The sequence below is a fragment of the Pseudophryne corroboree genome, unplaced genomic scaffold, assembly GCF_028390025.1.
Source record: "Pseudophryne corroboree isolate aPseCor3 unplaced genomic scaffold, aPseCor3.hap2 scaffold_2081, whole genome shotgun sequence".
In the NCBI taxonomy this organism is placed as follows: domain Eukaryota; kingdom Metazoa; phylum Chordata; class Amphibia; order Anura; family Myobatrachidae; genus Pseudophryne; species Pseudophryne corroboree.
In genome coordinates this window covers 1457-73545 of record NW_026968724.1, presented here as the reverse complement: position 1 = coordinate 73545, position 72089 = coordinate 1457, and the positions used below count along the sequence as shown (strand labels likewise).

Here is a 72089-nt window from a genome sequence, read left to right as displayed (position 1 = left end):
ACAAACCCTACCCACCCCAGTCCAAGTGACATAAGCTACCTGCCCCCCTCACCTGCTCTGCCCTCTAAGCCTCTGAGAGATACTATCATGTGCCTCTCGGGGCACTGCAGCACCTCGCTATACGTCTGGCTGGGAATACCAGGGAGTACTGCAGTTTTTGGTGGGGAGGGAGGGGGGTCTGCCTGTTTTGTCAGTCTTGGTGCCCCACAATTTCTGATGGCAGCCTCAGAAATTTACACTGGTGCCAAGTGTAACATCATGTCATCATACCTCCCAACATGACCCTCTCCAGGAGGGACAGATTGCTCTGCTCCTGGACTTCCCTCTCAATGTACGATTGCCATCACCTGTGGTGAAACACCTTTCTTCTGCATTAACCTTTTCAGCACAGGTGCCAGCAATCATAAATTAAGAGGAAAGTGCAGAAGCAGAGCATTGTGTCCTCCTGGAGAGGGTCATGTTGGGAACTATGTGTCATGAGAACTACAGCGTAGCAAAAGACTTGCTAAAATTACCAAGGCACACTATCAGTCTCCCATGGGAAAACACACACATTGCCCCACAATAATCCAAACACATTGGCCCCCACAGTAAGACACATTGGGCCCCACAGTAATCCAAACACATTGGGCCCCACAGTAAACCAAACACAATGGTCACGGTATATTTAATAGAAATATGCAGGTGTCTAGGCTGGCAGAATTACAAGGGTGGTGAGATGTCTATTAAGATTTCACATGTAATTTGGAATGGTCTGGAATTCTCCAGTGATGTCATGACACATGACTAATTTTCTTTATGGGTCTGTCGGAATACCCATGCTATGTATACAATGTAATTACATACGCCAAACAAAACAACATTTTATTATTACTGTTTTTTTTATACTCACTGGAGTGTGTCAAAACAACAAGATTGTTTAAGTTACATTTGACGGAAAGATTTTTTTTTTTTATGCACAAGGTGCTAATCCTATCCTATCCTTAAACTCTCCGTTCCACAGTTTGGGGTGAGAAGAGAGACATTTTCACCTTATCACATGTTGGCATGCTGTCACAATAAAGGAATACTGTAAAAATGGATCTGTACGTGCTGTCCTTCATTTAGTGAATGGCAGTAGAGTTGTTGTGGCCCACAGTTGTCTCAATGACACCATGCTACTGAGTGTATGCTTCTGCCTGCATGGCTTTGAAACCTGAATTTCTGCATCATCGTCCTTAAATCATCACAGTTTCTCTGCTGTTTCAAGAATTAGTGTTAGGTCCGGTGCAATGTTTTTGGTACTCTAGACCAGAGATTTTCAACCTTTTACAACTCGCAGCACACTGAACAAGATTTAAATATTGCCAAGGCACATTCAAACTATAATGGTGATGCATGGTGCAGTTGCGTGTCCTAGGATTTCATGTCGCAGCTTCTTCACTAGGTAACGCCTGAGCCACATCTGAGAAAGCCAGAAGAGCCCAACACTGCCCGGGGCCCAAAATTAGAACTGGCTCTACAGCCACTAAACCCACCAGTATTGATCGTTCCAGGGCCTCAGTAGCGGCAAAAACACTGACGGGCCTGGCTGTGCTTCTATGGCGGCACACCTGGAGACTGCTCAGGGCACACTAGTGTGCCACGCCACAGTGGTTGCAAAACACTGCTCTAGACAAAATCTTCAGCTTGCCACCTCTTCTCTTCCCAATGCTTTCTTCCAGGTCCTTTTGTAAAATACAAATCATAACCAATACCTCATCCTGGCTGACAAGGCTGCAGTACAGATGCACTGATGCAGAGGCGGAACTTCCGCCAGTGCAACCAGTGCGTTGCACTGGGGCCCGCCTCTGTCCAGGGGCCCAAAGCATGTAATGAGTCAAACTGACTCATTACATGCCGCTGTGTGCTGCGGGCAACCGCTGCCCGCAGCACACAGCCGCCCGGAGAGGAGAGGAGCGCACTGCAGCGGCATGGGAGTAAGGAGGAGGAGGGAGGTGGAGGTGGGAGCCGCAGCAGCGCTTTGTTACTGGTGGAGGCGCTGCTGCTGCTGCCCCTCTGCTTCACTATAGGCTGTCTTCCGAGAACAGAGGGGCAGGAGCAGCAGAGAAGCAGAGGGGCAGGAGCAGCAGCGCCTCCACCAATAACACGGGCGCTGCTGCGGCTCCCTCCTCCACCTCCCTCCTCCTTCTCTCCTGCCCGGGAATCGTCAGAAGCTGCACCGAGGAGCCTGAGCCAGCGGAGAGGGTAAGTATAATTCTTCTTTTTCTTTCTTTCTTTCTTTCTTTCTTTCTTTCTTTCTTTCTTTCTTTCTTTCTTTCTTTCTTTCTTCTTTCTTTCTTTCTTTCTTTCTTTCTTTCTTTCTTTCTTGGGACTGCCTGCCGCTATGTGTAAAAATGGGGAATCTGCCTGCCGCTATGTGTAAAAATGGGGAATCTGCCTGCCGCAATGTGTAAAAATGAGGAATCTGCCTGCCGCAATGTGTAAAAAGGGGGAATCTGCCTGCCGCAATGTGTAAAAATGGGGAATCTGCCTGCCGCAATGTGCAAAAATGGGGAATCTGCCTGCCGCAATGTGTAAAAATGGGGAATCTGCCTGCCGCAATGTGTAAAAAGGGGGAATCTGCCTGCCGTAATGTGTAAAAAGGGGGACGCTGTCTGCCGTAATGTGTAAAAAGTGTACGCTGTCTGCCATAATGTGTAAAAAGGGGACGCTGTCTGCCGTAATGTGTAAAAAGGGGGACGCTGTCTGCCGTTATGTGTAAAAATGGACGCTGTCTGCCGTTATGTGTAAAAAGTGCACGCTGTCTGCCGTAATGTGTAAAAAGGGGGACGCTGTCTGCCGTAAGGTGTAAAAGGGTCTCTACCTGGTGTAGTGGTGCTACTGTGCGGCGTAATTTGAATAATGGAGACTACTGTGCACCGTTTTATTGGTATTATTTTGTGGCCACACCCCTTCCCCACGAAGCCACGCCACTATGTATTTTTGTGCGCGACTACGGGGCTCCGATGCCGTTTCTTGCACACAGTGCTAAAATGTCTAGTTACGGCACTGTTGCTAGGTATCCATTTCTCTGGCCCTGAGCAGGTCCCCCTCACCAGATCCTCTCCAGGGGTGAGGGGGTGGACTTGGATGGGATGGGGGGGGGGGGGCAAAGCATTTTGCCGCACCTGGGCCCACCGCTCGCTAGTTCCGCCACTGCACTGATGTCCAGATTCAGAACATTGTCCAGACTCCACTACTGCGCACAGGCAAATGCATGATTTCTATAAGGGGATTTCCAATGTTAGATTTAGCAAAATCAAAATGCTATACACAATCAAGAAAAAAAATTCTTTGTGATTATTTGTGTCCTTGTCTGTGTAATATGCACTTTACATTTAGAGTGAAAGGCCTATATACCTGCACAAGACATAAATGTGTCTATTTTAAATCAGAGAAAAAAAAAGTGAAATAAAAAATTATATAATTAAAGCAGACACAGGTAGTACAGGATGGCAGGCAGACCAAAATAGCTACTCACTTCCTCTGAGAGTGGAGCTTGTTGGGATGGGAGGGGAGGGGAGGTGCCCTGCTATACTATATAATACACCATACTACACCAAACAACACTCTTACCATAGAGATGAGCGGGTTCGGTTTCTCTGAATCCGAACCCGCCCGAACTTCATGTTTTTTTACACGGGTCCGAGCGACTCGGATCTTCCCGCCTTGCTCGGTTAACCCGAGCGCGCCCGAACGTCATCATCACGCTGTTGGATTCTCGCGAGGCTCGGATTCTATATAAGGAGCCGCGCGTCGCACCCATTTTCACACGTGCATTGAGATTGATAGGGAGAGGACGTGGCTGGCGTCCTCTCCGTTTAGAAATTAAAATAGATAGGAGAGTGAGAGTGAGACACTTCATTTACTTACTGGAGCTTAGGAGGAGTTATACTAGTGACTGATGACCAGTGACCTGACCACCAGTGCAGTTTTATAATTTATTATTATTTAATAATCCGTTCTGTTCTTGTTCTCTGCCTGAAAAAAACGATACACAGTGACTCAGTCACACTCACATACCATATCTGTGCTCAGCCCAGTGTGCTGCATCATCTATGTATAATATCTGACTGTGCTCACACAGCTTAATTGTGGGGGAGACTGGGGAGCAGTTATAGGTTATAGCAGGAGCCAGGAGTACATATTAAACAGTGCACACTTTTGCTGCCAGAGTGCCACTGCCAGTGTGACTGACCACTGACCACTGTGACCAGTGACCTGACCACACTGACCACCAGTATAGTATATTGTGATTGAATGTCTGCCTGAAAAAGTACACTCGTCGTGTGACTTGTGTGGTGTTTTTTTTATTCTATAAAAATTAAAAAACTCATTCTGCTGACAGACAGTGTCCAGCAGGTCCGTCATTATATAATATATACCTGTCCGGCTGCAGTAGTGATATATATATATTTTTTATATCATTATTTATCATCCAGTCTATACTAGCAGCAGACACAGTACGGTAGTTCACGGCTGTAGCTACCTCTGTGTCGGCACTCGGCAGTCCATCCATAATTGTATACCACCTACCCGTGGTTTTTTTTTTCTTTCTTCTTTATACATACTACATCTCATTATCATCCAGTCTATATTAGCAGCAGACACAGTACAGTACGGTAGTCCACGGCTGTAGCTACCTCTGTGTCGGCACTCGGCAGTCCATCCATAATTGTATACCACCTACCCGTGGTTTTTTTTTCTTTCTTCTTTATACATACTACATCTCATTATCAACCAGTCTATATTAGCAGCAGACACAGTACGGTAGTTCACGGCTGTAGCTACCTCTGTGTCGGCACTCGGCAGTCCATCCATAATTGTATACCACCTACCCGTGGTTTTTTTTTTCTTTCTTCTTTATACATACATACTACATCTCATTATCATCCAGTCTATATTAGCAGCAGACACAGTACAGTACGGTAGTCCACGGCTGTAGCTACCTCTGTGTCGGCACTCGGCAGTCCATCCATAATTGTATACCACCTACCCGTGGTTTTTTCTTTCTTTCTTCTTTATACATACTACATCTCATTATCATCCAGTCTATATTAGCAGCAGACACAGTACAGTACGGTAGTCCACGGCTGTAGCTACCTCTGTGTCGGCACTCGGCAGTCCATCCATAATTGTATACCACCTACCCGTGGTTTTTTTTTCTTTCTTCTTTATACATACTACATCTCATTATCAACCAGTCTATATTAGCAGCAGACACAGTACAGTACGGTAGTCCACGGCTGTAGCTACCTCTGTGTCGGCACTCGGCAGTCCATCCATAATTGTATACCACCTACCCGTGGTTTTTTTTTTCTTTCTTCTTTATACATACTACATCTCATTATCATCCAGTCTATATTAGCAGCAGACACAGTACAGTAGTCCACGGCTGTAGCTACCTCTGTGTCGGCACTCGGCAGTCTATCCATAATTGTATACCACCTACCCGTGGTTTTTTTTTCTTTCTTCTTTATACATACTACATCTCATTATCAACCAGTCTATATTAGCAGCAGACACAGTACAGTACGGTAGTCCACGGCTGTAGCTACCTCTGTGTCGGCACTCGACAGTCCATCCATAATTGTATACCACCTACCCGTGGTTTTTTTTTTCTTTCTTCTTTATACATACTACATCTCATTATCATCCAGTCTATATTAGCAGCAGACACAGTACAGTACGGTAGTCCACGGCTGTAGCTACCTCTGTGTCGGCACTCGGCAGTCCATCCATAATTGTATACCACCTACCCGTGGTTTTTTTTTCTTTCTTCTTTATACATACTACATCTCATTATCATCCAGTCTATATTAGCAGCAGACACAGTACAGTACGGTAGTCCACGGCTGTAGCTACCTCTGTGTCGGCACTCGGCAGTCCATCCATAATTGTATACCACCTACCCGTGGTTTTTTTTTTCTTTCTTCTTTATACATACTACATCTCATTATCAACCAGTCTATATTAGCAGCAGACACAGTACAGTACGGTAGTCCACGGCTGTAGCTACCTCTGTGTCGGCACTCGGCAGTCCATCCATAATTGTATACCACCTACCCGTGGTTTTTTCTTTCTTTCTTCTTTATACATACTACATCTCATTATCAACCAGTCTATATTAGCAGCAGACACAGTACAGTACGGTAGTCCACGGCTGTAGCTACCTCTGTGTCGGCACTCGGCAGTCCATCCATAATTGTATACCACCTACCCGTGGTTTTTTTTTTCTTTCTTCTTTATACATACTACATCTCATTATCATCCAGTCTATATTAGCAGCAGACACAGTACAGTATGGTAGTCCACGGCTGTAGCTACCTCTGTGTCGGCACTCGGCAGTCCATCCATAATTGTATACCACCTACCCGTGGTTTTTTTTTTCTTTCTTCTTTATACATACTACATCTCATTATCATCCAGTCTATATTAGCAGCAGACACAGTACAGTACGGTAGTCCACGGCTGTAGCTATCTCTGTGTCGGCACTCGGCAGTCCATCCATAATTGTATACCACCTACCCGTGGTTTTTTTTTCTTTCTTCTTTATACATACTACATCTCATTATCAACCAGTCTATATTAGCAGCAGACACAGTACAGTACGGTAGTCCACGGCTGTAGCTACCTCTGTGTCGGCACTCGGCAGTCCATCCATAATTGTATACTAGTATCCATCCATCTCCATTGTTTACCTGAGGTGCCTTTTAGTTGTGCCTATTAAAATATGGAGAACAAAAATGTTGAGGTTCCAAAATTAGGGAAAGATCAAGATCCACTTCCACCTCGTGCTGAAGCTGCTGCCACTAGTCATGGCCGAGACGATGAAATGCCAGCAACGTTGTCTGCCAAGGCCGATGCCCAATGTCATAGTACAGAGCATGTCAAATCCAAAACACCAAATATCAGTAAAAAAAGGACTCCAAAACCTAAAATAAAATTGTCGGAGGAGAAGCGTAAACTTGCCAATATGCCATTTACCACACGGAGTGGCAAGGAACGGCTGAGGCCCTGGCCTATGTTCATGGCTAGTGGTTTAGCTTCACATGAGGATGGAAGCACTCAGCCTCTCGCTAGAAAACTGAAAAGACTCAAGCTGGCAAAAGCACCGCAAAGAACTGTGCGTTCTTCGAAATCCCAAATCCACAAGGAGAGTCCAATTGTGTCGGTTGCGATGCCTGACCTTCCCAACACTGGACGTGAAGAGCATGCGCCTTCCACCATTTGCACGCCCCCTGCAAGTGCTGGAAGGAGCACCCGCAGTCCAGTTCCTGATAGTCAGATTGAAGATGTCAGTGTTGAAGTACACCAGGATGAGGAGGATATGGGTGTTGCTGGCGCTGGGGAGGAAATTGACCAGGAGGATTCTGATGGTGAGGTGGTTTGTTTAAGTCAGGCACCCGGGGAGACACCTGTTGTCCGTGGGAGGAATATGGCCGTTGACATGCCTGGTGAAAATACCAAAAAAATCAGCTCTTCAGTGTGGAGGTATTTCAACAGAAAAGCGGACAACAGGTGTCAAGCCGTGTGTTGCCTTTGTCAAGCTGTAATAAGTAGGGGTAAGGACGTTAACCACCTCGGAACATCCTCCCTTATACGTCACCTGCAGCGCATTCATAATAAGTCAGTGACAAGTTCAAAAACTTTGGGCGACAGCGGAAGCAGTCCACTGACCAGTAAATCCCTTCCTCTTGTAACCAAGCTCACGCAAACCACCCCACCAACTCCCTCAGTGTCAATTTCCTCCTTCCCCAGGAATGCCAATAGTCCTGCAGGCCATGTCACTGGCAATTCTGACGAGTCCTCTCCTGCCTGGGATTCCTCCGATGCATCCTTGCGTGTAACGCCTACTGCTGCTGGCGCTGCTGTTGTTGCTGCTGGGAGTCGATGGTCATCCCAGAGGGGAAGTCGTAAGCCCACTTGTACTACTTCCAGTAAGCAATTGACTGTTCAACAGTCCTTTGCGAGGAAGATGAAATATCACAGCAGTCATCCTGCTGCAAAGCGGATAACTGAGGCCTTGACAACTATGTTGGTGTTAGACGTGCGTCCGGTATCCGCCGTTAGTTCACAGGGAACTAGACAATTTATTGAGGCAGTGTGCCCCCGTTACCAAATACCATCTAGGTTCCACTTCTCTAGGCAGGCGATACCGAGAATGTACACGGACGTCAGAAAAAGACTCACCAGTGTCCTAAAAAATGCAGTTGTACCCAATGTCCACTTAACCACGGACATGTGGACAAGTGGAGCAGGGCAGGGTCAGGACTATATGACTGTGACAGCCCACTGGGTAGATGTATGGACTCCCGCCGCAAGAACAGCAGCGGCGGCACCAGTAGCAGCATCTCGCAAACGCCAACTCTTTCCTAGGCAGGCTACGCTTTGTATCACCGGTTTCCAGAATACGCACACAGCTGAAAACCTCTTACGGCAACTGAGGAAGATCATCACGGAATGGCTTACCCCAATTGGACTCTCCTGTGGATTTGTGGCATCGGACAACGCCAGCAATATTGTGTGTGCATTAAATATGGGCAAATTCCAGCACGTCCCATGTTTTGCACATACCTTGAATTTGGTGGTGCAGAATTTTTTTAAAAACGACAGGGGCGTGCAAGAGATGCTGTCGGTGGCCAGAAGAATTGCGGGACACTTTCGGCGTACAGGCACCACGTACAGAAGACTGGAGCACCACCAAAAACTACTGAACCTGCCCTGCCATCATCTGAAGCAAGAAGTGGTAACGAGGTGGAATTCAACCCTCTATATGCTTCAGAGGTTGGAGGAGCAGCAAAAGGCCATTCAAGCCTATACAATTGAGCACGATATAGGAGGTGGAATGCACCTGTCTCAAGCGCAGTGGAGAATGATTTCAACGTTGTGCAAGGTTCTGATGCCCTTTGAACTTGCCACACGTGAAGTCAGTTCAGACACTGCCAGCCTGAGTCAGGTCATTCCCCTCATCAGGCTTTTGCAGAAGAAGCTGGAGACATTGAAGGAGGAGCTAACACGGAGCGATTCCGCTAGGCATGTGGGACTTGTGGATGGAGCCCTTAATTCACTCAACAAGGATTCACGGGTGGTCAATCTGTTGAAATCAGAGCACTACATTTTGGCCACCGTGCTCGATCCTAGATTTAAAGCCTACCTTGGATCTCTCTTTCCGGCAGACACAAGTCTGCTGGGGTTGAAAGACCTGCTGGTGAGAAAATTGTCAAGTCAAGCGGAACGCGACCTGTCAACATCTCCTCCTTCACATTCTCCCGCAACTGGGGGTGCGAGGAAAAGGCTCAGAATTCCGAGCCCACCCGCTGGCGGTGATGCAGGGCAGTCTGGAGCGACTGCTGATGCTGACATCTGGTCCGGACTGAAGGACCTGACAACGATTACGGACATGTCGTCTACTGTCACTGCATATGATTCTCTCAACATTGAAAGAATGGTGGAGGATTATATGAGTGACCGCATCCAAGTAGGCACGTCACACAGTCCGTACTTATACTGGCAGGAAAAAGAGGCAATTTGGAGGCCCTTGCACAAACTGGCTTTATTCTACCTAAGTTGCCCTCCCACAAGTGTGTACTCCGAAAGAGTGTTTAGTGCCGCCGCTCACCTTGTCAGCAATCGGCGTACGAGGTTACATCCAGAAAATGTGGAGAAGATGATGTTCATTAAAATGAATTATAATCAATTCCTCCGCGGAGACATTGACCAGCAGCAATTGCCTCCACAAAGTACACAGGGAGCTGAGATGGTGGATTCCAGTGGGGACGAATTGATAATCTGTGAGGAGGGGGATGTACACGGTGATATATCGGAGGATGATGATGAGGTGGACATCTTGCCTCTGTAGAGCCAGTTTGTGCAAGGAGAGATTAATTGCTTCTTTTTTGGTGGGGGTCCAAACCAACCCGTCATATCAGTCACAGTCGTGTGGCAGACCCTGTCACTGAAATGATGGGTTGGTTAAAGTGTGCATGTCCTGTTTATACAACATAAGGGTGGGTGGGAGGGCCCAAGGACAATTCCATCTTGCACCTCTTTTTTCTTTAATTTTTCTTTGCGTCATGTGCTGTTTGGGGAGGGTTTTTTGGAAAGGACATCCTGCGTGACACTGCAGTGACACTCCTAGATGGGCCCGGTGTTTGTGTCGGCCACTAGGGTCGCTTATCTTACTCACACAGCTACCTCATTGCGCCTCTTTTTTTCTTTGCGTCATGTGCTGTTTGGGGAGGGTTTTTTGGAAGGGACATCCTGCGTGACACTGCAGTGACACTCCTAGATGGGCCCGGTGTTTGTGTCGGCCACTAGGGTCGCTTATCTTACTCACACAGCTACCTCATTGCGCCTCTTTTTTTCTTTGCGTCATGTGCTGTTTGGGGAGGGTTTTTTGGAAGGGACATCCTGCGTGACACTGCAGTGCCACTCCTAGATGGGCCCGGTGTTTGTGTCGGCCACTAGGGTCGCTTATCTTACTCACACAGCTACCTCATTGCGCCTCTTTTTTTCTTTGCGTCATGTGCTGTTTGGGGAGGGTTTTTTGGAAGGGACATCCTGCGTGACACTGCAGTGACACTCCTAGATGGGCCCGGTGTTTGTGTCGGCCACTAGGGTCGCTTATCTTACACAGCTACCTCATTGCGCCTCTTTTTTTCTTTGCGTCATGTGCTGTTTGGGGAGGGTTTTTTGGAAGGGACATCCTGCGTGACACTGCAGTGCCACTCCTAGATGGGCCCGGTGTTTGTGTCGGCCACTAGGGTCGCTAATCTTACTCACACAGCTACCTCATTGCGCCTCTTTTTTTCTTTGCGTCATGTGCTGTTTGGGGAGGGTTTTTTGGAAGGGACATCCTGCGTGACACTGCAGTGACACTCCTAGATGGGCCCGGTGTTTGTGTCGGCCACTAGGGTCGCTTATCTTACTCACACAGCTACCTCATTGCGCCTCTTTTTTTCTTTGCGTCATGTGCTGTTTGCGGAGGGTTTTTTGGAAGGGACATCCTGCGTGAAACTGCAGTGACACTCCTAGATGGGCCCGGTGTTTGTGTCGGCCACTAGGGTCGCTTATCTTACTCACACAGCTACCTCATTGCGCCTCTTTTTTTCTTTGCGTCATGTGCTGTTTGGGGAGGGTTTTTTGGAAGGGACATCCTGCGTGACACTGCAGTGCCACTCCTAGATGGGCCCGGTGTTTGTGTCGGCCACTAGGGTCGCTTATCTTACTCACACAGCTACCTCATTGCGCCTCTTTTTTTCTTTGCGTCATGTGCTGTTTGGGGAGGGTTTTTTGGAAGGGACATCCTGCGTGACACTGCAGTGACACTCCTAGATGGGCCCGGTGTTTGTGTCGGCCACTAGGGTCGCTTATCTTACTCACACAGCTACCTCATTGCGCCTCTTTTTTTCTTTGCGTCATGTGCTGTTTGGGGAGGGTTTTTTGGAAGGGACATCCTGCGTGACACTGCAGTGCCACTCCTAGATGGGCCCGGTGTTTGTGTCGGCCACTAGAGTCGCTTATCTTACTCACACAGCTACCTCATTGCGCCTCTTTTTTTCTTTGCGTCATGTGCTGTTTGGGGAGGGTTTTTTGGAAGGGACATCCTGCGTGACACTGCAGTGCCACTCCTAGATGGGCCAGGTGTTTGTGTCGGCCACTAGGGTCGCTTAGCTTAGTCATCCAGCGACCTCGGTGCAAATTTTAGGACTAAAAATAATATTGTGAGGTGTGAGGTATTCAGAATAGACTGAAAATGAGTGGAAATTATGGTTTTTGAGGTTAATAATACTTTGGGATCAAAATGACCCCCAAATTCTATGATTTAAGCTGTTTTTTAGGTTTTTTGGAAAAAAACACCCGAATCCAAAACACACCCGAATCCGACAAAAAAAATTCGGTTAGGTTTTGCCAAAACGCGGTCGAACCCAAAACACGGCCGCGGAACCGAACCCAAAACCAAAACACAAAACCCGAAAAATTTCCGGCGCTCATCTCTAGTCATAACTAAGGTAGTGCAGTTGGTGCCACTGCACAAAGCACATGATGCCCTGGGGGAAGAGCCAGCTACCACAATGTTCATTTGCTGGGCGCCTGCTGCAATGTACTGTATTTATTAGCAATGCTCCCAGATTCTTCTTTGTACTCTTCAGAGCCCAATCTGTTCCACCTTCCTGGTTCCTGCACAGGGTGGAGGTAGAGATGTCTTGATGTCTCCCCCACAGTGCAGATCATGGAGCCGTTGAGTTCAGGGCAGTTTCAGCTTGCTGTGTGGCATAATGAGGATAAGACGTACTGCTGTGTGGCATTATGTGTATAAGGGGAACTACTGTGTGGCATAATGTGTATAAGGGGCACTACTGTGTGGCATAATGTGGGTAAGACGTACTACTGTGTGGCATAATGTATAAAAAGGGGCTCTACTGTGTGGCATTATGTAAGCAAGGGGCACTACTGTGCAGTGTAAAGTGAATAAAGAGCACTGCTCTGCAGAGTAATGTGAATAAGGTTGCACTACTTTGTGTCATAATATGAATTGGGGGTACTATTGCGTGGCCACGTTGCTCCTCCGCAAGACCACACCCTTTTTTGGACAAAGGCCCACACTGTCCCTATTTGAAAAATGGTGAGAGGCAATGCTCTTTTTGCAACAGGGCACCATAATGTCTAGTTACGGCTGTGATAATCACTATATTGCATAATAACACCTGCCATCAGGGCCGGACTGCCCATCTGGCACTTCTGGCAAATGCCAGAAGGGCCGATGCGCTTGTGGGTCGGTCCTGTCAGGCAGAGAGCTGGAAAGGCCGTGCACAGCGCAGCCTCCGACTCTCTCCTCTGGCGCTCCCCCGCTTCCCCTCCCGTCTCCATAGAAATGGAGGCATGCCGCAAGTCCACACACACACACACACACACACACACCCAACTCGCGGCATGCCCCCGACTTTAGTGTTCGCGCTACCCTGGCAAGAGCGCGCGCCTTCGGCGCACACACATGCCAGGGCCGAATTCGGATCCCAGTCCGTCCCTGCCTGCCATACTCAATCAAACCCTGATTACAACATACATGACTCTATTGCATTATAACCATTATAGTGCAAAATACTGCAGCAATGCTACACAGTACTTGCACTACACCATACATCAGTATGGGGCATATTTATCATAGAATATTGCGAAGACAGTCGGGCCGTCGCCATTTTCTCCGTCATATCGGCTGTGTTAATGAGATGAGTCTTATTAAGGATCCTCCAAATGCATGAAGTAGGGACCGCAGCAGGGATGCGATGTGATATGGGGGGATGTGATGCAGTCACTTTTATTAAGCTTGGCCTTGGCAGCTTAGCCTATGGCCTACGGTTCGCAGAAAACAGTGGAAGAAGGTCCCTCCAGAGCCCTCCACCCCCCTCCAGAAATGGGCACTGCACATGCGTGGCCCCTGAAGTAGAAGTGAAATGATTGCTTGTGTGATCGTTTCACTTCTTTACACATTGCTGGGATGCGCTCCTTTCCGATGTGATTTTTAGTACACTCAGGGGAATGTAAATTTATTGCTGCGAATATTCTGTTTATTGGGTCTAAAACCTGATAATTAGTAACCCCATATTGACTTTCTCTTATATGCCTCACCTTACAATGGCTCCCGGTATTGAGGGCCTAATTCAGACCTGAAAGTAGATGTGCGAATAAATCTTTGACATGCGGGGGGACGCCCAGCACAGGACAAGTCCGCCCCACATGCCGGGTCCTGGATCCCCCCCCCCCCCCCAGAGGCGTAACTAGGGTTTTTGGAGCCCAGGGCAAGATGGAAAATGGCGCCCCCCCCCCCCCCCCAGAAAAAAAAAAAAAACAGCAAAAATAAGATTTGAAACCTACCGGTAAATCTATTTCTCCTAGTCCGTAGAGGATGCTGGGGACTCCGTAAGGACCATGGGGTATAGACGGGCTCCGCAGGAGATAGGGCACCTAAAAAGAACTTTGACTATGGGTGTGCACTGGCTCCTCCCTCTATGCCCCTCCTCCAGACATCAGTTAGAGAACTGTGCCCAGAGGAGATGGACAATACAAGGCAGGATTTAGCAATCCAAGGGCAAGATTCATACCAGCCCACACCAATCATACCATGTAACCTGGAACATACATAACCAGTTAACAGTATGAACAAAAACGACAGTAACGGTCCTAGACCGATGTCAACTGTAACATAACCCTTATGTAAGCAACAACTATATACAAGTCTTGCAGAGTTTCCGCACTGGGACGGGCGCCCAGCATCCTCTACGGACTAGGAGAAATAGATTTACCGGTAGGTTTAAAATCTTATTTTCTCTTACGTCCTAGAGGATGCTGGGGACTCCGTAAGGACCATGGGGTTTATACAAAAGCATCCAATCGGGCGGGTATGACTCTGCAGCACCGACTGAGCAAACGCTAGGTCCTCATCAGCCAGGGTATCAAACTTGTAGAACTTAGCAAAAGTGTTTGACCCCGATCAAGTCGCCGCTCGGCAAAGTTGTAAAGCCGAGACGCCTCGGGCAGCCGCCCAAGAAGAGCCCACCTTCCTAGTGGAATGGGCCTTAACCGAATTTGGTACCGGCAATCCAGCCGTAGAGTGAGCCTGCTGAATCATATTACAGATCCAGCGAGCAATAGTCTGCTTTGAAGCAGGAGCGCCAATCTTATTGGCCGCATACAGGACAAACAGAGCCTCTGTTTTCCTAATTCTAGCCGTCCTGGCTACATAAATCTTTGAGGCCCTGACTACGTCTAGGGATCTGGAATCCTCCAGGTCACCGGTAGCTACAGGCACCACAATAGGTTGATTTATATGGAACGACGAAACCACTTTTGGCAAAAATTGCGGACGTATCCTCAATTCAGCTCGATCCACATGAAAAATCAACTAGGGGCTCTTGTGTGAGAGAGCCGCCAATTCTGACACTCGCCTTGCTGATGCTAAGGCCAACAACATGACCACCTTCCAGGTAACAAATTTCAACTCAACCTTGTTAAGCGGTTCAAACTAGTGTGATTTTAGGAACTGCAACACCACGTTCAGGTCCCATGGTGCCACTGGAGGCACAAAAGGGGGCTGGATGTGCAGCACTCCCTTTACAAACGTCTGGACTTCTGGAAGAGAAGCCAATTCCTTCTGAAAGAAAATCGAGAGGGCCGAAATCTGTACCTTAACCGAGCCTAATTTCAGGCCCATATCCACTCCTGTCTGTAGGAAGTGGAGAAAACGACCCAGATGAAAATCTTCCGTAGGTGCATTCTTGGTCTCACACCAAGACACATACTTTCGCCAGATACGGTGATAATGTTTTATCGTCACATCCTTCCTAGCCTTTATTAAAGTAGGGATGACCTCTTCCGGAATCCCCTTTTTTGCTAGGATTCGGCGTTCAACCGCCATAGCGTCAAACGTAACCGCGGTAAGTCTTGAAATACACAGGGCCCCTGCTGCAACAGGTCTTCCCTCAGAGGAAGAGGCCAGGGGTCTCCTGTGAGCATCTCTTGGAGATCCGAGTACCAGGCCCTTCGAGGCCAGTCTGGGACAACGAGTATCGTCTGTACTCTTCTTCGTCTTATGATCCTCAACACTTTCGTGATGAGAGGAAGAGGAGGAAACACGTAGACCGATTCGAACACCCACGGTGTTACCAGTGCGTCTACTGCTACTGCCTGAGGGTCCCGAGACCTTGCGCAATACCTCCGAAGTTTTTTGTTGAGGTGTGACGCCATCATGTCTATTTGAGGAGTTCCCCAAAGACGTGTTACATCTGCAAAGACTTCTTGATGAAGTCCCCACTCTCCTGAAAGGAGATCGTGTCTGCTGAGGAAGTCTGCTTCCCAGTTGTCCACTCCCGGAATGAAGACAGCCGACAGAGCGCTTACATGATTTTCCGCCCAGCGAAGTATCCTTGTGGCTTCCGCCATCGCGACTCTGCTTCTTGTCCCGCCTTGGCGGTTCACATGAGCCACTGCTGTGACATAGTCTGATTGAATCAGAACCGGTAGGTTTCGAAGAAAACTCTCCGCTTGTCGAAGTCCGTTGTAAATGGCCCTGAGTTCCAACACATTGATGTGTAGACAGGACTCCTGGTCTGACCAAAGACCCTGAAAAGTCTTTCCCTGTGTGACCGCTCCCCATCCTCGGAGGCTCGCGTCCGTGGTAACCAGGATCCAGTCCTGAATCCCGAACCGGCGACCCTCCAGCAGGTGAGTACTTTGCAACCACCACAGGAGGGACACTCTGGTTATTTTCCGATGTAAGTGTAGATGGGACCCTGACCACTTGTCCAGAAGGTCCCATTGAAAAGTCTTTGCATGGAACCTTCTGAAGGGAATGGCTTCGTAGGCCGCCACCATTTTCCCCAGAACTCGAGTGCATTGGTGAACTGACACCCTTTTCGGTTTTAGCAGGTCTCTGACCATGTTCTGGATGTCTTGGGCTTTCTCTATTGGGAGAAAGACCTTCATTTGTTCCGTATCCAGTATCATACCTAGGAACGGTAGTCGATTTGTCGGAATCAACTGTGACTTTGGTAGATTTAGAATCCAACCGTGTTGCTGGAGCACTCTCAGAGAGAGCGCCACACTGCTCAGCAATTTCTCCATTGATCTCGCTTTTATCAGGAGATCGTCCAAGTATGGGATAATGTTAGGTTCCTGGTGCTCAGAACAAGGGAGATGTTCATGAAGTGAGTCCAAAGCACCAGGACATAACGCTGAGAAAGGGGAATGGAAAGGGAATAGCCCCTGGCGCCCTAACTCTGTTGTCTCACCCGTGCTGTCAGAAATCCCTTGCGAGACTATGGTTTCTTGAGCCCTTGGCAGCCGCGTTTGAAGGGCGGATTATGTCTGCCCAACTCCGATGCCCCCCGGTCTTAGTGAGAGACAAAGGGAAATCCGAGACAGGATGATAACAAGAGGCCCTCTAACTAAGCAAACAGGCCAGGGGCTACAAGCTAACTAAAAACCTAAAGTATGTGCGGAGAAACCGCCAAAGGAAAATAACAACAAAGGAAATGCTGATCACACGCCGACACAATACCTTTGTGTACCGGCGGTGACAGCATAAGCAGAACCCTCTGCAAAACACCAGGGACAGAAACAATAATGGAATACAGCGGCCTAGGCCAACGGACGCGGCAGAGCCGCTACTCACGGAACCGGTACGAATACTGGCAAACGGACAGGAACCCTCAATGATGCCGACACACTCTCAGAACTGGAGGACAGGCAGAATCCCAAACGACAGACCGGTGGACACCAGGAAACCAGGAACTTGACCAGGGATAGGCAAAGTCACTGGACCTCAGGGCAGGAACGCCTCACAGCAGGACACGGGATCAGACACAGGAATCGACACAGGGACTGACACAGGAATCAACACATCCATAACCTTTGATGGGGACTTAGCCCAATTTCTGGCGCTTTTCAAACACTAAAGTACTATTATTAGAAGAAGAAGTCAGAAAAGCACATCCTGCAGTCAAAACAACGGGCTGGGACTCTTGTGCCGAGTTTACAGTATTTGGTGGACTCTCAGCAGACAAGACGGGTGACTTAGAGGAACCTGAACCAATTTCTTTGGAACCATATCTTTTAATAATTGCATCACAGAATGCTAGGGGATCCTGAAGAATGGGATCTTCAGCTTTCATTAGGCTGGTCGCCCACTCAAAAGGCTCTCAAAAGAATAAATCAGATAGAGCCCAAGGTTTTCTGAAGTGATGCCCAGAAATGGTCTAGACAACATAATAGTGTAATAGTGTTTGAAAAGCGCCAGAAATTGGGCTAAGTCCCCATCAAAGGTTATGGATGTTGAGATATCAGAGTCAGGATCTGTTTCCTTCTCATCTGACTGGAGTGCTTTGCTAGGACCTGGTCACTATTGACCTTACTCGAGGCTGAGACTCTCTGAACCCCACCCGGGGCAGTTGCTTTCTGAACCCCACCTGGGGCTGAGACTTTCTGAACCCCACCCGGGGCAGTGACTTTCTGAACCCCACTCGGGGCAGTGACTTTCTGAACCCCACCCGGGGCAGTGACTTTCTGAACCCCACCCGGGGCAGTGACTTTCTGAACCCCACCCGGGGCAGTGACTTTCTGAACCCCACCCGGGGCAGTGACTTTCTGAACCCCACCCGGGGTCAGCACCTCGGATTCTTTTACTGGGACCGGGCCGTTGGCCTCCCTGATTGGGATCGGGCCATCGGCCTCCCTCTCTGAGTCGATAATTATCGAAAGTTCTCCCGGGACTATGACTTCCGGGACTTTTGCTGAAGCAATAACGTTCAGATCCTCCACTAATGCTATGCTTCTTAAGTTCTTTCCTGGGGAAGCAACTTCTAGACCCTTCTTTGGGGCTGCGTCTCTCGAGACCCCACTTGGGGATATTACTTCAAAGATCCCTTCTGGGGTTTTGCTTCTCGAGTTCCCTTCAAGAACTATGGTTTTAGAGACCCTTTCTAGGGTTGCGCTCTTCAAGTCCCTACCTGGGGTAACAGCTTCTGAGACCCCTTCTGGTATGGACACCTGAACTACAATATTTGATGTCCCTCTATAAGCTTGGGCATCGGGTACCGCACCAGCACTCTGGGCATCGGGTACCGCACCAGCACTCTGGGCATCGGGTACCGCACCAGCACTCTGGGCATCGGGTACCGCACCAGCACTCTGGGCATCGGGTACCGCACCAGCACTCTGGGCATCGGGTACCGCACCAAGATCCTGAGCTACGGGCACCACTCCAGGACCCTGGGCAACAGGCACCACTCCAGGAACCTGGGCAACGGGCACCACTCCAGGAACCTGGGCAACGGGCACCACTCCAGGAACCTGGGCAACGGGCACCACTCCAGGAACCTGGGCAACGGGCACCACTCCAGGGGCTTGCAACTCTGCTTCAACAGGAACCTCAAGAGAGGAGAGAAACATTCTCTTTTGATTCCTAAATCTATAATGGGGCTCCCTTGCCCAAGGACCCCAATTATAGGACAGAGAGTTTTTTAGTGTGGGTTGTGTGACAAGTACCTCTGCCACAGTAGAGACAGGAGTAGGTCTTGTATCCTATCTCAACTTGGCCAGAGGGCAAGACTCGTCACCACACTTTGGCTTGCGCAACTCACAGGTCTGCAGATAGTGGCCTAAACCCCCACAATATAGGCATAAGTTTAAGTTTCTGCGACGCAGACGCTCCTCTTCTGAGAGCCTGGGCCGCAGAAAACTTTTAAACCTTTTCTCTTCAATTAAACCAGAGGATTCTCTTGTCACCATACTGTGAACAAGAGTCTCTTTAGAGATAGATGTACTCTCAACGACTTCTGGCAAGATGAGCAAGATTTTAGTCAGAAGGTTTTGCAGTTGCTTTAGGGATTGCTGCAAAACTTCTAGTCGCTCTGGTCTCAAAGCACTGAAAACAGAGTTCAGGGCTGCGAGAGATGCCTGCAGGGCTTGCATAGTAGACATAAGAGGATTTAAAACTAGACAAGACAAGGCAGGACTAGACAAGGCTGGACTAGACAAGGCTGGACTAGACAAGGCTGGACTAGACAAGGCAGGACTAGACAAGGCAGGACTAAATTTTTGCTAAACAAAACAAGACTTTTTTTTTTTTTTAAACACCGGACTGGATTCTAAACACCGGACTGGATTCTAACACCAGACTGGATTCTAACACCGTACTGGATTCTAAACACCGGACTGGATTCTAAACACCGGACTGGATTCTAAACACCGGACTGGATTCTAAACACCGAATTCTAGACAGGACTGGATTCTAAACACCGGATTGGATTCTGCACACTGAATTCTAGACAAGACTGGATTCTAGACTAGACACTGGACTGGGCCAAAAAAGAAAAAAAAGTTTTATTTCTTTTTTGTGGTATGGCTGGTGATAATGTTAGGTTCCTGGTGCTCAGAACAAGGGAGATGTTCATGAAGTGAGTCCAAAGCACCAGGACGTAACGCTGGGAAAGGGGAATGGAAAGGGAATAGCCCCTGGCACCCTAACTCTGTTGTCTCACCCGTGCTGTCAGAAATCCCTTGCGAGACTATGGTTTCTTGAGCCCTTGGCAGCCGCGTTTGAAGGGCGGATTATGTCTGCCCAACTCCGATGCCCCCCGGTCTTAGTGAGAGACAAAGGGAAATCCGAGACAGGATGATAACAAGAGGCCCTCTAACTAAGCAAACAGGCCAGGGGCTACAAGCTAACTAAAAACCTAAAGTATGTGCGGAGAAACCGCCAAAGGAAAATAACAACAAAGGAAATGCTGATCACACGCCGACACAATACCTTTGTGTACCGGCGGTGACAGCATAAGCAGAACCCTCTGCAAAACACCAGGGACAGAAACAATAATGGAATACAGCGGCCTAGGCCAACGGACGCGGCAGAGCCGCTACTCACGGAACCGGTATGAATACTGGCAAACGGACAGGAACCCTTAATGATGCCGACACACACTCTCAGAACTGGAGGACAGGCAGAATCCCAAACGACAGACCGGTGGACACCAGGAAACCAGGAACTTGACCAGGGATAGGCAAAGCCACTGGACCTCAGGGCAGGAACGCCTCACAGCAGGACACGGGATCAGACACAGGAATCGACACAGGGACTGACACAGGAATCAACACAGGAAGCAGCTAGTCAGACACTGCTATACAGGAGCTCAGGGACTGGCAGGAACCAGGTCAGACTTCAAGCAGACTGAAAACCAAGAAATATCACCAGCATCTGTGAATTGCAGTCAGCCAGCATATAACAGAGAGGCCTAATTAATAATCCCATGCAGCTGCCCTGTTGTATGACTCTAAACTGACAAGATGCAATTAGCAGCCAGGTGAGGCTGAACACATGGGAACAAGCTGCAATTACACAGACTCACCAGCGGCAGCAGACAAGAGTATTCTAAAACAGAGCAACGGGAAATCCTGGCATGCAAGACAACTTTATAAACATAAAATAGGAATGAACCACTACCTGTGGTTCATAACAGTATCCCCTCCTTAAGGGTGAGCTCCGAGCACCCCATGACACCCACGGGGAACATAAACAGAAGTATAACATAAAATACAGAACAAAAATGCAAAACAGGAATGAGCCACAGCCGTGGCTCATAACAGATAATTGTGACTCCATGCTTGCGCAGGACCACCATCATTTCCGCCATTATTTTGGTGAAAATCTTCGGGGCCGTGGAAAGTCCAAACGGCAACGTCTGAAATTGGTAATGACAATCCTGTACAGCGAATCTCAGGTATTCCTGATGGGGGGCATATATGGGGACATAAAGGCACGCATCCTTTATGTCCAGAGACACCATAAACTTCCCCTCCTCCATATTGGCTATTATCGCTCTGAGAGATTCCATTTTGAATTTGAATCTTTTTATGTACAGGTTTAGGGATTTCAGATTTAAAATCGGTCCGACCGTACCGTCCGGTTTTGGGACCACAAATAGGGTTGAATAGTAACCTCTTCCCTGCTGGTGCAGGGGAACCTTGATTATCACTTGCTGTATACACAGCGTTTGAATTGCAGCTAACACTACATCCCTTTCCGATGTGGAAGCTGGTAGGGCCGATTTGAAAAATCGGCTCGGGGGCACATCCTCGAATTCCAATTTGTAACCCTGGGAAACTATTTCCAACACCCAGGGATTCAGGTCCGAACTGACCCAGGCCTGACTGAAAAGTCGAAGACGTGCCCCCACCGGTGCGGACTCCCTCAGGGGAGTCCCAGCGTCATGCTGTGGTTTTTGGAGCAGCCGGGGAGGACTTTTGTTCCTGGGCACCTGCCGAAGCAGGTGCTCTCTTGCCTCTGCCCTTACCTCTGGCGAGAAAAGAGAATCCCCGACCTCTTTTGGACTTGTGCGACCGAAAGGACTGCATCTGATAGGGTGTTGCTTTCTTTTGCTGTTGGGGAATATATGGTAAAAAATTAGATTTACCTGCTGTAGCTGTGGAAACCAGGTCCGTCAGCCCATCCCCAAACAATACATCACCCTTATAGGGTAGTACTTCCATATGTTTTTTGGAATCCGCATCACCCGTCCATTGGCGAGTCCATAAGAATCTTCTCGCCGAGATAGACATGGCATTGGCCCTAGAAGCTAGCAATCCAATGTCCCTTTGAGCATCCCTCATAAATAAGACTACGTCTATAATATGGGCTAGAGTTAGGAATATAGTATCCTTATCCATATTATCAAATTGATCTGTCAGCTCATCTGTCCAAGCTGCAATTGCGCTACACACCCATGCCGACGCAATCGTCGGTCTTAACACAGCACCCGTATGAGAATAAATACCCTTTAATGTAGTTCTTGCCTGCGATCTGCAGGGTCCTTAAGGGCCGCTGTGTCAGGAGACGGTAGTGCCACTTTCTTGGACAAGCGCGTCAGGGCCTTGTCCACAGTGGGGGGTGATTCCCAAATCTCCCTGTCCTGCTTAGGGAAAGGGTATGCCATAAAAAATTTTTTTGGGATCTGCGGTCTCTTATCCGGAGTCTCCCAAGCTTTTCCAAAGAACTCATTTAATTCATGAGATGTGGGAAAATTAATAATCTGTTTCTTTTCCTTAAACATGTGTACCCTTGTGTCGGGGACCGAGGGTTCATCCACAATATGCAACACATCCCTTATTGCCACAATCATGCACTGAATGGTTTTAGTCACCCTAGGGTGCAATTTTACTTCGTCATAGTCGACACTGGAATCAGAATCCGTGTCTGTAGTAGTGTCTTGTGTTATGGGACGCTTTTGAGACCCCGACGGGCCCTGTGAGTCGGTCCAATCTGAGGATTGACCGCCTGATGTCCCCCCTAAACCAGCCTTATCAAGCCTTTTATGTAAAGATGTCACACTTGCATGCAAAGTATGCCACATGTCCATCCAATCTGGAGTCGGCACAACCGACAGGGACACACCACTCATTTGCTCCACCTCCTTGGAGAAGCCTTCCGCCTCAGACATGTCGACACACACGTACCGACACCCCCCACACACAGGGAGTTACCTATAAGGGGACAAAACCCCAACCAGGCCCTTAGGAGAGACAGAGAGATAGAGTATGCCAGCACACACCCAGCGCTTAAAAACACTGGAATATATGACCAGATAGCGCTGTTATATGTATATAATTGTAATCTCCACTCACTGCGTCGCCAAAGTGCCCCCCTCCTCCTTTTTCCAGCCTGTGAAGCTCAGCAGGGGAGAGAACAGGGAGCCAGCGTTTCCTCATGCAGTCTCTGTGGAGAAAATGGCGCTGGTTAGTGCTGAGGATCAAGCCCCGCCCACCCGACGGCGTGCTTCGGTCCCATCAACTTTCTATAGAAAAATGGCGGGGGTTACCGGATTTACTGTGCCACAGCCTAATCCATGCTTATCCATGCCAAATATGAGGAATATTGCTGCCCAGGGCGCCCCCCCCTGCGCCCTGCACCCTTCAGTGCCTGCTTGTGTGTGTGTGACTGGGAGCAATGGCGCACAGCGGTACCTCATGAAGATCTGATGTCTTCTGCCGCCTGAAGTCTTCTTTGCCTTCTCATACTCACCCGGCTTCTATCTTCGGCATCTGTGAGGAGGACGGCGGCGCGGCTCCGGGACGAACCCCAGGTGAAACCTGTGTTCCGACTCCCTCTGGAGCTAATGGTGTCCAGTAGCCTTAGAAGCAGTGCCCAACTTAACAAGCCAGCTCTGCTTCTCTCTCCTCGGTCCCACGATGCAGGGAGCTTGTTGCCAACAGGTTTTCCTGAAAATAAAAAACCTAACAAAATTATTTTTCCACAGAAAACTCTGGAGAGCTCTCTGCAGTGCACCCATTCTCCTCTGGGCACAAGATCTAACTGAGGTCTGGAGGAGGGCATAGAGGGAGGAGCCAGTGCACACCCATAGTCAAAGTTCTTTTTAGGAGCCCTATCTCCTGCGGAGCCCGTCTATACCCCCATGGTCCTTACGGAGTCCCCAGCATCCTCTAGGACGTAAGAGAAAGAAGCATGTGCGCGCGCGCGCCGAAAAAAGGGCGTGGCCACACACCAGAAGGGGTGTGGCCACTGAAAATGGCCCACAGTGCCAGTTACATTGCCCCACAGTGCCAGATACAATGCCCCACAGTGCCAGATACAATGCCCCACAGTGCCAGATACATGCCCCACAGTGCCAGATACATTGCCCCACAGTGCCAGATACATGCCCCACAGTATAGAAGAAAGGGGCGACTGGGCACTGGTGTGTGATAGGCTGTTGCTGATATTGAATATATTGAGAAAAAAACCAAAAGCGGACAATTAAACTATAGGAAAGAGAGATACAATCTTTCGATAGTAGTCCTTATTGGTGGTGCGCCCAGAGCTAGGGAGTACAAGTACTGGCAATGGGAGAGAGAGAAAGTTCTTGTGTGGGCGCACTCTTGGAAAAAAGAAAGAATTTTTCAATTAGAGAAAGATAATGTTAAAACATATATTTATTAATCACTTATAAATTAAAACAAAATACCCTTCTATGATCCAATGAATACACAAGAATTTATAAGTATGCAAAAGAATGTTCAAAAGTATTAAAATGTTCTGGTCATTAAATCGTGAGAGAGAGATTAGAAAGGTTGCAGACACTGGATAGTCTGACAGCCGTTTCTCCTGACCAGTACAGTTGTTCTGTATTAATGGGACCCAGAGAGGAGGTCAGTGTACATATTTTAACATAGAAAGACCACTGAATTAGGTCAATTACTATGTACTTTACTGATTACCATTGGCGCCGACAGGCATGCATACAGAATGTATGTCAAAAAAGTCCCAATGAGGAAAGGGATATGAGAAGAAAGAGCAGAAATAGATACAGTTAGTGGTGATACTGCTGTTGGTGTCCTCCCTTCAGGGGAAGGGGAATAGTTCCTGTCCTACAACACCGGGTATTCCCAGGGAGTCTCCCCTCCCGGTACTGACCCAGCCCAACGCTGTTTAGCTTCCAAGATCGGACGAGATCGGGCATGGGCAGCGTGGTATGATAGTAGGGAGGATATCTACCAATGAGAGTGCACCTATGTATGAAAATGAAGAGTAACAGAAAAGATAGAATGTGTAGTGCGTGGATCTACTTTCCACGTTAGGCAGGGTAGAACAGCTGTCACTCAGTGGCGACGTGTACCCTGGATCGGGGATGAGAGTCCACTAGATGATAGGCAGATAGGAAAGAAAAGTAGGAGTAAAGATAGAAAAATGTAAGGTTAATTGACCGTTATAATATTAAGGGAACCAATGTCCAATAACGGGATAAATAGGTCAAAAGGAGTTCATAATCAGGATGCAAAATGACTATACATTCTTAGTATACACATACCCTGAGTATATGGCTGAAAAAAAACTAAAATCATTATAGGTAAGAAAAAATGCTTCTGAAAAAATGCTGTGTACGATAGGTTTGAGTCAAATTCAGTGGATAGGTAATGCCAGCTAGCCCAACACACATATTGAATAGGACATACTGTCTAAGTCAGATATAGACATGCAGTATACCAAAGGTGAAATCACCCTATAGTTACTCAGGTAAATGAACTGGGTTTATGCACACAAGGAACTTGTTTTGTTATTTTGTGTGTGTGTGTGTGACTGTCTCCTCTGACCTATACTGTGCATGCAATGAAGAAATTAAATAAGTGCCTATAACACAAAAACAGCACAGTAATAGCTTATACTGAAAGTAGAAACCTATATACACATAGGGTCAACCATGCAATGATTGATATATAAAGATAAGAGCCAATATACTCAGAGAGTCAAATGCAGTAAGTGGATGGTAACCAGTGAAGCCTCCATGGGAAGGTCCCGCTGTAGAGTCCGTAGAAAACGCGTTTCGCCCGTGGGCTTGTTCACTTCCGGTCATACATAGGTGCACTCTCATTGGTAGATATCCTCCCTACTATCATACTACGCTGCCCATGCCCGATCTCGTCCGATCTTGGAAGCTAAACAGCGTTGGGCTGGGTCAGTACCGGGAGGGGAGACTCCCTGGGAATACCCGGTGTTGTAGGACAGGAACTATTCCCCTTCCCCTGAAGGGAAGACACCAACAGCAGTATCACCACTAATTGTATCTATTTCTGCTCTTTCTTCTCATATCCCTTTCCTCATTAGGACTTTTTTGACATACATTCTGTATGCATGCCTGTCGGCGCCAATGGTAATCAGTAAAGTACATAGTAATTGACCTAATTCAGTGGTCTTTCTATGTTAAAATATGTACACTGACCTCCTCTCTGGGTCCCATTAATACAGAACAACTGTACTGGTCAGGAGAAACGGCTGTCAGACTATCCAGTGTCTGCAACCTTTCTAATCTCTCTCTCACGATTTAATGACCAGAACATTTTAATATTTTTGAACATTCTTTTGCATACTTATAAATTCTTGTGTATTCATTGGATCATAGAAGGGTATTTTGTTTTAATTTATAAGTGATTAATAAATATGTTTTAACATTATCTTTCTCTAATTGAAAAATTCTTTCTTTTTTTCCAAGAGTGCACCCACACAAGAGCTTTCTCTCTCTCCCATTGCCAGTACATGCCCCACAGTGCCAGATACAATGCCCCACAGTGCCAGATACATGCCCCACAGTGCCAGATACATGCCCCACAGTTCCAGATACAATGCCCCACAGTGCCAGTTACATTGCCCCACAGTGCCAGATACAATGCCCCACAGTGCCAGATACATGCCCCACAGTGCCAGATACATGCCCCACAGTGCCAATTACATTGCCAGATACATTGCCCCACAGTGCCAGTTACATTGCCAGATACATTGCCCCACAGTGCCAGTTACATTGCCCCACAGTGCCAGTTACATTGCCCCACAGTGCCAGATACATTGCCCCACAGTGCCAGATACATGCCCCACAGTGCCAGATACATGCCCCACAGTGCCAGTTACATTGCTCCACAGTGCCAGATACATGCCCGACTGTGCCAGATACATACCCAGCTGTGCCAGATACATTGCCCCACAGTGCCAGATCCATGCCCCACAGTGCCAGTTACATTGCCCCCCAATGCCAGTTACATTGCCCCACAGTGCCAGATACATTGCCCCACTGTGCCAGATACATTGCCCCACTGTGCCAGATACATGCCCCACTGTGCCAGATACATGCCCCACTGTGCCCCACTGTGCCAGATACATTGCCCCACAGTGCCAGATACATGCCCCACTGTGCCAGATACATTGCCCCACAGTGCCAGATACATGCCCCTCAGTGCCAGTTACATTGCCTCACTGTGCCAGATACATTGCCCCACTGTGCCAGATACATGCCCCACTGTGCCCCACTGTGCCAGATACATGCCTCACTGTGCCAGATACATGCCCCACTGTGCCCCACTGTGCCAGATACATGCCCCACTGTGCCAGATACAAGCCCCACTGTGCCCCACTGTGCCAGATACATTGCCCCACAGTGCCAGATACATGCCCCACTGTGCCAGATACATGCCCCACAGTGCCAGATACATGCCCCACAGTGCCAGTTACATTGCCCCACTGTGCCAGATACATTGCCCCACTGTGCCAGATACATTGCCCCACTGTGCCAGATACATGCCCCACTGTGCCAGATACATTGCCCCACTGTGCCAGATACATGCCCCACTGTGCCAGATACATGCCCCACTGTGCCCCACTGTGCCAGATACATGCTCCACTGTGCCAGATACATGCCCCACTGTGTCCCACTGTGCCAGATACATGTCCCACTGTGCCCCACTGTGCCAGATACATGCCCCACTGTGCCCCACTGTGCCAGATACATGCCCCACTGTGCCCCACTGTGCCAGATACATGCCCCACTGTGCCAGATACATGCCCCACTGTGCGACCCCCCGGTCACTCACCTGCTGTTGTGTCTGTGAGGGGAGGAGAGCGCAGCGCCTCTCCTTCCCCTCACCGCTCCCGGTCTCCGGCTGCTGTGTGGCGCCGGTTCGCCAGCCAATCAGAGCTCGCGGACCGGCAGCCAATCAGGAGCCGTTCCGCAAGCTCTGATTGGCTAACGCCGGAGACCGGACACACGCAGCACTGCTGGCAGCGCTGTTAGTGCTCTGGCGGCAGTGAGGGGAGGGAGAGACGCTGCGCTCTCCTCTCCTCACATTTCGGCGTGATGGGGGCGAGTGGGGCATGATGCCCTGGCCGCCGGCGGCGCCCCCCCTCTCCTGGGCCTGCCAAGGCGCCCAGGGCACGTGCCCCACTCGCCCTACCCTTGTTACGCCTCTGCCCCCCCCCCCCTGCAGACATGTGCAAGCATTGCACGGCGAGCCTAGTTGCGAAGGCAGACAGCTACCCGCCATGTTTTTGGCCACCATAGCTGCGTGTCACGTCAAGCAGCCACCACGACCCGCCCCAGAAACAGCCCAGACACGCCTCTGTTGACCGGACCGCACCCCCCCATGCCGCTGACACGCCCCCGACTGCCCCATGACCACCTCTGCCTGATTGACACACAGCACTGGCCTTCAGCCTGCGTACTCTGCCGCTGCAGCTACCGGGTCTGAATTAGGCCCTGAATCTCTATGTTTGCTCTCTCCTCTGTATGGATGCTTTCCCAAATCTGTCACTGCCAGTATAGATGCTCTCCCATATGTGTCCCCTTCCTTCAATAGATGCTCTCCCATATCTGTCCCCTCCATTCTATAGATGCTCCCCCATATCTGTCCCCTCCATTCTATAGATGCTCCCCCATATCTGTCCCCTCCCTTCTATAGGTGCTCCCCCATATCTGTCCCCTTCCTTCTATAGAAAATAATAATAATTATTATTATTATTATTATTATTATTTATATAGCGCCCTTTCTCCAATAGGACTCAAAGCGCTTATAGCATAATATAGTACAGACAGTAGCGGATCTTGCCACGGGCAAGTAGGACTTTTGCCGGGGGCGCCGTTACACCAAAGGCGCCGCCGCCATCCCGAGGGCGCCGCCACCGTGGCAAGATCTGCTACTGGTGATGGTGCCGTGCGGTGCGCGATGACCTCATCGTGCACCGCACAGCATTGTTGGAGCGGCCATAGATGCTAGAGGTCATAATTGACCTCTAGTGTTTATGAGGTGCTATGGGAGAGACGTCATGATATCTCTCCCATAGATCCGAGGAGCAGCGCCGGCGGCCGGAGATGGAGGGCATCGGCGCTTGGGAAGCAGGAGCGGGGATGGTGAGTATTTATGTATTTATTTATTTTGTAAGCGGCACAGCTACACAGGGGGCACAGTACTGGGGGCACAACTACTGAGGGCACAACTACTGAGGGCACAGCTTTTCATAAAATACAGAAGCATGGAGATAATAAGGGGACATTATGGAAATGCTTGAGTAAAAAGGAAAGTCTTGAGTCTACTTTTGAAGGATTCTATAGTTGGGGCCTCTCGCACTGTGCGGGGAAGTGAGTTCCATAGAGTCGGAGCCGCATGACTAAAAGCTCGACCCCAAGATGAATTACGGGAGATTCTAGGTACTGCTAAAAGTCCTTCATCTATAGATCACAGTAATCGAGTGGGGCAGTATGGGGTCAGAAGCTGCTTCAGGTACCTTGTGCCCTGGTCATGTAGTGCTTTGAAACTCAGAAAGCCAATCTTGAAGATGATTCACCATCTTACCAGCAGCCAGTGAAGGCAGTAGAGGATGGGTGTTATGTGGCTAGAGCTGGGCTGGTTGGATGACAGCCTGGCAGCTGTGTTTTGCACCAGCTGTAAGCGCTGCAATTCTTTTGCTGGGAGACCAAGGTAGAGGGCATTACAGTAGTCTAATCGAGATGATACAAATGCATGTATGACTTTTGGCAGATCATTTGAGGGAATTAAGTGCTTGATTCTGGCTATGTTCCTCTGGTGAAAGAATGAGGATTTGATTGTGGCAGAGATCTGATGTTTAAGTGTCAAGGTTCCGCACACAATCAGTGGTTTGTAATTCTGAATTCCTGAGTCCAGTTGGTTGGCTATGCTGCAGTCTTGTCCTTTGATGTTGCGGTCCTATCATAAGGACCTCTGTTTTATCTGGGTTCAGTCGCAGCCAACTGGCACTCATCCACTCCTAAAGCTCAGCTAGACAGCCATTTAGGGTTGCTATTGGGTTATCAGTGCCCTAGGCAAAGGACACGTACAGTTGTGTATCATCTGCATGGCAGTGGTAGACTAGCCCATGGCACCTGATTATTTCACCCAGCGGGAGCATGTATACTGCAAAAAGCATGGGGGATAGTATAGAACCTTGTGGGACACCACGTGGTAAATTTACTAAAATGGGAGTTCTATTCAAGATGGGATGTTGCCCATAGCAACCAATCAGATTCCAGTTAATATGTTCTAGAAGGTGCTAGATAAATGAGAAGTAGAATCTGATTGGTTGCTATGGGCAACATCCCATCTTAAATAGAACTCCCATCTTAGTAAATTTACCCCCACATGGCAGTGGCACTGATGGTGATGAGTATACTCCAGACGATACTCTCTGTGACTAGCCTGTGAGAAATGATATGAACCAGCTTAGGACTGTGCCATCCAGTCCACAAAAATGTATCAGTCGCTCAATCAGAAGCCCATGGTCCACGGTATCAAATGCTGCAGAGAGATCCAGAAGGATTAATATTGAACAGTCACCTCTGTGTCTTGTCATCAGAAGATTATTTAATTTAACACACACACCAGGGCTGTTTCAGTGCTAGGTCTTCTCCTGAATCCTGATTGGAATGGATCATAAATATCATAGGTTGGGCGGGTTTCCAGTTGATTTGCAACCACTTTCTCAATAACCTTTCCTAGAAAAGGAAGGTTTGAAAGCAGTCTTGCTCCCCCATATCTGCCCCCTCCCTTCTATAGATGCTCTCCCGTCTCTGCCCCCTCCTTCTATAGATGCTCTCCCGTATCTGCCCCCTCCTTCTATAGATGCTCTCCCGTATCTGTCCCCTCCCTTCTATAGATGCTCCCCCATATCTTCCCCGTCCCTTCTATAGATGCTCTCCCATATCTGCCCCCTCCCTTCTATAGATGCTCCCCCATATCTGTCACCTCCCTTCTATAGATGCTCCCCCATATCTGTTCCCTCCCTTCTATAGATGCTCTCCTGTATCTGTCCCCTCCCTTCAGATGCTCTGCCATATCTTCCCCTTCCCTTCTATAGATGCTCTCCCATATTTGCCCCCTGTTTCACCTTCAATTTGCACCTGACTTGCTCCAGACCTCACGTTTATCCTCAGTGTTTTGTTAGCATAACCCAGGCTTGCTATGCCCCCTGCTGGACACAGCACAGCTTGTATAAGATAATGGGAGAGATGTATTAACAGCTAAATTACATTCGGCATCAGTGCTTACTGCAGTAATATCTGATGCCATAGTGCAGCACTATATTGATAGTTCATTCTCCAGGGAGGTCATGTAGTAACTGACCCCTCTCCTGATCTGTGTCATGGGAGATTTATCAAAGCTTGGAGAGAGAAAAAGTAACAACCAATCAGAAGCTGATTGGTTGGTACTTTACCCTTCTCTCTAAGCTTTGATAAATCTCTACCTAAGTAGAATCTTGTTCAGACTAAGGACAGGATGTACTAAAGGAAAAATGCAGTAACCCCCCCCCCCCCCCGTTTTGGGGGATTTTACTGCATTTTCAAATGTACTAAGACCTGGCCACCCGCTTTTAGATGCGGAGGGTATCGCCATCTTTTTTATGGCGATTCCCTATAGAAGCCTTTGGGCTTCTTATGCATCCTGACGCATCTGAAGCCCAGTGTCGCTCACACCGCCCCCCTCCCCCCATACCTGTATTCCGACAGCTCCTGTCACAGTCCCGGATCCCAGCCTCCTCCTCCCGCAGGAACACAGCTATCTGTACTTCCGGCTGCAGGGAGGAGGAGGAGCCCGGGTCTGACAGCAGACATCACCTCCCGATGTTGGGAGGTGACGGAGACCGCCGGAGGCCCCTGCACACCTCTCCTGTGGACCACCAATCTTGGCAGGGGGCCACTGCCATCATATTGCGATACTAATCACATATGTTAGTACATATGTGATTGGCATCAGTGCGATGGCAGGCGATGGTCTGCGAAGATTATTAGTACATCCCGCCCTAGAGCGAGCTGATATGATCTGGAGATGTTGCTACATTGCTCAATTTAACACTGCATCAAAAACCATGTATGTACAGAATGAGCATCTTGGGTATGCATCTCTCTCCAAAGCTTAGTAAATAGACGCCAAAATGCTATCCTTTTCATTGCTTCATTGTAAGTAGCTAAAGCAGTCAAAGCATTTTGGCACCATAGACAGCTATGGCAGCGGCGAAATCACACCAAGGGCTAAATTTAATAGAGTGAGAGTTTCAAAAAGTGAGAGATTTGGTAAGGTTTTGCAGTTTTTTTTTAAAGTGGCAATCATTTACACTGCAAGATCAACCAGGTTTTGCTGTGTAAATGATTGCCACCAGAGGCGGATTGGTCATAGGGTCTACAGGGAAGAATCCCGGTGGGCCGACGCACCCGTGGGGCCTGTTTTGTTTGAGGATATGTGGTCCTATATATAGACATATAGGGAAATTTACTAAGCTACCGATTTTGACCGAGATGGTGTTTTTTCTTCAAAGTGTCATCTCGGGAATTTACTAAACTCAAATCACGGCAGTGATGAGGGCATTCGTATTTTTTTGGAACTCAAAGAAAAAAATTATGAATGAATACACCATCGGTCAAATACGCCTGTAATTTGGTAGAACTCGGTAATTTACTAAAAAGTGTAATTCACAAACACTGCCGGCAATAGCCAAACACTGCCGTGAAAAAGTACAAATCGTAAAAAAGTGCTAAAATAAAACAAACCTGCTTTTTTTAATCGTGTTCTGATAGGCATTCACGGATCCATGAGATCCGTGCATGTTTATCAGTGGGAAGGGGTGGGAAAGTGTTAAATTTGTTGAAAAAAAAATGCATAGGGTCCCCCCGCCTAAGCTAAACCAGCCTCGGGCTCTTTGAGCCGGTCCCGGTTGAAAAAATATGGGGGAAAAAGTGACAGGGGTTCCCCCATATTTAATCAACCAGCACCGGGCTCTGCGCCTGGTCCTGGTTCCAAAAATACGGGGGACAAAAAGCGTAGGGGTCCCCCGTATTTCTGAAACCAGCACCGGGCTCCACTAGCCAGGTACATAATGCCACAGGGGGGGGACACTTTTATATTGGTCCCTGCGGCCCTGGCATTACATACCCAACTAGTCACCCCTGGCCGGGGTACCCTGGAGGAGTGGGAACCCCTTAAATCAAGGGGTCCCCCCCTCCAGCCACCCAAGGGCCAGGGGTGAAGCCTGAGGCTGTCCCCCCCATCCAAGGGCGGCGGATGGGGGGCTGATAGCCTTTTTGACAAAATGTGAATATTGTTTTTAGTAGCAGTACTACGTCCCAGCAAGTCCCCCGCAAGCTGGTACTTGGAGAACCACAAGTACCAGCATGCGGAGGAAAACCGGTCCCGCTGGTACCTGTAGTACTACTACTAAAAAAATACCCCAATAAAAACAGGACACACACACCTTGAAAGTAAAAGTTTATTACATACATCCACACCTCCAAACATACATACTTACCTATGTTCACACGAGAGTCGGTCCTCTTCTCCATGTAGAATCCATGGGGTACCTGTGGGAAAAATTATACTCACATAATCCAGTGTAGATCGGTCCTCTTCTGTTCTTTTTGTAATCCACGAATTTGGCAAAATAAAAAAACGAACACCCGACCACGCACTGAAAGGGGCCCCATGTTTTCACATGGGACCCCTTTCCCCGACTGCCAGGAACCCCCCCTGACTTCTGTCTAAGAGGGTTCCTTCAGCCAATCAGGGAGCGCCACGTCGTGGCACCCTCCTGATTGGCTGTGTGCTCCTGTAGTGTCTGTCAGGCAGCACACGGCAGTGATACAATGTAGCGCCTATGCGCTCCATTGTAACCAATGGTGGGAACTTTGTGGTCAGCGGTGAGGTTACTTTCGGTCAACCGCTGACCACAAAGTTCACAACATTGGTTACAATGGAGCGCATAGGCGCTACATTGTATCACTGCCGTGTGCTGCCTGACAGACACTACAGGAGCACACAGCCAATCAGGAGGGTGCCACGACGTGGCGCTCCCTGATTGGCTGAAGGAACCCTCTTAGACAGAAGTCAGGGGGGTTCCTGGCAGTCGGGGAAAGGGGTCCCATGTGAAAACATGGGGCCCCTTTCAGTGCGTGGTCGGGTGTTCATTTTTTTATTTTGCCAAGTTCGTGGATTACAAAAAGAACAGAAGAGGACCGATCTACACTGGATTATGTGAGTATAATTTTTCCCACAGGTACCCCATGGATTTTACATGGAGAAGAGGACCGACCCTCGTGTGAACATAGGTAAGTATGTATGTTTGGAGGTGTGGATGTATGTAATAAACTTTTACTTTCAAGGTGTGTGTGTCCTGTTTTTATTGGGGTATTTTTTTAGTAGTAGTACTACAGGTACCAGCGGGCCCGGTTTTCCTCTGCATGCTGGTACTTGTGGTTCTCCAAGTACCAGCTTGCGGGGGAGCCTTGCTGGGACTTGTAGTACTGCTACTAAAAACAATATTCACATTTTGTCAAAAAGGCTATCAGCCCCCCATCCGCCGCCCTTGGATGGGGGGCACAGCCTCAGGCTTCACCCCTGGCCCTTGGGTGGCTGGAGGGGGGGGACCCCTTGATTTAAGGGGTTCCCACTCCTCCAGGGTACCCCGGCCAGGGGTGTCTAGTTGGGTATGTAATGCCAGGGTCGCAGGCACCAATATAAAAGTGTCCCCCGGCTGTGGCATTATGTACCTGGCTAGTGGAGCCCGGTGCTGGTTTCAGAAATACGGGAGACCCCTACGCTTTTTGTCCCCCGTATTTTTGGAACCAGGACCAGGCGCAGAGCCCGGTGCTGGTTGATTAAATATGGGGGAACCCCTGTCACTTTTTTCCCCATATTTTTTCAACCAGGACCAGCTCAAAGAGCCTGAGGCTGGTTTTGCTTAGGAGGGGGGACCCCACGCCTTTTTAATTTTTTTTTTTAACAATGTTTTTTTTTTTACGAAAGGTGCACAATGAAGCCCAGCACGGATATCACAGATCCGGCCGAGATTCATTGTGTTAAAGTCGGCAGTGTTTTACAATTCACTCCCGTAAAACACTGCCAAAACATACGAATGACATCGACATCGGTAAATACGAAAATGCAGAATACGACAGTTTAGTAAATTAGTCGTAATAAATTAAAAAAGTTTCAAATTTACACTTTCGATGTCATTCGTGTTTGAACTTTAACCTCATTCGGAAAAATAAGAATTTTAGTAAATTTACCCCATAATGAATAAATGCCAAACAATTTGCATATATGAAAATGACTTTGCCACTTAGCCTGTGATTGCAGATGATCTAGTGTATGCTCTGTCTGCCTGCTTGGCTGACATATAAGATTGAGTGAATAGTGATTGGGATACGGTTGGTGTAATAAGCAAGAAAATATATCTTTCTAAAGAATGATATAGTTTCCTAAATGCTAAAGGTGTATCATATAATGTGCTCATAACATTTAATTTTATTTCCTTTTAACTTCCCCTTGATGTTGGACATGCCCACTATCTGGACAGTCTTGGGGGGAGGGAGCTGCTGCCATGGCCCATGGCTAGACCTTACACCTCTGGTCCTGCCCATGTGGGGCCACTAGTACAAATTTTTCCAGGGGGCGCTTTTTGTTCCCAATCCACCCCTGATTGCCACTTTAAAAAAAAAACTGAAAAACCTTACCAAATCTCTCACTTTCTGAAACTCTCACTCTATTACATTTGGCCCCAAATGTTAGACACCACTAGAAAATCTTTGAGTGAGCATATGCATTAAAAAAAAAAACCCCCACGCATTTGAAATCACTGTTAAACGTTATTTATGCTACACATGAATTCACTGTGCTCCTATTTAATTGTTAATAGATCCAACAATATTGTCAACATTAATTGAATATTTCCAGCAAGTAACGTTTTTTTTAAATGAAATGTTTAATTTAATATTGTACATTTTGCTTTCTTATAAAAAAGAAAAGAAAACCGACGGCTACCTTAGTTTGCCTCATTAATAGGCACTATCCTGAATACACAGTTATCTTTGTGCTAGTACTAATTCTGCAATACAGTTATTATCCACTTGGTGGCAATGTTGATTTAATGTAGCGCTCAAGAGTGGGGGGAAAAGGCAATGGAAGTAAAAGAACGTTACTTGCTGTGGAATTACATCTATCAGCATGCTATCATTGTAGTCAGACAATATATGACTGTTGTATTTAGAGGTATTGTGAAACCACGCAGGACCTCTATTTTGAATTATATAAACAGTATTATGTACAAACGTACAGGCTTATCTATGTATGATACTATTAGCACTTGGTTGGTCAATATAGAGAGATATATAGCTAATCTACGTAGTACACCATGGAGAGTAAATATACAAGCAGTACAGTTACATTAAAACTTCCTTAAATTTGCTCTAAAATAGAAAAATAGAGAGAGAATAGAGTTTGTATGTACTCTCTTCAATTCACCACCAAAAAAGGACAGTATATGCAGGAAGGTTATTTAACAAAATAACAGAGTTACACTTCTGTCAAGATTCATATAACCAAGGTGCAGTGAAACATTAGAAACTCTTAAAAGTGTGGAGTTTGTATGTTTTCTCCTAAATGGTTTGTATATTTGAATTGACAAACCCAGGTGGTAGGTTTAATATACATTCACTTTCAATTGATAATCAGGAAGGTAATCCAACCTAATCACAATTGTTTAAACATACAATTTTTCATACCAGGGCCATCTTAACAGCAGTTTAGGCCCCTGGGCACAGCAATGCACTGGGGCCCCTACCCATCCTCCAGCAGTAGGGATGGGGAGTGCTATCAGCAGCAGGGACGTGCAGTAAGAGGAGGCAGTGCCTCCCCTGTCATAATGATTACAATAATACAAAGAAGATACCTATGACACATATTCAGTGTCCTAAGTATCCTCTTTATATTATTCTAATCTTTGCAATGCATTAAACTAGTTTGTGAGGCACTGATAGCAGTGCCTCCCTTTGACAATGGGAACGGGGATACAGCAGGGGGTGGGGCCAAGCACTGGGCTGTAAAAGCCCATTGAGAACAGTGTAAAAAGCGGCACCTATAGAAGTGCCTCGCTGACAGGGATGGGCTTTCAGCCAACATCAAAGCACATCCCTGTCAGCAAGGCAGATATGATTGGACAGTGGATCCAGTGCTGGACCCGCTAGTCCAATCACCCATAAGTTGTGGCGGGACGAGGAATTTGAGCTGCCAATAATCAGCTCTCCTCTCCTCACCCCTGATCATCTCCTGCTGCTTCTGCTGGTGGCAGGAGCCGTCCGCGCCTGGTGATCTCCGAACCCCACAGGTGCAGCTGGGGGTTGGGGAGAGCCAAGCGCAGCAGCAAATCTTCAGCAGCAGGTACAGAGGTGGCGCTGGGAAGCCCAGAGCACCATGCAGTGGCGGCCGGCGCTCTCCTCCTGCCGGCGGCTCTAAGCAGGACCAAGGTGAGAGGGGCTGGTGGAAGGCAGTGGCGTAACTACTGCCCCCGCAGTCCTCGCGGTGGCTTGGGGGCGAGGGGCTGCGGGGGCGCCACTGACTTAGAACAGATTGACATGCGGACGAGCGTCCGCATGTCAATCTGCGGTCTCCTTCCCTCCGCTGCTGTGTTTAAGGGACACGGAGGGCACCGCGCGCGCCTCTCCAGTGTCCCTCCTGGCTCTCCGGCCGGTCTAATAAAGGAAGTGCCGTTCGTGAGCTCTGATTGGCTCACGAACCGGCACTTCCTTTATTAGACCCGCAGGAGAGCCAGGAAGGACACGGGAGAGGAGCGCGCTGTGCCCTCCGTGTCCCTCCAACACAAAGGAGCGGCGGGGGGGGGGGGGGGGGGAATAGGGGAGCAGGCACTGTGGGGGAATAACTGGCACTGTGGGCATGTACCTGGCGGCACTGTGGGGGAATATCTGGCACTGGGGGCATATACCTGGCACTGTGTGGAGGAATATCTGGCACTGGGGGCATATACCTGGCACTGTGGGGCAATATCTGGCACTGGGGGGAGCAGGCACTGAGGGGGCTTATGTGACACTGTGGGGGAATATCTGGCACTGGGGGCATATACCTGGCACTGTGGGGGAATATCTGGAACTGGGGGGAGCAGGCACTGAGGGGGCTTATGTGGCACTGTGGGGGAATATCTGGCACTGGGGGCATATACCTGGCACTGTGGGGGAATATCTGGCACTGGGGGCATATACCTGGTGGCACTGTGGGGGAATTTCTGGCAATGGGGGGGGGGGGGGGGCAGGCACTGAGGGGGCATATGTGGCACTGTGGGGGAATTTCCGGCACTAGGGGCAAATACCTGGCACTGTGGGGGAATATCTGGCACTGGGGGGAGCAGACACTGAGGGGGCATATGTGGCACTGTGGGGGAATATCTGGCACTGGGGGCATATACCTGGCACTGTGGGGGAATATCTGGCACTGGGGGGAGCAGGCACTGAGGGGGCTTATGTGGCACTGTGGAGGAATATCTGGCACTGGGGGCATATACCTGGCACTGTGGGGGAATATCTGGCACTGGGGTCATATACCTGGCGGCACTGTGGGGGAATATCTGGCACTGGGGGGAGCAGGCACTGAGGGGGCATATGTGGCACTGTGGGGGAATATCTGGCACTGGGGGCAAATACCTGGCACTGTGGGGGAATATCTGGCACTGGGGGGAGCAGGCACTGAGGGGGAATATCTGGCACTGGGGGCAAATACCTGGCACTGTGGGGGAATATCTGGCACTGGGGGGAGCAGGCACTGAGGGGGCATATGTGGCACTGTGGGGGAATATCTGGCACTGGGGGCATATACCTGGCACTGTGGGGGAATATCTGGCACTGGGGGCATATGTGGCACTGGGGGGGTATATTTGGCACTGGGGGCATGTACCTGGCACTGTGGGGGAATATCTGGCACTGGGGGCATATGTGGCACTGGGAGCACGGCCCTACCAACAAGCACTACCCCCTAGCAACGAGCATGACACCCAGTGCATGAAACCCCTGGCAACGAGCATGACACCCTGAGCATGAAAATCCCTGGCACCGTGCATGGAACCAAGAGCATGAAACCCCTGGCAACGAGCAGGTAATTTAAAAGTAATTAGAAGCCTTACTGTAGAACTTAATGTGTAATGGGCATTACGGTGTGTGGCATAATGTATCACGGACATTGCGGTGTGTGTCATAATGTGTCAGGCATTACGGTGTGTTGTATACTATATCACGATCATTGTGGTATGTGGTATAATGTCTCAGGGTCATTGCGGTGTGTGTCATAATGTGTCACAGACATTGTATGTGCTATAATGTATCAGGGGCATTGCAGTGTGTAGCATAATGTATAACGGGCATTGCGATTCCTGTCATAATGTGTCACAGGCATTACGGTGTGTGGCATAATGTGTCGGGGGCATTACAGTGTGTGCATATTGTGTCATGTGCATTATTGTGTGTGGCATAATGTCTAAGGGCCATTGCAGTATGTGGCATAATGTATACTGGGCATTACTATAAGGAGGAAAAATGACAAATAATGTAAGGGGCATGAATCAGGATTATTTTTCTTTCCTGTGGTGGCTAACGTCTGGGCGTGCAGGTTGCAAAACTTGGGTATAAGGTAGTCTTTTCCTGCAATGCCACGCCCCTTTATGTGAAGCCACGCCCATTTCAACGAAGCCACACCCCTTTTTTGTCCCTTTACTACTGCCAATTATGGGGGGGGGGGGGGGGCGCCGAAGAATTTTTTGGCTTGGGGGAGAAAAATTTCTAGTTATGCCACTGGTGGAAGGATGGGACTGACTGTGGGCAGGGGGGTAGCTCACCCCCACATCCGAGACAGGGGGAATTACATGTAACTGGCACTACAGGATGTAACTGGAACTAGAGGACGCATTATGTGTAATGTTATCTGCTGTTCCTAAAAAGTGAGCTGAGGTTTGTGTTCTTGTCAGGGCCGGTTCCGGGGCTTCTTACGCCCCGGGCGGCATTAGGGGGCGTGGCTTCATACAGGGGGCGTGGTCAGTTATGCCCCCTGTACTGTAGTAGGATGTGCGGTGCGCGATAACGTCATCGCGCACAGCAAAGGTCCTCTCCACGAAGGAAAACTTTGTGGAGAGGACCTTTGCTGTGCGGTGCGCGATGACGTCAACGCGCACCGCACATCATTACAGTTAAGGTCCTCTCCAGCAAGGGAAGCTAGACGTGTAGCGTCTAGTTTCCCTTCACAGCAGGCAGCCCACGAAGGGAAACTAGACGCGTAGCGTCTAGTTTCATTTCACAGGACAGCGGGCAGCGGGGGGCACCACAGCAGCAGCGGATCTTGCCATGGTGCGGCGCCCTCCGGAAAGGCGGCGCCCCGGGCAAAAGTCCTGCTTGCCTGTGGCAAGATCCGCTACTGGTTCTTGTGCTACTGGGGATGTACTGGAGAAGCCAGTGCCTCCCCAGCCAATGACCTCACCGCACGTCACTGAGCAGTAGCAGATTTGATGTCCCGCGGGCAGTAGGGTGTGTTCTATCTTCCGCTCAGCAAGTAGGACCTGCAGCAGTAGTTTGTGCTAATTACTTATTTACTGCACAGATGGAGCGGGAGTGAGAACAGTAAACTGTAGAAGGGGGCATTGGGCTGAATGAAGGGGCCCTGGTACATGACTCCCAGGGTGGTTCGGGGGTGTTTAATACGCAGAGGAGGGGTGAATAGTGGAGTGCAGTGGCGCACTCAGGGGGGGGTTTCCGAGCACCCAGAAACCCCCCTCCGCTAAAAAAAAATAAAAAATAAAAATATATATATATTTTTTTTTTTGCTGCATGAGTATTATTAATGGCTGTCTAGCGTCCTCTGCAGCCTGCTGTCTTCCTGGTGGCACTTGTAAGTGCAATAAAAGTTTATTTTAATTATAGTACATATATATTTCCCTCATGTGCTTATCCATTCTTACTTTAATAATCTTCAACTGCATCAACTCCAGCAGTCTTCTGCCACCTGATACTTATTCCAGTGTCATCTGCTGATGTAACTATGTTTATTTACCCTGTACTTGTCCTATACTGTCATCAACTGTAAGTTGCTGTTTTCCTGTTTGATTATTCATGTACTCTGTAATTGGGCGCTGCGGAACCCGTGTGGCGCCATATAAATAAAGGATAATAATAAGAATATATCCATGTGCATACATATATACACATGTATATACATACATATAAACACACACACACACACACACACACACACACACACACACACACACACACACACACACACACACACACGATATAGATATAGATATAGATATATATATATATATATACACATGTGTATATATATAAATATATATGTACTGTATGTGTGTACACACATATATATATATATATATGTATGCATGTTTAATATGCTATTGTGTGTGTGTGTGTATGTATGTATGTATGTATGTATGTATATATATATATATATATATATATATATATATATACACACACACACAGACACACTAGTTTTACGGACCCAGCATATACTGGGTCACCTCAGTCCCCACCCCCGTGATTGGCTCCGCCCAGTTCTGGAAACCCCCCCATGCAAATCCTGCGTTTGCCACTGGAGTGGGCTTAATATTAATAATTTTCTGGTGGGAGGGCAGTTTGCTTGACTGCAGATATCTCCAGTTCCTGGAAACAGATTTCTTAGCTTTGAATGGGATAAAAAAAAAACTAGAGTACCGGGGATTTGGGGATCAGAGTTCAGGAGTCAGAGCAATCCATCGCTGAAAATATGAAACTGCTTACCAGGCGTGTGGAGCCTGGAGCAGGGGCTAGCTGCTTGAAGGCTGAAATCTCTAGTTCTGGGTATAGTAGAGACAAGCTGCCAGTGTCCACCAAAAGGTGAGACGAGTCTCAGCTTTTGGAGTATACCATCAGAGAAACTCTAAGTCAGACAGAACCCGAGATATCTGGCTGGGAAGAGCAATTAACAGGCTTGGATGGGGACCACTGCTTTGAAGTCTGACATCTCTGGTTCCCCAGGGCCGATTTTAAAAAATCTGGTACCCCTGGAAAGAGGGGACCCTCAGCTATCAGCCTAGGGCCCATTTACTCCAAGGGCCCTTGGGCAAGTGCCCATTGAGCCCATAAGAAAAGACGGCCCTGTTTCATACATGGGTAGGTACGCATAACAGTATTTTACAGTGAGACAAGAGTTAACGTAGTGATGGACTTATCTCTGGACGTTATTAAGGACCTATCCTCCTATATTGAGATTGGACTTCGCAGTGCATAGTGAGGACAGTATATCCAAAGCAGGGACGTGCAGTCAGGGGAGGCAGTGCCTCCCCTGTCATTAATGACTAAAATAATACAAAGAAGATACTTATGACACATGTTCTGTGTCATAACCAGGGCTGGCCCGCCCGTTACGCGGGGTACGCGGCTGAGTTAGGCGCCACAGTGAGGAGGGCGCCAGCAGCCTGGAGTGGATCACACCCCCCAGCCTACCCGAGAGCCCATACTGCATACCGCCAGTTTCAACTGGTTAATTACTGTCCTCCCGGCCAGGAGTGCATTTGCTGACTGGGAGGACGATACCCGCGATGCAGCTCCACCCCTGTGTGTAAACAGCCAATTGAGTTCGTATTGCGGGCGGCGTGATATTATAACGTCACGCCGCACTCCGCACTCACCAGCCAGGCCGCCACAGCTCTGAGAGCTGCTCTCTCAAGTGGTGCCACACTTACCCTTCATTGAAGGCACGCGGCCCGGCCACCCACCCTTCTGACTGCGGGCGCGTGCTGTGCGGCAACCAGGTGCAGCCTCCCGATGCCCCTCAAACCCGCTTGTCCTAACGGGAGATGGACGGCCACCGCGGGTTGTCGGTAGCGGTGGCCGTTCTGCAGTGCTCAGAGAGAGCTGGGGCGGGGCAGTCTGTGGGAGAGACAGCAGCAGCGGGCCTGGTGCAGGAAGTTCCCCACATCTACATGCACCGGAGCCCTGACATTCCCCAGTGGGTAAGGAGAGGAGGGGGTGTCTGTACTCACCAGTGATGGCCTTTCCTTCAGCTGCCAGAGCAGGGACAGCCTCCAGGCTTCCTCCATGCAGACCCTGCACTTCAGCTTCACTTCAAGACACCAGAGGTACTTTTCGTCCGGGGGGGGGGGGGGGGTCCCTGTACAGTGTATTTGTGAGTGTGTGAATGTGCCCCTGGTCCCCTGTACACTGTGTGTATGTGTCCCTGGTCCCTGTAACGTGTGTGTCAGTGTGCACCTGGAAGCCGGGGAGGGAAAGATCTGGGACAGAACTTCCTGACACTATTTCCCTGTCACCCCAGCCACCCACTATCTCCCTGTCATGTTAGCCTTCTCAGCAGGGGTTAAAGTAAGCCGGAACTGCGTTCCGTCAGTTCCACTTGGAAACGGAACGCAGTTCCGCCTCCTCCGGCTCACCTCACCCGATGTTAGCCCGGCGCTGCAGGGAGATTGTTTTACCAGCTGGCGCCCGGCTCTCCCTGCACAGCGTCAGCCGGAGGCAGGAGCTCACTACTGAGCTCCGGCTTCCGGCTCTGTCAGTGCGCGCTATAGTGCCGAGGAGCGGACGCCTTACAGAACTGCAGTGGTCGGACGTGGGTGCAGGGCACGGTAAGTATAGTGTGTGTGGTTTTTTTTTTTTCCATATGTGTAGCGGCGCGTCTACTGTGGGGCATTACTACTGGGTGCAAGCTACTGGGGGGGCATTACTACAAGGGGCGCAACCTACAAGAGGGCAACCTACAAGGGGGTATTACTACTGGGGGGGCATTATTACTGGGGCATTACTACAAGGGGGCTAAACTACTGGGGCATTACTACTTGGGGGCATTACTACCTGGGGGCTAAACTACAAGGGGGCATTACTAACAGGGGCTAACTAGTGGGAGCAAACTACATGGGGGATAAACTACAGGGGGCATAGCTACAGGGGGCATTACCACTGTGGGCTAAACTGCATGAGGGCTAAACTACTGGGGGCATTACCACTCGGAGGCTAAACTAAAGTTGGGTAAACTACTGAGGTCATAACTGCAGGGGCATTAACACTGGGGGATAATAAAGCCAGCCTGGTCCCAGATCCGCTGCAGCCGCCCTCAGCCTCCTTTGCCGCCCCAGATCTCTGCACGCCCACAGCCTCCTCCTCCGCAGTATCTCCGAGGCCCACAGCCTCCTTCACCCCACGCCTACCACAGCCTCCTCATCCACCCCACCGCAGACCACAACCGCTACTAAACAGGTAATCTTTCCCTGCTGCCTTTCTCTCTCCCTAGTCCCTACTGTATGCCCCTGCTGTCCCTCTCTCTGTCACTTTCCATGTCCCTGCTGTCACTCTCCCTGTCCCTCTGTCACTCTATAATGTGAATTTCGGCTCATACTGTTTGCTATAATGTGAATTTTGGCTCATACCGTGTGCTATAATGTGAATTTCGGCTCATGCCGTGTGCTATAATGTGAATTTCGGCTCATACTGTGTGCTACAATGTGAATTTCGGCTCATACTGTTGTGCTATAATGTGAATTTTGGCTCATACCGTGTGCTATAATGTGAATTTCGGCTCATGCCGTGTGCTATAATGTGAATTTCGGCTCATACTGTGTGCTACAATGTGAATTTCGGCTCATACTGTTGTGCTATAATGTGAATTTTGGCTCATACCGTGTGCTATAATGTGAATTTCGGCTCATTCTGTGTGGTGTAATGTGAATTTCGGCTCATACGGGGCCTAATTCTGAGTTGATTGCAGCAGCAATTTTGTTAGCAGTTGGGCAAAACCATGTGCAGTGCAGGTGGGGCAGATGTAACATGTGCAGAGAGAGTTACATTTGGGTGGGGTGTATTCAAACTGAAATCTAAATTGCAGTGTAACAATAAAGCAGCCAGTATTTACCCTGCACAGAAACAAAATAACCCACCCAAATCTAACTCTCTCTGCACATGTTATATCTGCCTCCCCTGCAGTGCACATGGGCCCTCATTCCGAGTTGTTCGCTCGCTAGCTGCTTTTAGCAGCTTTACACACACTAAGCCGCCGCCTACTGGGAGTGAATCTTAGCTTCTTAAAATTGCGAACGAAAGATTCTCAAAATTGCGATTACACACCTCTTAGCAGTTTCTGAGTAGCTTCAAACTTACTCGGCATCTGCGATCAGTTCAGTGCTTGTTGTTCCTGGTTTGACGTCACAAACACACCCAGCGTTCGCCCAGACACTCCTCCGTTTCTTCAGCCACTCCCGCGTTTTTCCCAGAATCGGTAGCGTTTTTTCGCACACACCCATAAAACGGCCTGTTTCCGCCCAGAAGCACCCACTTCCTGTCAATCACATTACGATCACCAGAACGAAGAAAAAAACGTGAGTAAAATTCCTAACAGCATAGCAAATTTACTTGGCGCAGTCGCACTGCGGACATTGCGCATGCGCATTCGCGACTAATCGCTCCGTTGCGGAAAAAAAATAACGAGCTAACAACTCGGAATGACCCCCATGGTTTTGCCCAATTGCTAACAAACTTGCTGCTGCGATCAACTCAGAATTATCCCCACTGTGTGGTATAATGTGAAAGGGGCACCAGTAAAGGGTCCTACTATTGTGGTGTATAAGGCGTATATGGGCCCTCATTCCGAGTCGTTCGCTCTGTATTTTTCTTCGCATCGCAGCGTTTTTCTGCTTAGTACGCATGCGCAATGTTCGCACTGCGACTGCGCCAAGTAATTTTGCTATGAAGATAGTATTTTTACTCACAGCTTTTTCTTCGCTCCGGCGATCGTAGTGTGATTGACAGAAAATGGGTGTTACTGGGTGGAAACACAGCGTTTTATGGGCGTGTGGATAAAAACGCTACCGTTTCCGGAAAAAACGCGGGAGTGGCTGGAGAAACGGAGGAGTGTCTGGCCGAACGCTGGGTGTGTTTGTGACGTCAAACCAGGAACGACAAGCACTGAACTGATCGCAGATGCCGAGTAAGGTTGAAGCTACTCAGAAACTGCTAAGTAGTTTGTAATCGCAATATTGCGAATACATCGTTCGCAATTTTAAGAAGCTAAGATTCACTCCCAGTAGGCGGCGGCTTAGCGTGTGTAACTCTGCTAAAATCGCCTTGCGAGTGAACAACTCGGAATGAGGGCCATGGTGTGGTAAACTACACTGAAGGACATGCCCCCTACTGAGTGGCCACGCCCCCATTTCCAGAGCGCGCGCACCTTTGTCGCGTACACAATTACATCCTTCACTTGTCCATACCCCCACTTCAAAATTTCCACATCGACCACTGGGTGCTACTACTGGGCATTATTACTATTGTGTGACCACGCCCCTATCTTTTCGAGATGACGCCCCTACAGCGCGCACAATACCTTTTATTACATGGGCACCGAGGGGAGGGGGGGGGTGAGTTCCCCCACCTCTCTAGGACCACTTTAAGCACTGCTCCTCAGCAGTGCCGTTTCTTGCGTCGGGCGAGCCATGCAACCGCACGGGGCGCCCGCCGAGGCACTTCCTGAGCACATTCAAAACCCCCTCCCCTCTCCTCCCGAGTGCCCAGCTCAGGGGCGGAGTTTTGCGGAATGACGCGTTTGCGTCATGACGTCACGACGCAATCGCGTAATTCCGCGAAACCCCGCCCCCCGAGCTGGGCACTCGGGAGAAAGGGGAGCCAAGCCGGCCAGCGCTGTGCAGACGAGGGAGAGGCGGCTGAAGAGCGGGAAGAACCGCTTCAAATGTAAGTCAGCCCCTCTCCCTCTCTCTCTCTCCCTCCCCCCCCCCCAACCTGCCGTACTGTGTAAAATGGGTACACTTGTCTGCCGGAATGTGTAAAATGGGGACGCTTTCCTGCCGTACTGTGTAAAATGGGGACACTTGTCTGCCGGAATGTGTAAAATGGGGACGCTTGCCTGCCGGAATGTGTAAAATGGGGACACCTGTCTGCCGGAATGTGTAAAATGGGGACACTTGCCTGCCGTAATATGTAAAATGGGGACTCTTGTCTGCCGGAATGTGTAAAATGGGGACACTTGCCTGCCGGAATGTGTAAAATGGGGACACTTGCCTGTTGTACTATGTAAAATGGGGGGTGTAGTACGGGTGACCGGCGGTCTCCTGACCGCCGGTCACCTTACCGACGCCGGGATCCCGGCAACATACCGACGCCGGGATCCCGGCGGGGAAGGGCGAGTGCAGCAAGCCCCTTGCGGGCTCGGTGGCGACCTGTGGTCGCCACGGGTTCTATTCCCACTCTATGGGTGTCGTGGACACCCACGAGTGGAAATAGTCCCTGTTGGTCGGCATGCCGACCATCGGGATAGTGAGCCGTCGGGCTCACGGAGGAGGTCATGTGACTGTTGGTCAGCCGACCGGCGGTCACATGACTACCACCCTAAAATGGGGGCACGTGCCTGCTGCAATGTGTAAAATGGGGACACTTGCCTGCCGTAATGTGTAAAATGGGGACACTTGCCTGCCGGAATGTGTAAAATGGGGGCACGTGCCTGCCATAATGTGTAAAATGGGGACACTTGCCTGCCGGAATGTGTAAAATGGGGACACTTGCCTGCCGCAATGTGTAAAATGGGGTCACTTGCCTGCCATGCTGTGTAAAATGGGGGCACGTGCCTGCCGCACGACGCGCGCGCGCAAAAAAAATGGGTGTGGCCAAATGCCACATGGGGCGTGGCCAATGAAAATGGGGGCGTGATACACATATGGGGGAGGGGCAGATACACGTATGACCCCAATAGTGCCAGATACACGTTGCCCCACAGTGCCAGATATACATTGCCCCACAGTGCCAGATACACATTGACTAACAGTGCCAGATACACATTGCCCCACAGTGCCAGATACAGAAATGCCCCCAGAGTGCCAGATATACATTGCCTCGCAGTGTCAGATACACGTTGCCCCACAGTGCCAGATATACATTGCCCCACAGTGCCAGATACACATTGCCCCACAGTGCCAGATACACAAATGCTCCCACTGTGTCAGATATACATTGCCCCCCGTGCCAGATACAGAAATGCCCCTACAGTGCCAGATATGCCCCCAGTGCCAGATATCCCCCAGTACCAGGTATACATGCCCCCCCCAGTGCCAGATATCCCCCAGTGCCAGGTATACATGCCCCCCTGTGCCAGATATCCCCCAGTGCCAGGTATACATGCCCCCCTGTGCCAGATATCCCCCAGTGCCAGGTATATATGCCCCCCCAGTGCCAGATATCCCCCCGTGCCAGGTATATATGCCCCCCCAGTGCCAGATATCCCCCCGTGCCAGATAGAAATGCCCCCCAGTGCCAGATATCCCCCAGTGCCAGATAGAAATGCCCCCCCAGTGCCAGATATCCCCCAGTGCCAGATAGAAATGCCCCCCCCCCCAGTGCCAGATATCCCCCAGTGCCAGGTATAACATGCCCCCCCTCCCCTCCCCCCCCCCCCCCTTCCCTGCTCACCGCTGCCGCTGGCCGCTGCCGTCCTGTGTGAGGGAAGGAGAGCGCAGCCTGTGCCTCTCCTTCCCCTCAGTCTCCGGCGGGTGTCTCACAGTTTAATTCAGCGCCGATCCGTGAGCCAATCAGAGCTCGCACCGCGAGCTCTGATTGGCTCACGGATCGGCGCTGAATTAAACTATGACACCCGCTGGAGACTGAGGGGAAGGAGAGGCACAGGCTGCGCTCTCCTTCCCTCACATCAGCGGCGGTGCGAGGAGCGGCGGCCCGTCGGTGTGGGTACGGCGTACCCACGGCTAAATTCTTACGGGTACGCCGTACCCACCCGTACCCGCCCACTTGCACCACTGCAGCTGCCGCAATCCCCCCGACACTCGTATCTTACAGTAGCTGCAACTGCCAAGCTCCCGTATTGCAGCCTCCAGCTCTGCCTCCACCCGGCACAGGCAGTAACTTTGACAGCTCCTGGAGTCCTGGCTGGGGGTGACATGCAGTGCTGCTCTTCATTCCAGGCTTTTTCACAAACTACTCAGTCCCTACTCTGCATCGCAGCATGCAGGTAAGGTGGCTGCACAGTGCACTGCCTGCATTTGATAAGGAAAGTGGGGGAGAGCAGCAGTGTGTGGAGGGGGGGTGGGGGTGGGGAGAGATGAGTAGCAGGCATGCACACAGATGGTGGGGGGAATAGAACAGCAGACATTTAACAGAGATGAGGGGGGGAAGGGTGTGAGCAGAAGGCACCCACACAGACTGGAAAGATGGGGAGAAGAGAGCAGCCATGCAACAGACTGGGGGTGGGGGAGACCACCAGCATGCCATTCATCTGAAGGGCAGGTAGGGGGAAGGGGCAGTAGGCAGAAGTTTTGCCTAGGGTGCCGAGAAAGCTTGCACCGGCCCTGCTGTCACCTCTACCTCCCCAGTCACACACTAACTCCCTGTACCCTTGGGGGTACTATTGTGTGGCCACACCCCTTTCTTGTGAGGCCACACCCCTTTTAAAATTTGATCCCATCAAGGGGCGCCAAAGTCTAAACTCGCTTACCAAAAAAATTAAGCTCGGGCCGGCCCTGGTCATAACTATCTTCTTTATATTATGGTAATCACTTTCAGTGTACAGATGTGTTTAAATTGATTTCAGAGGCACCGAGAGCGGTGCCTCCCGCTGCCAATTGTAAATGTCCGGAAGCAGGGGGCGGGCAGGGGGCGGGACCAAGCACATACAAGTGCCTCAGTGGAGGGACGTGCTTTCAGCCCATATGAATGCACGCTCCTGTCACTGAAAGCCAATGTGATAGGGCACCAGATTCAGCACTGACAGTGACTGTATCCAGTCACTGTCAGTGCTGTACAGAGAGGGAGAAAGCCACAGCTCCTCTAACTTTATCACATGCGGATCCGGTGGAAGGACGCGGGCCCCCTCCCTGTCATTTATGGCACTTTAAAAAAAAAAAAAAGACACAGTAGTCCGGTCCCCGTCCTCTAGTTACTGGCTGTGCATCCGACGCCCCCCCCCCCCCCCCGCTGCCGCCGCGCCGGCCCTCAGCCTCCACTGCCTGTCTCCGGGATGCCCCTTCCCCTGTGGCTGCTGTCTGGAGCCTCTGCTGCAGAGTGAATGGGAGCAGGAGGAGGGGGACGCCGGTCACAATCCTGACTGTAGGTTTCTTATTTGGTGACTTACCCCTGTCATCTGCCCCAGATCCTGTGTCTTTTTCTCACTGAGTTAAACAGCTTGTCAGCACTATGAGTTTTCCTGTGTTCTCTGCCTGAAAGGTATAGTTAATTAGCTCCACCTGTGGTGATCTCCTGTGTGAGGCTGAATTCAGTAATCTGAAGTTTGGGCCTAAAAGCCAGCATCCTATGTTTTGCAGAAGTTCAGGCTTCAGTGTTCTCTCGGCCTGCTAGGCCTCATTCTACATCACAGCCTTGGCTAGAGTAGTCACATGACAGTGACTGTTCACCTGACCCAGAGTTGTCCAATCCTCTGTCAGCCTGAGACTCTCTGCATCACCTAATCCTGCTCACCAATCACCAAGGACCAGGAAGTATAAGTTGGGATACTGAGTTGGAAACTGGGCCAGTTCCTCGTGTCACACACAGCTCTGTGTGAGTCTTAAAGCTGAGCTCACTAAAGGTAACCTTTGTACCTAAGTTCCTGTGGAAACTGTTCCCTTGTTACCCTGTTTGGTTTACTTTTTGTGTTGCCATGGATTTCACTGTTTCCATGAGTCTCAATGTAAAGGCACAGCTGTAGTGGTTTATCTTAAAGGCACAGTACTGTATTCCATAGTCTCCATTGAAAACCACAGCTGCCGTGTTTCAGTTTTACTGCTGTTGTAGTTGTGATCTCCAGAGCTCCCATATCCCGGCGGCTTCCGTGCCTCCAAGAACCTCCGTGTCTCAGCATCTCCGTGCCTCAGCATCTCCGTGCCTCAGCATCTCTGTGCCTCAGCACTTCCGTGCCTCAAAGAACCTCCGTGCCTCAGCATCTCCGTGCCTCAGCATCTCCGTGCCTCAGCATCTCCATGCCTCAGCACCTCCGTGCCTCAGCACTTCCGTGCCTCCAAGAACCTCTGTGCCTCAGCACCTCCGTGCCTCAGCATCTCCGTGCTTCAACACCTCCGTGCCTCAGCACCTCCGTGCCTCCGCACTTCCGTGCCTCCAAGAACCTCCGTGCCTCAGCACCTCCGTGCCTCAGTACCTCCGTGCTTCCAAGCATCTCCGTGCCTCCAAGCATCTCCGTGCCTTCAAGTATCTCCGTGCTTCCAAGCACCTCAGTGCCTCCAAGCACCTCAGTGCCTCCAAGCACCTCAGTACCTCCTAGCACCTCTGTGCCTCCAAAAACCCAGTGCTCACAAGCGTAGTTGGTGTCTCCAGTATCCGGTACTCCTTAGTTCTTTCCTCAGCACCTTTTCAAGTTCTGTCTTTCAGGAGACCTCCAGCATCCATACCTGCTTCCTGTCTGCCGACCAAATCCTGCATGAGGAAAGCCTAGATTCGGTCATCTCCGCTGCGGTCCCTCTTCCTGGTCACCAGAGGAGGCCCCGAGCCCACAGCGCCCCCAAACCAGGTCAGTGAAAGTATTCACATAGTCCTCCAGTCGCCCGCACAGACTTCACTAACACAAAACCTCAGTCATGACAGTAGGAACTGGCCACATGGACCCGGCCGAAAGTGTTTGTCTGACGCAGGACCTCCTAAGCAATATTGCAGGACGCTTGGAAGGTCTGGAGTCTACTCAGCATCAATTAGCACAGTGTCTGCAGCGGAATTCTTTCTCTAGAGATTCTCTGACCTTCTGCACTAAGACTCCTGACCAACTGCAGTTTTTCTACCAGATGTTATTACAGTTACAAGAACTTTTGTCTAGTATTCTTTCTGTGATGCCTGATCTCTTCAGGAATACTACCAACGTTGTTGATCCTGTTTTGTCCCATCCAGTTAATAGAGTCTCTTCCTCTGTGCAAGGAAAAGTTGTTCATCAGAGCTATCCACGGCCCAAACTCTCTGAAGCTGAACGTCAGCGGCGTAGGGAGCTACACCTCTGTCTTTACTGTGGAAATTCCAGTCACTTTGTTAAAGACTGCATTCTTCGTAAGCCAGGGAATGGTGACAAATCTCAGTATCACAGTGCTCATGTCTACAAGTCATCCACAGTAGCCGATCCTGCTACTGCTGACGGGGGTATCAAGATGGCTACTCTGAAAGAGACTCAAATTTATGACTGGGGTCCGGTGATTAAAAGACCTTATCCCAAGTTAGGTGTCCAGAGAAGAATGTTTAAGCCATTTAGAGTCACAGAGGAGTCCGTGTCTTCAGCCCAAGGAGGGGCGTCCGTGTCTTCAGCCCAAGGAGGGGCGTCCGTGTCTTCAGCCCAAGGAGGGGCGTCCGTGTCTTCAGCCCAAGGAGGGGCGTCCGTGTCTGTGTCTACAGCCCAAGGAGGGGCGTCCGTGTCTTCAGCCCAAGGAGGGGCGTCCGTGTCTGTGTCTACAGCCCAAGGAGGGGCGTCCGTGTCTTCAGCCCCAGTGAGGGGTTCAGAGCGTCCAGCCCCAGTGAGGGGTTCAGAGGGTCCAGCCCCAGAGAGACTACAGAGCACTGCCCAGCCAGAGAGACTACAGAGCGCTGCCCAGCCAGAGAGTCTACAGAGCGCTGCCCAGCCAGAGAGTCTACAGAGCGCTGCCCAGCCAGAGAGTCTACAGAGCGCTGCCCAGCCAGAGAGTCTACAGAGCGCTGCCCAGCCAGAGAGTCTACAGAGTGCTGCCCAGCCAGAGAGTCTACAGAGTGCTGCCCAGCCAGAGAGTCTACAGAGTGCTGCCCAGCCAGAGAGTCTACAGAGTGCTGCCCAGCCAGAGAGTCTACAGAGTGCTGCCCAGCCCCGTGAAGAGGGGGCTCTTGCCTCAGTCCAGCCCCGTGAAGTGGGGGCTCTTGCCTCAGCCCAGCCCCGTGAAGAGGGGGCTCTTGCCTCAGCCCAGCCTCGTGAAGAGGGGGCTCTTGCCTCAGCCCAGCCCCGTGAAGAGGGGGCTCTTGCCTCAGCCCAGCCCCGTGAAGAGGGGGCTCTTGCCTCAGCCCAGCCCCGTGAAGAGGGGGCTCTTGCCTCAGCCCAGCCCCGTGAAGAGGGGGCTCTTGCCTCAGCCCAGCCCCGTGAAGAGGGGGCTCTTGCCTCAGCCCAGCCCCGTGAAGAGGGGGCTCTTGCCTCAGCCCAGCCCCGTGAAGAGGGGGCTCTTGCCTCAGCCCAGCCCCGTGAAGAGGGGGCTCTTGCCTCAGCCCAGCCTCGTGAAGAGGGGGCTCTTGCCTCAGCCCAGCCTCGTGAAGAGGGGGCTCTTGCCTCAGCCCAGCCTCGTGAAGAGGGGGCTCTTGCCTCAGCCCAGCCTCGCAGCCCAGCCCCGTGAAGAGGGGGCTCTTGCCTCAGCCCAGCCCCGTGAAGAGGGGGCTCTTGCCTCAGCCCAGCCCCGTGAAGAGGGGGCTCTTGCCTCAGCCCAGCCCCGTGAAGAGGGGGCCCCTGCCTTAGTTCAGCCCCGTGAAGAGGGGGTTTCTGCCTTAGTACAGCCCCGTGAAGAAAGGGCTCAGCCTGTCCCGGTTCCAGCCGGTCCAGCAATACTCCAGGCCCTGCCTGGTCAGTCCGTCCCGGTTCCAGCCGGTCCAGCAATACTCCAGGCCCAGCCTGGTCAGTCCGTCCTGGTTCCAGCCAGTCCAGCAATACTCCAGGCCCTGCCTGGTCAGTCCGTCCCGGTTCCAGCCGGTCCAGCAATACTCCAGGCCCAGCCTGGTCAGTCCGTCCCGGTTCCAGCCGGTCCAGCAATACTCCAGGCTCCGCCTGGTCAGTCCGTCCCGGTTCCAGCCGGTCCAGCAATACTCCAGGCTCCGCCTGGTCAGTCCGTCCCGGTTCCAGCCGGTCCAGCAATACTCCAGGCCCAGCCTGGTCAGTCCGTCCCAGTTCCAGCCGGTCCAGCAATACTCCAGGCCCAGCCTGGTCAGTCCGTCCCAGTTCCAGCCGGTCCAGCAATACTCCAGGCTCCGCCTGGTCAGTCCGTCCCGGTTCCAGTCGGTCCAGCAATACTCCAGGCTCCGCCTGGTCAGTTCGTCCCGGTTCCAGTCGGTCCAGCGATACTCCAGGACAAGCCTGGTCCGTCTCCTTTGGTTCCAGCCAATTCAAGTATCCTCGGATCCAATCCAGTCCTACTCGTCCAGCCAAAGATTTCTCCAGTTTCAGTCTGTTCAAGCTCATCTGGACTCAAACAGATTCCAAGCATTGGTCTGAGTAAAGAACTTTTGTCAGTTGGTCCCAGTAAAGGACTTCCACCATCTAGTTCTAAAATTAGACTTCAATCTGTCTCTGATTCTGTTTCCTTGTCTTCTAGCACTGAGTCCACAGCTTCTGTGGGGAATTCTAATACCTCTTCTCCTCAATGTCTGGATAATTCTGCTCTATCATCTAAAGTCAAGAAAAATACCAAGGCTATTGACCTAATGTCTGAATGTGTACCTCAGTCTAATGTTGTTTCAGTGGCATCTGTTTCCTTGAGTCCAATTTCATCCTCCACTCAGTCTTCAGAACATTCAGCTGATGCTCCGTTTTCTGACCCATCACTTTCTGAGCAAGATAATGCCTTGATGAACCAATACATTAGGAATTTCAGGAATGCCAAGAATTGGAAAACAGTACAAAGACAACAGTCTGTTGATTTAAGTGTTGGTTATGTTTCCATTGATTCCACTCCAAATTCCTTGTGTTGTTCTGAACTTGTTAATGCAGCTTACAAAACGGATGTAGTTACTCCCAAAGAAGACTGGTATCTTCCAATAGACTTGGACTCAGACTCTGAATTTGATCCAGTTCATGATGCTACTTCTTTCAGGGGAGGTCCCATGTTTTCTAAGGAAGTTTTTTCTTTACAGGAGATTCCGCTCTCCCTGGTCAAAACCAAATGTTCCCGTAAGAAGAAGAGGCATCAACGAAGGTCCTAAGTTCTTCTATATGAATTTCTCAAGTTCCTCTAAGATTCAGATGGGTGTCCAGAGTCCACCCTTGAAGAGGGGGATACTGTCACAATCCTGACTGTAGGTTTCTTATTTGGTGACTTACCCCTGTCATCTGCCCCAGATCCTGTGTCTTTTTCTCACTGAGTTAAACAGCTTGTCAGCACTATGAGTTTTCCTGTGTTCTCTGCCTGAAAGGTATAGTTAATTAGCTCCACCTGTGGTGATCTCCTGTGTGAGGCTGAATTCAGTAATCTGAAGTTTGGGCCTAAAAGCCAGCATCCTATGTTTTGCAGAAGTTCAGGCTTCAGTGTTCTCTCGGCCTGCTAGGCCTCATTCTACATCACAGCCTTGGCTAGAGTAGTCACATGACAGTGACTGTTCACCTGACCCAGAGTTGTCCAATCCTCTGCCAGCCTGAGACTCTCTGCATCACCTAATCCTGCTCACCAATCACCAAGGACCAGGAAGTATAAGTTGGGAGACTGAGTTGGAAACTGGGCCAGTTCCTCGTGTCACACACAGCTCTGTGTGAGTCTTAAAGCTGAGCTCACTAAAGGTAACCTTTGTACCTAAGTTCCTGTGGAAACTGTTCCCTTGTTACCCTGTTTGGTTTACTTTTTGTGTTGCCATGGATTTCACTGTTTCCATGAGTCTCAATGTAAAGGCACAGCTGTAGTGGTTTATCTTAAAGGCACAGTACTGTATTCCATAGTCTCCATTGAAAACCACAGCTGCCGTGTTTCAGTTTTACTGCTGTTGTAGTTGTGATCTCCAGAGCTCCCATATCCCGGTGGCTTCCGTGCCTCCAAGAACCTCCGTGCCTCAGCATCTCCGTGCCTCAGCATCTCCGTGCCTCAGCATCTCCGTGCCTCAGCATCTCCGTGCCTCAGCATCTCCGTGCCTCCGCACTTCCGTGCCTCCAAGAACCTCCGTGCCTCAGCACCTCCGTGCCTCAGCATCTCCATGCTTCAACACCTCCGTGCCTCAGCACCTCCGTGCCTCAGCACTTCCATGCCTCCAAGAACCTCCGTGCCTCAGCACCTCCGTGCTTCAGCACCTCCGTGCCTCCAAGTATCTCCGTGCTTCCAAGCACCTCAGTGCCTCCAAGCACCTCAGTGCCTCCAAAAACCCAGTGCTCACAAGCGTAGTTGGTGTCTCCAGCATCCGGTACTCCTTAATTCTTTCCTCAGCACCTTTTCAAGTTCTGTCTTTCAGGAGACCTCCAGCATCCATACCTGCTTCCTGTCTGCCGACCAAATCCTGCATGAGGAAAGCCTATATTCGGTCATCTCCGCTGCGGTCCCTCTTCCTGGTCACCGGAGGAGGCCCCGAGCCCACAGCGCCCCCAAACCAGGTCAGTGAAAGTATTCACATAGTCCTCCAGTCGCCCGCACAGACTTCACTAACACCGGGTTCACAAAACTTCAGTCATGACAATGCCGGAGCTTACTTACCCGGCCGGCGTCTTCCTGTGTTGTGTGAGGCTGCAGCTAGCGGCCGTGTGTCCAAGGAGGGAGGCAGAGCGTCCGGGACCCGGCAGCAGCAGACAGGAGGTGACCCCCAGCAGCATAGGCAGCCAGCTCCCTGCACCTGAGCACGTACAGCTGGTAAATGCAGAAGAGTGGGATGACAGACTGCAGCGTTAAGGGTAAGTCTCTTCCACTCCATCCTGACCCCTGCAGCCCACCACTACTCCCATCCTGACCCCTGCAGCCCACCACTACTCCCATCCTGACCCCTGCAGCCCACCACTACTCCCATCCTGACCCCTGCAGCCCACCACTACTCCCTTCCTGAGCCCTGCAGCCCACCACTACTCCCATCCTGAGCCCTGCAGCCCACCACTACTCCCATCCTGACCCCTGCAGCCCACCAATACTCCCATCCTGAGCCCTGCAGCCCACCACTACTCCCATCCTGACCCCTGCAGCCCACCACTACTCCCATCCTGAGCCCTGCAGCCCACCACTACTACCATCCTGACCCCTGCAGCCCACCACTACTACCATCCTGACCCCTGCAGCCCACCACTACTCCCATCCTGTGCCCTGCAGCCCACCAATACTCCCATCCTGAGCCCTGCAGCCCACCACTACTCCCATCCTGACCCCTGCAGCCCACCACTACTCCAATCCTGAGCCCTGCAGACCACCACTACTACCATCCTGAGCCCTGCAGCCCACCACTACTGGCATCCTGACCCCTGCTGTTCACCACTACTCCCAACCTGACCCCTGCTGTCCACCACTACTCCCATCCTGACCTCTGCTGTCCACCATTATGCCCATCCTGCCTCCTGCTGTCCACTACTACAGCCATCCTGCACCTTGCTCCTTAATACTTAACTCATCCTACCTTCTGCCCCATTACTTCCATCCTGCCCCTGCTCTCCACCACCACTACCCCTATCATGTTTTACAGCCACCTTCTACCCACTACTCAAATCATCGTCCTGCCCCCCCCCCCCCCCCCCACACACACCATATATGGTAACTGCCCAGTCCTCCCTACAGCGCTGCGACTGGGCACTAGGACCCCTCAGAAGGCCAGTGGGTACTAGGTGCCACAGTCCTCCCTCATTGCACTGCCTCCATATGGAAGGGAAGCCATCGCCGCAGCAGTCGGCAGGCACTAGGACCTAGTAGCAGTCAAATGCATCTCCTTTAGTCCCGGCATGAACAGGCGTGGCTTGCACTGTGTCCCCTGCCCCCCCCCCCCACACACACACACAAACACCTGGCAGCAGTGGCGTACACTGTGCCCCCTTGCTACACCACCTGATGGCTGTGGCTTGCACTGTCCCTACCGCCACGCCCCTCCGCACTACCACCCGGCGGCTGCATGGGGGGCCGAAAGGGACACAAATCATTGGAAGGTGAAACGATCAGTGTGTCAGCATCTGAAGACACTGACAGTGGGAGTCTCAATCCTTGAATATTCAGACGCACGGATGTACACCAGGAAAGTTGTAGCAGGATTAGTATAAAGTCACAGACGCAACTGCAGCAAAAGACGTAAAGAAGGCCGCAACTGCGTCCAACTCAGAATTCGGCCCTATAAGGAGGTATCCCGCACCCTTGACAGACCCCACCCCTCAACAGACTCTGCCCCCATTAGGGCTGCTTCCATCCATTTACTGGGCTGGTTTTCCATCCCAATCCGCCCATGGTTACACACAAAACACCATGGTTATTTTGTTGTCCAGCTCTTCCATTCACTTAGCGCCTCACCCATGGCGACCCCTACACATTTTGTACACACACCAGTCAGTGCCTCACCAGCCACTGACCTCATCGCACGCCACTGATCCAAGGAACATTTGGATAAAGGCATCTACAACCCTCCAGCGGTACAAGTGTGGTAACGTTACCCTGAAACCATCCGTGATTTATTTGAGAGATCATACTCCTAAAGTTCAGCAAAAAAATGTCCATGTAAATAGGAACAAGCATTGCAAAGTGGTTCCCCGAACTGCACGGGTTAATACTGAGGGTCCTTTTAGGATGAGTTATACATTTTTAGAGTGTATTGCCTTTTAAATTGATTATTGTGTCTATATTAAATATGTGACATCTTTTTTTTTAATAAATTCTTTATTTTGAAATTTTCAAATGTTCAGAATAATAGCGAGAATTCGTTGTGAAAAAGTTAACAGTCAACTTTGTGTCCACAATGGCCCTCATTCCGAGTTGTTCGCTCGTTAGCTGCTTTTAGCAGCATTGCAAACGCTAGGCCGCCACCCTCTGGGAGTGTATCTTAGCTTAGCAGAATAGCGAAAGAAAGATTAGCAGAACTGCTACTAAATAATTCCCTGCAGTTTCTGAGTAGCTCCAGACCTACTCCTAGACTGCGATCACTTCATTCCGTTCAGTTCCTGGTTTGACGTCACAAACACGCCCTGCGTTCGACCAGCCACTCCCCCGTTTCTCCAGCCACTCCTGCGTTTTTCCCTGGCACGCCTGCGTTTTTTAGCACACTCCCGGAAAACGCTCAGTTAACTCCCAGAAACGCCCCTTTCCTGTCAATCACTCACCGATCAGTAGTGCGACTGAAAAGCGCCGCACGAACACCAGCAAATCTACTAAGTTTTGTGTTAATAACTTAGCGCATGCATGCTGCGTACCATGCGCATGCACATTTTCCACCTAATCGCTGCGTTGCGAAAAACGGCAACGAGCGAACAACTCGGAATGACCACCAATATGGTAATATTATAGTACAAAAGCAAAAAAGATATACATATGCAGTCACATGACATTTTAACCAAGAGCATAAGATCATGTAAAAGGACATCAGACTGCGGAACATAGTCATCAAGTATAGTGACCTGCTAACAAAAATAAATCCAACATATAAAAACAGTATTATAACAATAGGGGGAGACAAAAGGTACAGGAGGGAGGGAAAGTGGGTTTGGGGAAGGCATAGGCACTACACAATGAACATCTCAAAAAAGTATCAGTGTAACAAAAGCTTATTGTAAATTCTGAGATGCATGAGCAGCATAGGTCCTAGTTGTCTGAAATTCCATCCAACTAAACCAAGTGGCCACGTAGTCCGAAAATTTCTCGAGGGCAGCATACTAGATGTCTTTCATGTACATATAGAAGTCTATATGTTGGAATCATTCCCACAATGTTGGTGGTGCTGTTGAACGCCTATCTACCGGAACTACAACTGTTGCTACATTGTTCAAATGCTTAAGAAGCGACTTTTTATATTTCGCCACAGGAATATTGGAGTGGGAAAGTAGCCAGAAATCAAGTCCCTTTGGAACCTGAAAACCTACGATGTTAGTCAACATTTCAATTACCTTATTCCAAAAAGGAACAATTGAGGGAAAATCCCCCCCAAATATGAATTACTGTGCCTCTTTCTCTCCCACAGCGCCAGCACAGCGGGGAGACTGAGAGATAAAATTTATGCAGAAGGGAAGGACATCTATACCATCTTGTCAAAAGTTTGTATTGTGTCTCCACTACTTCTAAGCTTGTAGAGCAATGCGCCATAGCTGCACAGTGTTTTTCCCAGTTAACCCTGATACCCTGGGTGTACCAAGTCTTTATCACATGCTTCACAGAAAGAGGGGATTTCAGGGAAATATCCATGCGTGAGAATTTTGTAAATACCCGTTATGGTAAGTGTGGTGGCTAAGGGTTGATTACACATGACCTCAAAAGGTGTAAGGTCTTTTTGAAGATCAATAACAGTCTTCTGTGCGGAAATAAAATTGCGTACCTGAAGATAAAACCAGTAGTCCTTTGTTAGAATATTCTCGTTTCCGTGTACCTCTAAAAAAGTTTTGAGTCTACCATTTACAGACAAATGGGTCACGCTTATCAAACCCGCCCTCCCCCATCTAGAAGCTATTGCATTTGAAATCCCAAAAGAGAACATCTGATTATCACTAATGGACCAAAATGATGTCTTTCCTGATGAGATTCCTGGTCGGGTGTAACAAACAACAAATGTTTAGAGACCATGGTAAGGCATATAGGTTAAGATTTGTGGATGAAGCCTCCAATTCAACCCACAGTTTCCTGTTTGGGCCTGGGCGGGGCCAATACAGAATCCTGTGCAATCAAAATTGGAAACAACCTTAAACAGCGCTCACTTCCGATATTTTACAAACCATAAATGTAACCATACATGGGGGTTAGTCCTCATATACTGGGAAACAGTCCTTAGATGTTCCTCACTGTTCTGGCTGGCAGAATTTAAACGATTCTTTCTCAGTCCCACGCGACTTGATTTCTCGATTTCAAGGAAAAAACAGACAGAGGGGGACAAGATTGTAGTGAAATCTGAAGGTGAAAATTTCTTTCCCCCTTTCTCCACCCCCGTGATAAATCAAACAGGGTAGGTCCGTCACCCTATTCTCCTTAAAACAGGAGATGGAAGTATTCTAATCGTTCTTTAGACTTTCTTCAAAAGGGTGTATCTCTCCTTTAGGGGTCCACCACCGTGAAGGATAAGCAGGTATGGTACCAGACCGTACCTTACTTACTACCAATAAAACTGTATAAATCCTATAAAGGTATCTTTTCACCAAAAATGTTTTCCTGGGGAGATGAGGTGGTATCAGGCGTACCCGACTTACTATTTTGCAGGAGTAGTCTTCCTCATAAAGGTATCTTTATATCAAATCTCTTCCTTTCTGTACTCAATTTCTCCCCTTCTATCATCCGGTGATTATTCCAGTCTCGATCAATGAGGATAGCAAGACAGAGAGAGGGGAACAGGAATTATAGTAGGTCTGTAGATGGGGATTAGCCCTTTCTTCCTCCAACCCCTTAATAACTCAAAAAGGGTGGGTCCATCACCTAAACATCTTAGTGATATTTGGTGGACCCCTTTCTTTGAAAGTAAATCATTCATAATCATAACCAGAAATAACGACACTGAGACTTGAATTTGGCAGAAAATTGCTAGCTATTTATTTGTCCCTAACCATTAGGAAACCTGTAATAAAAAGAGATTAATTTAATATGCCGCTCCATCTGGCATATGGTGGCGGCCCAAAAGAACGGCTCCTTAATCTAAATTAACTTAAATAACTCAATCCTATAAATTTACTAAAAGCTTACCATAAACCGGTAATAGGTGACAACTCAACCCCCACAGTGACTACCCACCGCTCCTGGGTGCCCTGCCGCTGCCTTCCCGGATGGGTGGTCAAGCGGCCATAAGTCGATGGAGGTGAGTGCACCTAAACCACAACAAACTGTAAAACACTACAGTTTTCTCTACCATACGAAACTGCCGTTCTTTTCCGCCAACAGCGAAAGACTCATCCCCAAAGTCTTTCGCACCGCCACCAGAAACCTACCCTAACTCCTGCAAAGCGAAACCTAGATCCTCCAGAAAAAACATCATCTCCTCCTCGGATAGATGTACTCCATCGCGCCGGAAAAGGTGGCTGTCTCTGCACCGTATCCTCGGGTGGCGGACCACCCTACCCGCCGTGGGACAGCACCCACTGTGCCACAGCTCCTAACACCATTTTCCGGGCCTCATCAATCCGGCGACCATCCGCCACACCCCTCCAACACAACCTTGGCACCATCATGGAAAAACCAACACACAAATTGGTCCATTGCGCGGTCACACTTGCCAGATCCTGTATCATGGCCCACCGCAGCTCCAAGGATGTCCCCTTCCCCTAGTCGCTGCCCCCTAGATGGACAACGAAAACCTTAGGGACTCCATGCTTGCTGGCCTGACTCACTAACCTACTACTCAGCTCACCCCACATCATTCCGCGCCAGCCAAGCCATCTGACACCCTGTATTCCAAACAATGCCTGAGACCCTTCTGAGGCCACAAACCTGGCCGCCCCGTAAATGTAAGAGTGGCCAACCACCCAAATGGTCAAATTGACTTAAAACCATCCTGAAGGGAAAAAGAGGGGTAGAATTGATTACTAAGAGGCTTATTCATTGTTTACACTGAAGGATCTGCCAAAAAAGAAAACTTTATGACTCGCTGTTGCAGCAGTAACGGCCTAGCCGACTGCACCATGTTCCGTTGCCAATTTAGAAGTGCAATTAAAGACACAAAGGGGGAAAATCAAATAAAATTAAACGAAATAAAAACAGGGGGGGGGGGGGGGGAAGGGGGGGGGGGGGTATAAAATGGGAAACACATGTAATAACTCAGCTGGAGGTGAAACGTAAAGACCTGCTGAGGGACTCTGATTAGACCAAATTAGCCGAATTATGGATTAGAATTCAGTCCGTCAAGTCAGGCAAAAAATCGCAAATAACTCCAGACCCCCGCTGCCGACTCATGCCAGCAACGGCGAGTAGCTAATCCCTGAGTAGGATAACAAACAAAAACAAAACAAAAGGGGTAACACCAACAGACGCACAACACCACAAATTCACAGAACTGTAACAGCATAATACATTGCCACTTTACACAAAGCACCAAGCGCAAACCGACCTCTCATGCGACGGGGCGAATATATCGTCTATAACTCGCTGCTTTCCATCGCCCCACCGCCTGTATATCCGTTCTGGAGTAGCCCGCCGCAGCAGCCGACGTCACTGCGCCTATGCGAAAGGAGAGGGTATCAAAAGCAGCGGGTGGGAGGCCCAAGCCCGCCAAACAACGACCCAGCATCCAACGGAACTGGTATTTCGTGACTGGCAGCCCATCATAATGCAACGGCCCAGACCCCTCCTTAACGGGTCGCACCCCCACGTATTGCAGTGCCAGCCTCACCGGGCAACGCTCTCTTCCAGCGCTGATACCATTGTAACCCAGCGCCCTCTCCCCACCTGATCCGTCTTGGAGCGTCGTAACCTGCACAGCCAGGACCTCTCACCCACTACCAAGTCCTCGACCAGCAAACGCGAATCTGCTCTCTTGGAAGGCGCTAACAACTCAGAAAATCGAAAGGCTCCGTGGAAAGCCATCGAGAACGCCAAACTAAACAAAAGCGTCTCAAACCTGGACGACTCAACTCGCCCTCCGGCCTTTATTACGGCCGGCAACAAAGCCGCATCGATGGCCGCCTCCTATCTGGTGGCGACGGCGCAACTCGCGCCCACCCTTTCACTGCCTTCCGCAGAACTTCGCTTTTCGTTACGTCAGGGACGCCTCGCAGCTTGCAGAAAAAGAAATGCCTGCCAAGTACCGAGAAACCACTGCTCGTGACCTGTCGGAGACGTAGCGCTGCCACCTAACAGAAAGCAACAGCCGATGCCTGCTCTTACCTTGATGTTGCCGCCCCCGGACAAACTACTCCCACTCACTCCAAGCCTGTCCGTACACCTTGCGCGTGCCCGGCGCGATTGACCGCAACGCTAAACCCTTCAGTCCGGTACGGTCACCTGCCAAACATAACCGGGACAGTGAAAACCTTGCTCTTCGGCCTTGGGAGCCAAACCCCCGAAATCTCTCCCACTGCCCACGCGACAACGCGTCTGCGATTTCGTTTTCCAACCCGAGCACGTGCTGCGTCCTGAACTATAGGTTCCTACGCAAGCAAGTGAAAAGCAATTGTACAAGAACCCGTAGTACCACCAGCGATTTCGCCCTTTGGTTATTAATCGCATGTACCACGGCCAGATTAACTCCCTGAACACTATGTTGCGGTTAGCCAACCGATCGCCCCAAACTTCCAGCGCCACCATAATGGGAAAAAAAGCTCCAGCAGCACCAGATCCTTTTTAAGACCCTCGCTATGCCACTTAGCCGGCCAAGATACCGCACACCCCGATCCCTACAGAAGACAGCCGAATCCAGAGGAACCTGCAGCATTGGTAAAAAACTGCAAACTCTCGCTGTCAATGGCTGGCGCTTGCCAAATGCTCACCCCGTTGAATTCCTCCAGGAATGAAGCCCAAACGGCCAAATCCCTTTTTAACTCAGAGGACAAACGAACGAAATGATGCGGCCTGGCACACCCCGCTGCAGCTCTGTCGAGCTTCCTGCAGAAAACCCTGCCCATCGGTATCACCCGACAAGCAAAGTTCAGCATGCCCCGCACGGACTGAGCCTGCCGCAGCGTGACTTTACGCGAGCCGTTGAAACGGCGAATAGTTTCGCGGAGCTTTGACACTTCGTCCTGGGGCGGGCTACACTCTCCCGCCACGGTGTCAATTTCATTCCCCCAAAATTGATAGACAGGATGCCGCAGTAATCTAAAAGCTGACTCAACATCGATCTTAGCCATGAGGGCCCCGCTCCCGTAGCTGCGGACCATACCTAGCGTCTCGTCGAACGACTGATACACCACCGAGCAATGAGCCGGTGGTATGGCGTCGCTGACCGACGCTCGTGGCGGGTAAGAAAAATGCTGAATCAGCCGAAAGGCGCCCGGAGTCTTCTTTGGTACCACCCGAACCGGGGAGATGACCAAGTCATCCACCGGGATTGACTTAAACGGCCCCTCCATCCTGCTCAACCTGAGCTCCCTATCCACTTTTCCCGCAACACAGTCGGCGAAGCTCGGGCGGATTGAAGGCTCTGTGCGCACGCACGGACATCTCGCTTGCAACAGGCAAGCGGAACCCGAACTTAAAAACATCTAACAAAATTTGCATCCCGTTTATTAGGATAAAGACCCAACCATTTACCCATAGTTTCCAACTTAACTGGCGCTGATGCCCTGCTGAGCGGTCCCGCTCGCGGCCTGCTTAGGGTAGGGTTGTTTCCCCCGATTGCCCTGTCGTCCCCCTTTGGAACAAGAGGAGGCTGGTTGGGTTCCACCGCCCTGCTGGCAAGAGTGGCGAAAACGGCACTGTTTGTCAATGAACATGCTCCGCTGTTAAAAGCGAAGCATTTCCCCCGAGGGGCAGACCGCCCGCCCATGCGAACGGCCAATCCGCCTGTTTTGGCAAATGCCCCGTCCACGCCCGCTCCCTGCGCTGACGACCCCCCGCGGCGCCCCCCCGTACCCTGTTCCTGGGTCTCGTCCACCCGCTGGGATGCCCGGGTCACTTTGAGACAGACCTCCAGGTCTTTGAACGCGAAGTCCATGACCCGTAACCTGTCCTGCTTCTCCCGAAACTCTTGGTCATATCGCCGCCATTCCGAACCCCAGGATGTGCGCTGCATGTCGTGCACTAGATGAAGGTACCGGATGATATTCACGTGCTCTTCCGGCCTGTCCTCCAAATGGCAAGCCGCAAACACCCCAATCCGGCCAGCCATTTATAAAAAGACCTGGAAGCTTCCGCCCCCCTGCCCTTTGTAGCGGCCGCCGCTTTGTAATCCTTCTTCATGGCCTTAGTCAAACCAAATAGTCTACAAAGTCACCCCTACGTATCTGTTTGCGGCAGCTATCTCGCAGGCCCCGCGTCACTGCCGTATACTCGCAGCGCACTACCCCCGGAAGATCTCGCCTCTTCCTCGCCCTACGCTCCTCTTCCCCCATTCGCCTGCCGCTTACGCCTCTTCTGCTGCTTTGCCGCCCTTTTGGCAAGTTTCTCAGTCTCCTTCCGTGTCCAAGCAGTACTATCAGCGTCGGACGTCTGCGATGCCCAAGAGGAGGATGAGGAGGGGGATGAAGAGTTACGCGAACTCGAGCTCGCGGCGGAATTTGATAAAGACTGTCCCAACTCACCGGATGCAGTCGACCTCTCCGACCCGGATTCTTCGTCGTCATCCTTCCAATCATCGTCAATCACGAAGTCTGCCAAATCCCTGTCACCTCGGTCCTCTGTGGAAGATAAAACAAAAAAAAGGGGGGGGGCCGGCCCCCGCCTGCGGCGCACGCCGGGCACCCCGCGTGGAATGCGCAGCGACCGTGCTCCCCTGCCGTTACCGGTCTGATCCTAGCTTATAAATGAATATATATATAAATCTCGCAGCCTTTTTCTAGTGCTGCATGCGTGATTTTGCGATTCACCTGGAGATTCCATCTGCCAAGTCCTTTGCCATGACCTATGCGGAGCACTGTTTCCAGGTGTAGGGTCCTTGCTTTAGACATGTTGGTTAAAACCCCGTACCAGGGTATTTCACAGCACTGTCACCCTTTTAACTAGGAAGAGAAAGGCTGTGAGTGATGACGGAGCAAGGCTATCGGATCCGGCTGGAATTACTGTTCTCTTCTTTACATAGAATCCAGAACAGGAGAAATTTATATATATAAATAAATGGGGGAAAAACGTTTAAACCACCAGCCGACATGCCAATATACACCCTTAACTGTAACTCAGCTACGCGGAAGAGTTGGTATCCGCTTGCTTCGTTGTATTCCTTTCAGGATCTTTATAATAGAAGTCCTTTGGACATACAATAGTCTAAAGGATTATTTTCTAAAGTAGCTCCTCACATTTCTGCATATACTTTTTCGCCATTAGAGGGAGCTATTGGCACACATAAAACATCCCTCTGATCTATACAGGGGGGGGGGGGCTATCCCTTCCCCGTAAATGGCGCTCGTTTGGGATATTTAAGATAGCTGACTATTAAGACCTTTTTAATAATTCTAACCATATGGGGAGGCGCGCTATTGTACTGAGCGGCCTCTCCCCCACACAAAGCTGAGGAGAACTTCTCCTACAGCCGCCCGGAAACACTGCGGCGTCTTTGGTGTGCGCATGCGCTACGAGACCGTTTCACACCAAGTCCCGTAGCGGCGCCATACAGTGTCTCCCCGCACGCTGGTAATGTCCCGGACGCGGCTCTCCCCCTGGCCGCTGGTGATTAGCACCCATTCAGTGCCTGCCCGCAGCTGAGTAAATCTCCTCAGCTGCGTGCTCACTGCCGCGTCTCTCCCCTGCTCCCCGCCTCCGGCGGCTGAGGGCATGTGCACCGCCGCACGGCATTGGGATCTCCCGCTGGCTGGGCGCGCTGGGACCGCTCGATCAGGTCCCGCAGGGCGCCTCCCTGTTAGGGGAAACTTTGCGGGAGGGATCCCGGCCGCCTCACAGCGGTGTGTCCGCTGCGATCCAGAGGGGAGGGGGAAACTGACCACAATAAATGGTTTCTAAAACCTGTCATATGCAGGAAGCTGTGCTAACTGGCCCTTAATACAACCAGTACTCACAGCCAGATGATTTGCAGAGGATCGCCTGTGCCTCTCCCAGTGATGCAGATCCCTTCAAAAGGGGATCTTTGTCTCCTCTGCATTATCAGGCTTTGTCCCCCTGTTCCTAGGGAGACGCAGCACTGTCTTGCATAAAACCAAATCACCAAGAGACTTAAAATGGCCTCGCCTTCCCTATATATATCAAGCCCTCCCCTTAAAGGCTGTACTTTCCTAACAGCTAGGTCCACCCCTCCCCAGATGTTTAACTCTTTTCTCTCCTATGCAGTCAATACTCTCTTCTTATTTCTCACAAAGGTGTATATCTCTTTCTGCTGCGGGGTACACTGGGCTCCACAAGTCTGGACAATGGGGTGTAGAGTAGGATCTTGATCCGAGGCACCAACAGACTCAAAGCTTTTACTGTTCCCAGAATGCACAGCGCCGCCTCCTATATCACCCCGCCTCCCAGCACAGTAGCTCAGTTTGTAAGTTGGTGCTACAGTAAGCAAGCACTTAACAGAGGGGCTGCTCCAAGCAGCCCTGAGAAATATACCGGCAATATCGGCAATATTCATTCCGGGAGTCCTGAATTGGGAAGCGGACTTTCTCAGTCGTCAGGACGTGCATGCCGGCGAGTGGGGCCTCCATCCAGATGTGTTTCAACTCCTCGTGGAAAGGTGGGGTCTTCCAGATGTGGATCTGAAGGCGTCTCGACACAATCACAAGGTTCCGGTCTTCGGAGCAAGGACAAGGGATCCTCAAGCAGCATTCGTGGATGCGCTGGCGGTGTCGTGGAGGTTTCGGCTGCCGTACGTGTTCCCTCCGGTGTCACTCCTGCCCAGGGTAGTTCGGAAGTTCAAGCAAGAAAAAGGAAATCTGCTTCTCATAGCTCCAGCGTGGCCCAGACGGCACTGGTTCTCAGACCTGCAAGGCCTGTCGTCAGAGCATCCACTTCTACTTCCACAACGCCCAGACCTCCTCGTTCTGGCATTCATACTTTGTTTGGTGCGCATCTAACAATTATGACGCTTCCAAGTTTAGTACAGCCAAACTTTGGGCTTTTCTGCAGCAGGGCCTAGATTTAGGCCTGCGTCTGGCCTCCCTCAAGGTTCATTTTTCTGCCTTGTCGGTGTGGTTTCAGAGAAAAATTGCGACTTTACCTGATGTGCATACCTTTACTCAGGGTGTGTTGCGTATCCAACCTCCCTATGTCCCGCCTGTGGCTCCTTGGGCCTTGTCGGTGGTTTTGGAGGCGTTGCAGGAGCCTCCATTCAAATCTCTTGGTTCAGCTGACCATAAGTGGCTTTCCCTTAAGGTGGTGTTCTTGTTGGCTACTGCCTCTGCTAAGAAGAGTGTCGGATCTGGGTGCCTTGTCTTGTAGTTCCCCATATCTGATTTTTCACTGTGACCGGGTGGTTCTTAGGACTCGTCCCGGATATTTACCTAAGGTGGTTTCTTCGTTCCACCTTAATCAGGAGATTGTGGTTCCAGCCTTTGTCTCTCCTGATTTGTCTCCCAAAGAGCGGTCTTTGGATGTGGTACGGGCTCTCCGTATCTATGTGAATAGAACTGCTTCTATTCGAAAATCTGATTCTCTCTTTGTTTTGTTTGGATTTCACCAACGTGGCTGGCCTGCTCACAAGCAGACCCTGGCCAGATGGATTAGAATGGTGATTGCACATGCTTATGTGAAGGCTGGTCTGTCAGCTCCTGCTCACATTACGGCCCATTCTACTCGGTCTGTTGGACCTTCTTGGGCGGCCCACCGTGGTGCGACCCTTGATCAATTGTGCAAGGCGGCTACGTGGTCCTCCGGGAACACGTTCATAAGGTTCTATACCTTCGATACTGCCGCTTCCCAGGATGCTTCCTTTGGACGCCGGGTTCTTGTGCCCGCTACAGTGCGTCCCCTTCCTTAACTGCTTTAGGACATCCCCATTGTCCAGACTTGTGGAGCCCAGTGTACCCCGCAGCAGAAAACGAGTTTTATGGTAAGAACTTACCTTTGTTAAAACTCTTTCTGCGAGGTACACTGGGCTCCACAAGGTGCCCACCCTGACACACTTAGCTTCTTTGGGTTGATATGGCATTAGCCGCTGACACTTCTCTTGTCGTAAGAGTGTGGTGTATGTGTCTGCTAACCGTTGTCGTCTCTTTTTCTGCTACTGCATTGGGCTGGTTAACTAAAACTGAGCTCCTGTGCTGGGAGGCGGGGTGATATAGGAGGCGGCGCTGTGCATTCTGGGAACAGTCAAAGCTTTGAGTCTGTTGGTGCCTCGGATCAAGATCCTACTCTACACCCCATTGTCCAGACTTGTGGAGCCCAGTGTACCTCGCAGAAAGAGTTTTAACAAAGGTAAGTTCTTACCATAAAACTTGTTTTTAGAAGGTCCACCACAGTGAGGGATATATAGGTATGGTATCCAACCGTACCTTACTTACTATGAATGAAACTGTATAAATCTTATAAAGGTATCTTTTCATCAAACTTTAAGGAAATGAACTAATATCCAGCATACCCGATTTACTATATCTTGTGAGTCGTCTTCCACATAAAGGTATCTTTTTAAACCGTTAACTTCCTTCTACTCCTCCCTCCTTGTCACTGGGTAATACTTCCAAACAATGGGAGTGTTGGAAGAAAAGGAGATAAAAGGAAGGAACATCTCAATCCTCAGATAAACCCATAAACTCTTTATTAACAAAAGGCCATAATACAATGTCCCTTATAAAAATATTTAAAACACAGTGTACTCCGAAGCTTAAATTAGCACAGATGAAAAATAAGGAAAATACGTAGCTTGTGGGGGGAATCAAGGTCCGGACAGTCCCCCTCAAGGTAGTAGTTCCAGGTGCAAATCCAGCGTTCAGGTACACTTTAAAAACTGCCACAGCACTCTCCACCAACGCGTTTCAACATTAAAGTCTTCCTCAGGGTGTGAGGAGTGAGCTGTGGACACACGTATTTATGCCTAAAATGGCCCGTCCCAGGAAAAGGAGGGGTCGATTAATCACACATTTAAAAGAGGGAATTTGTTTTGGAGGGGATTAAGTTAATACTCACCAACAATTTTTTCTGGTTTGGAGATTCGTACTTTTTACAAATAAAAGGTACCGCGATGGGCACCAGGTTCGCCCCAAGTTATGCCAATCTTTTCATGTCCTATTGGGAGAAAATCTCTGTCTATAATGGACATGTCTTTGGGGCGAACCTGTTGCTCTGGACAAGATATATTGATGATATCTTGTTTATATGGAAAGGCTCAAGAGAGTTACTAAAAGACTTCTGTCTGTATCTCAATTCCAATAACATAAATATACATCTTACATTTGATGTAAGTGACCGGACTGTGAATTTTCTGGACCTCACTATTTTTATAGAAGAGAAGAAAATCCTTATGAAAACTTTTAACAAACCTACGGATTGTAACTCATACATCCAAGCAGACAGTAATCATCATGTGAATTGGTTAAATTCTATACCCAATAGCCAATTCCATAGGATAATAAGGAATTGCACTAAGGAAGAGGATTATGAGAATCAAGGTGCAATATTAAAAGAACAATTTATGAGGAAGGGATATGCATCCTTTAAGGTTACTGAGGCGTTTTAAAAAAGCCAAATCATATGATAGAAGGGAACTCCTGAAACAAAGACCAGATGGAGAAAGGAAGAAGAAGATTGGGATCCCGTTAATAACTAAATATAACAGCCAGTTTAGAGACTTAGAAAAGATTATCACCAAACATTGGAATATCCTTTTAAAGGACCCCATAATTACTAAATATATAGAGAACGAACCCACATTTATATTTCAAAGGGCAGACAATGTTAAAAACATGGTCGTGAAAAGTGTGATGAAAAGGGATACTAATGGGACAGTAAAATCCAAAGGTTTTTACCGTTGTGGGTCCTGCGCCATGTGTAAAAACTGTAAAAGTGATCAAACTAAGATTCTGACTTACAGATCGAATAAGAAAAATGAAGATCACGAAATAAGGGATTTTATCACATGCCACAGTAAGAATATAGTTTATTTACTGGAGTGCAAATGTGGAAAACAATATGTGGGGAGAACGAGCAGGAGACTGAAGGAAATAATGTCCGAACACCTACGCAATATAAGGAAGGGTGTAGAAACCCATAGTGTGTCTGCACATTTTAAGGAGATCCATAATTGTAAAACCTCCGACCTTAAATCATTTTGTGGTATCAGGGCAGTAAAGAGTGATAAAGCTAAATATTTATCGTATATAATACCCTTTATGAGGTCTAAGAACACTGTACGCTAACTACGTATGAAGTACCGCAAGGGTACGCACGTTGCGTAACGATCGCTTAGCCGTGGTCGAGACGCTCAAGCGTTACGTTCGCTCACGGCCAAGAGATCACTGGCAGGCACGCTATTGGCTGCCGACTACCGTAATGATTCGCTATAGCGATGCGACCGCTCGAGACCACGAGGAGATCACCAGCGGCGCATACGCTCACAATGTAA

At 49.8% G+C, this 72089-nt stretch overlaps 2 pseudogenes; one reads left to right on the top strand and one right to left on the bottom strand.

Annotated features, from left to right (window-relative positions):
* Nucleotides 1-24933: 24933 nt before the first annotated feature.
* On the bottom strand, nt 24934-25052 carry LOC135006172 (5S ribosomal RNA; annotated as a pseudogene).
* Nucleotides 25053-25950: 898 nt separating this feature from the next.
* LOC135006173 (5S ribosomal RNA) lies at nt 25951-26069 on the top strand (annotated as a pseudogene).
* Nucleotides 26070-72089: the final 46020 nt, after the last annotated feature.